The sequence below is a fragment of the Natator depressus genome, chromosome 2 (genome assembly GCF_965152275.1).
Source record: "Natator depressus isolate rNatDep1 chromosome 2, rNatDep2.hap1, whole genome shotgun sequence".
Lineage (NCBI taxonomy): Eukaryota > Metazoa > Chordata > Testudines > Cheloniidae > Natator > Natator depressus.
In genome coordinates, this window is record NC_134235.1 from 64710865 (window position 1) to 64771773 (window position 60909).

Sequence of the window (60909 nt, forward strand, 5' to 3'; positions counted from 1 at the left end):
AAGCTGACTCCAGCCCAAGTTTACTGCACACAACAGATTCTCTGCTACCTGCCAAGAAAGACGGGAGCCTAAATTCCAACCCCAACCAGCCATGAGAAAGGAGAATTGCTGAACAGAACTGCAGGGGCTGCAAAAATGAGTGAGACTGCGAAGGTCAGCGAGTGGGAAAACAACAGTCTCGCGTCCCTGAAGGTGTATATTGGGAAAGCTGAGGAAGCCGCAGAAAGCCAGTGTGGATCGGTACAAAGAGCACGGGGGACAGAGGTCCCTGAACGAAACACCCCAGGGCTTAAAAATCCTCTCAAAAGCCAAAGCAGGTCGGAGATCAACAGCAGACCCTGGACGGCCTGTGCACAGGACTGAACTCTTGTCCACCCTTCCCCCTCTTCTTCTTACGTTACACCCAGGCTTGGCCAGCCTTGGGTTGTGCGTGTGAGTATGAAAGCGGATGAGGGCTCGGGCACTAATGCTTTCTTCCTTCCTTTGAGTGATGTGGGGAAAACCCAGCACTCACTGCTGTTATTTTATTAATAAAGCTTCAAACTAAGTCACTTGGTGTGCTCCTTCATCTCCTCCCCTAAAGATCCTGTGGCCTCAGCCCGATCACCTGACGCCCCAGACAGATCGGTAACCTAAATCTGTCAGGTTTCAGAGTAGCAGCCCTGTTAGTCTGTATCCGCGACAAGAAAAGGAGGACTTGTGGCACTTTAGAGACGCACAAATTCAAATCTGACATACAGTCAGGTCCTCGGCCCCTGCCCGGCTGGGTGGCCCTGGGCGAATCCCGGCCCGGCTCTGCGGCTGGGTTATGGGGAGGAGGGCTAGTGACGATGCCCGGCTTTGGCTCCGGCTCTGCATGACTGACAAGGGCTGCGAGTCCCGCTCGGGCCCGCCCACTGGGTAGCCACTGCCGGGCCTCCTTAATAACCAATAACAGCAGCGGCCGCGGCTTGGTGGGAGTGTCCCCGCCCGGGGCCGGCAGCAGCACGGCTCTGGCACATCCCCTGCAGCCGCCACCGCCGAGCGCCGTGTGGAGCGAGCCCGGCCCGGGCCTGGCCAGCGGGGTCCGCAGCCGCCCGCTGCCCGCCGCGGGATAGAGGCGGCGCGGGCGCCCCGGGCAGTGAGCGGGAGGGAGGCCGGCCGGCCCGCCCGCCCGCCCGCCTGCCCCGCGCTCTCCGTGCCCCGGCGGGGCCTGCAGGCGGCCCCATGGCTTTCACCCGGAAGAGGCGGCAGGAGCAGCAGCTCTACTCCAAGGAGAGGTGGGGACTCCGCCGCGGGCTCGGCTGGGCCGGGCAGCCTGGCAGGGGCGGCCCCTCCCGGGCCGGGCAGCCTGGGGGCAGGCTTCGGCTTGGCCTCTTGCGGCAGGGGCGCCGACAGACACCGCTCCCGCCAGCAGAGAGGAAGGGCCGATTTGGGCAGCGCTGCCCCTGCCCCCCCAAGGAGAGGGGGTCAGATTTGGGCAGCACTGACAGTTCCCATTTCCTTTCACAATGGGGGTGTGGGGGTGTCTCGTACAGGGCTGTGCATAGTGCAAACTCTGTCTCACACACACACACTTATACCCACGGAGCAAGTGTTCTGGACATATGGAAGCATAGGATAAAGATCTGTTTCAGAGTAGCAGCCGTGTTAGTCTGTATTGGCAAAAATAACAGGAGTACTTGTGGCACCTTGGAGACTAACAAATTTATTTGAGCATAAGTTTTTGTGAGCAGCTCACGAAAGCTTATGCTCAAATAAATTTGTTAGTCTCCAAGGTGCCACAAGTACTCCTTTTCTTTTTGAGGATAAAGATCTGTTTCTTGTTACATTTGGGGCATGGGGTTGGGAAGATGACATGAACACTACTCTGAGCACTTCTGGTTAATGGGGAAGACTAGAATCACACACAGTGGGTCAGGCCTAACTCTAATTACTATTAACTGATCAGGAAAATAATCCCCTAACATAGTGTTAGCTAAAATTGGAAAAGTCTCTTAAAGAGAGATAAATATATGATCTACTGTAAGATACACATTAAAACAGTAGCTGTGTCAGTTGTGTACTCAGTAGCTTAAAACATTGCAAGCATCATTTTTGGCACACATTGCAGTGTTATGTGTTTGAGTTTTTATCTTAAAGTAGGGTCAACTTCAATTTACAAACCCTTTGGCAGTTTAATATTAAAGAAGTGTCATGTACAATTCGCCTATGATTTTTATTTTTGCTGTCCCTGAGTTCTCTCTTGGTTTGTGTTCTTGGGGCTCCTTTAAACCTGGAAAAAATACTCTGAACACACACTTAATTCAGGAAAACGATAAATCTCTTCTGCTTCAGTTGTATAGGACCTGTTTTATTTGTCTTGTCTTCATCTAGATTGACAGAGCTTTTTGGAACCAAAATGTTTTGTAATTTTAATAAGTGTGATAACTAATTAAGGTCTAATCATCTTACAACAATTCAATTGTTATCTTCCTTTCAAAGCGCATCCCTGTCTGTATTTCTATTTGGAGGGCTGCTAAGAAACAGTACTACAGTGTAATTGCCTTCCATTTGAGTAACCACAGTGCCATTAGCAATGGGGATAGAGTAGTAAACTAATCACATGTGCCCATTTTACAAATGCTATTCTTGTGAGTGCATCTTTGCAGTTGTTGGATGCATTGCACTCTTCATCCTTGGCAAGGAAACTACAGAACGATGAGACAAACTGAATGGCTAATTGACCAATGGCTAATAGAAAAGGAGAGCCGGGGTGAAATTAGTAAAGCATTCTACATATGCATTAAATACAAATGTCCATTGGATTACTTTTATATTATTGAATATTCTGTTTGCTTATAATAAAAAATACCACTTTTATGCTACTCTGATGCTTTTGGGGTAGTGTTGGGCACTGCCATAGGAGAAGGATGTGATTCTTAAGAATATACAGCCTGGAGGGTGAAATGTATAAAGTAGAGGGGGAAAAAATCTTGTTTGAGGAGGAGGAAAAGAACAATCCTTAAAGCTCTGATGGGGCAAAGAAGTTCTTAGAGGGAAAGAGGATAGGAAAGAAACACTAAATCTGTTCCACCAAATTTCTTATTTTGTGGAAGAATGGTTTTCTTTTGTTTGAATGGAGAACTTTTAAAATGTAAAAAGCATGATGAGATCGGGGTTGGAAAATGTAGTAGTGGCTGATAGAAAAGGTGAAGGACCCATCATCACCTGGGTCTATGGGCAAACTCATGTCTAATTCATTGTTCATTATTTGTGGATTGTCATCACTGCTTCTGAGACATTTACTCAGCCACTGAAATCTGATTATTTTTCTCCCAAATTTAATCTCTCAATGTTATTGCCTATTGTTTCTAATTTCAGCAATTCAAGAAATACTGATTTCCATCTTTAATAGTATTTATAACCCCTTCCAGTTTAATATCTGTGAATTTCATTTCAAGTGCTTGCTCCTTCCCAATCATTAGTCAAAATCAAAGTTCCCTTGAGCCAGTGGCTCATGGGGTTGACCTGGTTAAGTGACGTCAATTTCATAGCCAACAGTACACAAGGTAATGATGTGGCCAGTGTGTCCTGGTGCCTTTGAGTGCCCTAACCTGCTGGACCAGCTACACATTTTGCAGCTGGGTGAACTGTAGCTGGCCTTTCAGTGTGAAATCGAGTGAGACTTGAACCCACAACCTTCAGAATTGTGATCATGTGATTGTACCTGTAGATTCCTTTGTTTTGATACCCAAATAGATGCTCCCCCTTTAGTATATTGGTTTGTACCCTTTTTATGACAAAGAAGACATGAAAACATTTAAAGCAGGGGTAGTCAGTAGGCAGACCCCAGGCCAAATCCAGACTGCCAGATGCTTTTGAATGAACCCTGAAATATTTTTATTTACGTATTATCATTATTGTTGTTTTTTAAATTATTTTTCTCTGGAGTCTGGACCTTGCCTATACATTGACCAAGAAATTTGGACCTTGACAAAAAATAATTGACTACCCCTGCTTTAAAGTGTTTTTCTGCTCCACATGTTTTTTTTTTTTTTCCAGTAATATAAAGTCTTGACACTCCTGTTTTTCTTAGATGCTTTTTCATCCCTTAATTGAAGGGCTAAGCTGTTGAATCTCTAACAGAGAGATTTTCTTCTATTTGCTTGCTGGGTATTTGTTAAAGGGACACAACTTTTGTCCAAATGCCTTTATCTACTAATGTGATCTTGGGTGTTGTAACTATATAACTGAAAGAGATTTGATTTTTTCTCATTTTATTTACTTTGTGCATTTGACAGTTTGTGTATAGTCAGTTTTGTTGGCTTTTTGCAAAGCAACATAGAGAAATGTTTAAGATATAAGATGGTAAAAGTAGAAAATTTGACTGAGAGGCGGGCATAGTACCTCAAACAACATTTAACTCTCTTCATGAAACTGACTAGATTAATTAGTTAGTTGTATCCTTTTAAATGACCCACAGAAAGTTTTAAATCTCAATAAAAATAATTCCCTTCTCACTTAGTATCTGATTTCATAAGCCTCCTACTTCTCCAGTTATCTACAGTTTTCCAGAAAAACAGGACAAGACCAGAATTTCTTGTGGTATGAACTGAGCAAATAAAAAAGCAAGACTTCTTCGTATTTCATAAAAAATGTCAAACACCAAAAAAGGGCACAAAACCCAGTCTCTCTTTTTTTCCTTTGCAGACCATCTTTAATAGGTTTAGAACAGAAATATCCCTTTCAGATGGGTAGACATCAGTTCTTATTTCTGACACTTTTTTTTTCTCCCATTTGCTTTGTAAGAAACTACTTGAGGGGCATGTATTGTGTCCCTTTTAATTGACTTGAATGAAAATCTTCTGTTTTGTAGCTGCTATTTTTGCTGTATGTTTGTTATTTGAAGGAAATAAAAATAGGTTTCTAAAAAGTACACTAATTTTAGATACAAAATTTACAAGTAAAATGATATGGCTTTATTTCCTGTAAGATCATTGTAGTGTTTATGGATTGAGTTCTCTATGCTGTTGGCTGTTAACGTGAACAGATGGGGGTGGGATTAACTCATTGTTCTGACACCTGGTACAGAGGAACTTATAAACAGATATCTAATGATCTATATCTTGCATGCTACACTGTTTCCTGTTTAGGAAGCTTATCTGTTTCTGCATTAGTGTGTTTGTGTGTAAAATATGGCAGCATACAGGTTCTGCAGGTGGATCCTGAGCAAAACAATTGTTCGGCTCTTTTTCCCCCCTAAGCTAATAACCTTGTCATCCTCTTGGAGCAAAATATCCAAAAACTTACTGAGGGCTGTCATGCTCAAACATCTGTAAATGAGTGCCACTTCTTATTTATGGATACTTTGTTCGGTTAATAGTGTCTAAAATTTTATTATGAGTTTTAGTTTATGAATAACCTGGTGATTCCAGCCATTGCAGATGTTACTCACGTTCTGATGCTGCAAGCTGTTCTATACAGATAACTTCAGTAGGGCTCTGTGCAGGCACAGAGGTCCAACTATGTGGGGCACGTTGCAGAACTGAGGCTTAAAGCTGCACAAGTTGGAAATCCTACTTAAGGTTGCCTCCTCTCAAATAAGTATATCTTTGAAAGTCTGAGAATGAGCTAAAGGTGGAAATGGAACTTCTGTTTATTTTTGTCTTACTGAAGGCTTTAAAACTCTGTAGTTTATCTAAAATCTTCTCTCAGTGAATATAATTGGGCTGATTTGGTAAGCAGACAGCTTAGAGATCCAGTGGGAAGGGAGCGTGGTGAAACTTCAAATTTTCAGGCATCTACTAATCAGATTGATATGAGATGAATTTCTCAGCAGGATCCAGGGACTACCCTCTCTGCCTAGGCGCTGAGGATGGTAATGATAGAAATGGGCTTCTCACAAGAGATTGACCTTGGTATCCTCGCTTTCATATCTACCTCTTGTTAGTAGGTTTGACCAAGGGGTTCCTGAGGTACAGACTCTTAGGGGAAAAAATAGCTTTTCTTAATGACGACACACTCTAGTAACATTTTTTTGTGCACAGATAGAGATGAAACCAGAGTGCCGATCATCTCACCAGGGTCTCAATTGCTTGAGGGTGCCTAGCACCCATCAGCCTTTTGCAGGAGCTGAAATGAAAGCATTATTTCAAAAAGAGTTTGGTTCTCCATGTTTGTGCATGTGAAACAGTTCTTAGGCTCATGTGCCTATTTATGTAGCTAATGGATTTCACATGTGCAGAGAGAGAGGCTAGCTATCTGGAAAACTATCTCCGCATCACAAGACCTGAGGGTGTGTTAATGGTTAAGGTTGCGAATCTGTCATGGAGGTCACGGATTCCATGACTTTCTGCGATATCCATGAAGTTCTGCTGCTGCAGCGGATAGTGTGGCTGACCCCCAGGGCCGTCCGCTCAGGTGGCCATGGGGCCGTCCGCTCAGGTGGCCATGGGGCCGTCCGCTCAGGTGGCCATGGGGCCGTCCGCTCAGGTGGCCATGGGGCCGTCCGCTCAGGTGGCCATGGGGCCGTCCGCTCAGGTGGCCATGGGGCCGGCCGCTCAGGTGGCCATGGGGCCGGCCGCTCAGGTGGCCATGGGGCCGGCCACACCGGCCGCTGCTGGAGCGGCCGCATCAGCTGCTGCTCGGTGGCCCCGGCTAGCTGGCCCTAGGGACTGCCCAAGCAGTGGCTGGTGTCGTTGGTCCTGGGTGCTCCCCAGAGTAGCAGGCCCCATGATAGCTAAGATTTAGTCACGTGTTTATAGTAAAAGTCATGGACAGGTTCGGCTGTGAATTTTTGTTTGTTGCCCATGACCTGTCAATGATTTTTCCTAAAAATACCCATGACTAAATCTTAGCCTTAGTTACGGTCACTGGATCTGAGCACCACCTCAGTCATTGTAGGTTTGAACCCAAACCAGGGCAGAATCTGAAGTGAAAAAAGCAGACACAATGCTCCAATCCGCCTCTGTCAAAAGGTGGTTCTTATTTTGGGGAAAAGTAATTTGAATACAGCAGAATATTCAAAAGGTGCTGAAACCATTTTTTGAAAAGAAAACAAACTACATAAGCAAATGCTTGCTGGTAGAGGAGATGATTGGGGTGGAAGAGCAGGTGGGACTAGGGGAGAGGAGTGGGGGATGGGAGGGGACAGATGGGGGAGTGGGAAGGAGGACATAGAGATGAGTGACGGGGGGATTGGGGAAGAATAGAGGCAAGTGCCTGCCAGCCCCACATTCCCCTCCCCTGGGTGTGCCATGATCAGGAGGCCCCCAGCCCATCTACAGTGCTGTGACCCCCCCCCCCCACTGTGCCTCCCTCCCATTTGAACCAGGTTTTAGAGGGAGCTTGCCTATCTGAATGAGGAGGTCTGAGTCCCTCTCGCTGTGCTTTCATGTGAACTGCAGTCTGGGGGTTCCTGTCCTTTGGGAGTGTCTGAGCCCTGAGCCATGCCCTCGTGGTGTGCCAGGATCTGGGGGGACTCTGCCCATATATGGTGATGTGACGTCCCTTGGGATGTCCCACTCACTGCCCCACTCTGTGTTCCAGAATCTGGATGCTCCTGCCCATCTGTAGGGGTCTGATCCCACCGTGTGAGCTAGATTTGAGGGAGGGGACTTGCCTCTCTAGGAGTGTCTGGGACCTTCTCCTTACCCCCTCATGTGAACTGGGATCTGGGTTTTCTTGTGTCTCTAAGGGGGCCTGAACCCATCTCCCTACCACCTCCTTCCATGTAAATTAGGATCTGGGGAAGCCCTGCCAGTGGGTGGGGAATTTAGGACAGGTGTGCTCAGAGTGTTCATGGACAACACACTGGGGTGAGGAGCTGAGGATGGGTATGTTTGATCCACCCCAGGACTGGAGAGTTTCTGAGATGTGGCAAGGGAATGCTCTCCGACATGAATGGATCAGTTTGTGCATCACAGTACTATTGTTTCAGGCTGTGTTAATCTCCATTGGGTGTTCTGTTTCAGCTGAGAACAAGGCCATGTCTTTACTACCACTTACGTCAGCAAAACGTATGTCACTCAAGGGTGTGGAAAAAAAAACACCCTCCCGAGCGACTTAAGTTTCACCGGCATAAGTGGTAGTGTGGACAGCGCTGTGTCAGCAGGAGAGCTTCTCCTGCCAAGATAGCGACAGTCGCTCGTGGTGGTGGTTTTATTATGTCGATGGGAGAGCTTTCTCCTGTCGGCATAGAGTGGCTACACAAGCAATCTTACAGCAGCACCGGTACATTGGTATTGCGGTGCCACTGTAAGCTCTCTAGGGTAGACATTGCCAACTCATCGAGATGAATGGGCACTGAACACCTCTCCGAGCCCGCTATGCTTGTTTAATTTCATAAGATATTATAATGAAGCATCAGCTCAGCTCTAGCTGTGGTTGGGATTCTTGCTTAAAGGCTGACTCTTTTGAGGGGGTAGCTACACTTAAAATACTGTAGCCGCACAGATGTGCCACTGCAGCTGTGCCACTGTAGTGCTTCAGGGTAAACACGACCTACACCGATGGGAGGGGTTCTTCTGTTGGTGTAGGTAATCCACCTCCCCAAGAGGCAGTAGCTATGTTGGCAAGAGATGGAAGAATTCTTGGGGAATAGTCTGCAATCCTCTGCCCAAGGCTTCTTGGAAGGCTGCCTTGTTTCTTCCCCCATGGTCGGACACCTTGCCATGCCACTGGGCAATGACTTCTGGAGGCACCATTGCGGCACACAGGCTGGCAGCAGACGGATCTGGTCTGCAGCCAGATGCATGCAGGAGCTGTTACCTTGTAACTTCAGTTACTGTCAGGAGTGAGATATCAGGTACAATCACCACCAGCTGTGGAAGACTGAGCTAGTTTTCAGTGCAGTAGCCCTATCCATTTGTACTGATGCCACAGTGCTATCCCCTCCTATTGTTCCAACTCACCCGCTTCTTTCCCGGGCCATACTCAGCATGGCTAGGGCTGCCACCATGCTCTGAGTCCCAAGGGGAAGTGAGAATGTTGTGCTTGTAACTTGTGTGGATCAAGAGGAGTAAATGCACTGACAGTAGTACCTCTGCCTATTGTTTCATTAGCAGCTGCAAATGTAGCATCACAGCAACCCCCACGGTTGACTGACTCCAAACTGATTCCTGACTGACTGATAGCAACCTGGCATTGCCAGCTTCCTCATAGTGATCACCACTGGCTTCTCCACTATGAATGCAGCTCTCATTTTGGTGTTGCTGCGCCGGAGGGCTGGGGCGAGCTCCATCCATGGTTCCAGGAAAGTGTCCTTGCCCATCCGAAAGTTCTGCAGTCACTGCTCATCATCCCGTACCTGTATAATGATGCGAGCCCACCACTCAGTGCTTGTTTCTTGGGCCCAGAACTGACGGTCCCCCGTGTGCAGCTGCTCTGTGAATCCCAGCAGCAATTTGAATTGTTTCTTTCCATGGCACACAGCAAGGCAAACACCAAGGCATCTTCATCAGATTCGCAGCTCAGGAAATGCTGCAGGGTCAGATGTGTTCATAATGCTCAGCACAATACTGAAAAGCAGTGCAGGATCCATGCTTTCTGACAGAGATGGTGGGCATGCAGGTTACTGGGCCTGTTGAAAAATGTGGCGAAACCTACATGGAATGATGGGGTGGAGAAAACTGCATCATGGGATTCTGAACCTGCCCCCATGAGGTATTGCACACCTTTTCTAAAACACCCTGCAGTATATGGTGGCGAGTTGCAGAGTGGGATAGCTACCCATGGTGCACTGCTCTCTTTGTCGATGCAAGAGTTGTTACTGTGGATGCGCTCTGCTGATACAAGGAGTGTAGTGTGGACATGCAATAGGGTTGCCAATTTTGGTTGGATGTATTCCTGGGGAGTTTATCACATGACATCTTTAATTAAAGAGTAATCTTTAATTCCTGGAGACTCCAGGAGAATCCTGGAGGGTTGGCAACCTTACGGTGGTTTAATTACAGCGGCAGCTGTATGTTGCCATAATTTAAGTCAATTTAACTTTGTAGTGTAAAAAAGCTCTTAGTGTTAGGATGTTTGGCTGTTTTCCTCCATAGGTACAGTGGCTTGTGCCAACACTCTTTTCCCCCGCCCTCCCACAATGTTCAATCAATAGCTCAGTGGTTTGAGCATTGGCCTCCTAAACCCAGGGTTGTGAGTTCAATCCTTGAGGGGGCCATTCAGGGATTTGGGGCAAAAATTGGGGATTGGTCCTGTTTTGAGCAGGCGGTTGGACTAGATGATCTCCTGAGCTCCCTTCCAACCCTGATAGTCTATGAAAATGTAGATGATCTGTTGCCCAGGGTCAAGTACTCAAGCAGTTTTCTATACATGTGTCTTAGCATCTCCGCAGGCAAGATTTTTTTTTAAAAATTTCTTCTTCAGAAATTATATTCCACTTAATCTCCACATTGATTTTTCTTGTATCTTAGTAAATTAATCCATTAATTTAATTGGCACAGTGTAGAAAACAGCTATGAAATGAAAGCTGTTCAAGCAAAACTATATAGGTTGTTCTTGGTTACTACAGAAAGTGCCCTTATGTAGGCATTTTAAATTCAACTGGTACTGTGATATGTACAGTATTAAAAAAGTGCTAAACACTTTCAACACCCACTGACATCAATGGGAGTTGAAATCACTCAGTACCTTGCAGGTTCTGGTCCCTAAATACAGATTCTTTTATGAATATGTAATCTCTTATACAATAGCAAATGCTTTTCAAGCCTCCAGTTACTAGGTTCATACCCCTCCATTTCCAAGCTGTATTTCAGGTTTCAGCACATCTCATGAAAGTAACTAATAGGCAGTCCCCCATCTCCGGTATGTTTTTTTTAAAAAACTAAAACAAACATGTATAAATAGCCGTGTGTGTGTGTGTGTGTGTGGAGATAGACTTTAACAATCTCATTACACCATTTCAGAGAGAGATCCATGTGAGCCAATACACAATATTACAACGCTTCCTGTTTCACAATCAGTCTGACTAGGTTAATTTAATATCAGCTGAATTCGTTTTCATAAACTCACATCATCTCCTCTTTTAATGTACACATCGGTACTGATGTGCATCCTAAAGGTTTTCCCCCCACTCTCAACAAATATTTTTACCTGAAGACGTGAGACCAGCTTGTGATCTTAGGTAGTCTCCAGAGTTTCATTGATGCCTTCTGATTGCCACGAACACTTTCTGGAGACTATTTCTGTGGATGTAGCCCCTTTGCAGACAGTCTGCTTGCAGACACGGTGTATATTCAATTGAGTTCCCTTACACTGGCTGCTTGCTGGTATCGTTATGTTGGAACTGGTAGGATAGTTGAGCCACAGCCAGAAAAAAATTATATTGAACAGCAGAGTTCCTGGAACCCCGACCAGGGGTATTCTATCTGCTACCCAAGATCCATAAACCTGGAAATCCTGGACGCCCCATCATCTCAGGCATTGGCACCTTGACAGCAGGATTATCTGGCTATGTAGACTCCCTTCTCAGGCCCCATGCTACCAGCACTCCCAGCTACCTTCGAGACACCACTGACTTCCTGAGGAAACTACAATCCATTGGTGATCTTCCAGAAAACACCATCCTAGCCACTATGGATGTAGAAGCCCTCTACACCAACATTCCACACAAAGATGGACTACAAGCCACCAAGAACACTATCCCCGATAATGTCACGGCTAACCTGGTGGCTGAACTTTGTGACTTTGTCCTTACCCATAACTATTTTACATTTGGGGACAATGTATACCTTCAAATCAGCGGCACTGCTATGGGTACCCGCATGGCCCCACAGTATGCCAACATTTTTATGGCTGACTTAGAACAACGCTTTCTCAGCTCTCATCCCCTAATGCCCCTACTCTACTTGTGCTACACTGATGACATCTTCATCATCTGGACCCCATGGAAAAGAAGCCCTTGAGGAATTCCACCATGATTTCAACAATTTCCATCCCACCATCAACCTCAGCCTGGACCAGTCCACACAAGAGATCCGCTTCCTGGACACTACAGTGCTAATAAGCGATGGTCACATAAACACCACTCTATACCGGAAACCTACTGACCGCTATGCCTACCTACATGCCTCCAGCTTTCACCCAGACCACAGCACACGATCCATTGTCTACAGCCAAGCTCTACAATACAACCGCATTTGCTCCAGCCCCTCAGACAGAGACGAACACCTACAAGATCTCTATCAAGCATTCTTACAACTACAATACCCACCTGCTGAAGTGAAGAAACAGATTGACAGAGCCAGAAGAGTACCCAGAAGTTACCTACTACAGGACAGGCCCAACAAAGAAAATAACAGAATGCCACTAGCCATCACCTTCAGCCCCCAACTAAAACCTCTCCAGCGCATCATCAGGATCTACAACCTATCCTGAAGGACGACCCATCACTCTCACAGATCTTGGGAGTCAGGCCAGTCCTTGCTTATAGACAGCCCCCCAACCTGAAGCAAATACTCTCTAGCAACCACACAACAGAACCGCTAACCCAGGAACCTATCCTTGCAACAAAGCCCGTTGCCAACTGTGTCCACATATCTATTCAGGGGACACCATCGTAGGGCCTAATCACATCAGCCACACTATCAGAGGCTCGTTCACCTGCGCATTTACCAATGTGATATATGCCATCATATGCCAGCAATGCTCCTCTGCCATGTACATTGGCCAAACTGGACAGTCTCTACATAAAAGAATCAATGGACACAAATCAGACGTCAAGAATTACAATGTTCAGAAACCAGTCGGAGAACACTTCAGTCTCTTTGGTCACTCGATTACAGACCTAAAAGTGGCAATTCTTCAAAAACAGACTCCAACGAGAGACTGCTGAATTGGAATTAATTTGCAAACTGGATCCGATTAACTTAGGCTTGAATAAAGACTGGGAGTGGATGTGTCATTACACAAAGTAAAACTATTTCCCCATGTTTATCTCCCCCACTCCCCCCCCCCCCCCCCACGAACTGTTCCTCAGAGGTTCTTGTCAACTGCTGGAAATGGCCCACCTTGATTATCACTACAAAAGGTTTCCCCTCCCCCCCACTCTCCTGCTGGTAATAGCTCACCTTACCTGATCACTGTCGTTACTGTGTGTATGGTAACCCCCATTGTTTCATGTTCTCTGTGTATAGAAATCTCCCTACTGTATTTTCCACTGAATACATCCGACGAAGTGAGCTGTAGCTCACGAAAGCTTATGCTCAAATAAATTTGTTCGTCTCTAAGGTGCCACAAGTCCTCCTTTTCTTTTAGCAGAGTTTGAGTTGGCACACTGTGTGATAATGTCAAAAAGGGGAAACTGTACTTCTGTGGTATTCTCTTGTGGTTTCCATATTAAAATGAATTTCTCTTTGCTCTGGCCTTCTACTGCTATAATACAAATAATAAATAATTATCTTAATAATTTTCACATTGGTCTCAGAAACAGTAGATGGTAATCCTATGTATCCTAGGTGTCCTGCTCTCTCTTAAAATACATCCCCAAGGCCCCAAAAGTTGGCAGGGTGGCTCAGACAGATATAGTACCAGAAGTTTCTTTTAGCTGACTTGATTTTAAATGCTCCAGTCCAATATATGAAGCCCTTCCCCCTTCCTAGGCTTCATAGCCTGAGCTCCAGCTTGAGCCACAACTTCAAAGCAATGTCTCTACAGCTATGTTTAGAGTGCTAGTGCGAGCCGTGCTAACCCGAGTCTCTTGACCTGCTTTAGGAGGCTCACTCCTACTAGTAGCTCCAAAACATTGTGTAGAGATACTCTTTGAGCTCTTTTGAAAGCTGCCCCCTTTTTGTTTAACTCATTTAAGATGTCCTTTTCCTTTGTCTTCTGTTTTAAGGGTATTGTTGCCTTTAAAAGCAGTCTACTATTTTTCATTCCAATCCCACACTTAAGATAAAATATTTAATGATCCTCAAAGAAGTAATAATTTATCAGATACTCATTGTATGATGTGTTCCTATCAATGTATTTCTGAGCAATTAAACTGCATAGTGGTCCTACAACTTGTAGCCATATCGATGAAAAGTGTGTTCTCTTGACTTGCAGAGAGGCAACATAATTTGATTATATTACATACCCCTGAGGGAATTTTGCACCACTGCGCAATGCAGAATTTTGCAGAAATTAACGTGCATGCAGAATTTCCTTTTTCCCTCCACAGAAATGTGATGCAGAGATGTTGGCCGCCACTAGGGGCCGCTGGACCCAGCAGAGCCCAGCTCACATATAGTTAAGGCCAAGGGGAGGAGAAAGGGGAGGGAACTTCAGGGTTCCCAGCAGTTGCAGTTCCCAGCATGTTCTCAAGGAAGGAGAGGGCAGTGCCATGCAGGAAACTCTCTGCAAGCATGGGACCCTGCATCAGCTGTTTCTCCCTCTGGATCCCTGGGCTCTGGGGTAGTACAGGGTTTGAGCATCTGGGCTGGGGTGGCCTGCAGCTGGGCTCTTGCGGGGAGGAAGCGTGAGTGTCTAGGCTGGGGGGGGGGCAGCTGGCCTCTGGGGAGTAGGGGATGTGAGTGTCTGGGCTGGGAGGGGGGCCTCTGGTGGAGATGGGCTGAGAGTGTCTGGCCCTCCGGACACTCTCAGAGAAACAGGAACTTGGCTGTCATAGGGGTTTCTTTAAATCTCTACTCCTGGAAGAATTTTTGTCTGTCTGTATTATTACAGATCTATTTGCTGACAGGTATTTTGGAATAAATTACCAAAATAATTGAAACTGGCATGATTATATAGTTTTATTTTGACAAATACAATTTGCAGAATTTTAAAGTATTGTGTGCAGAATTTTTAATTTTTTGGTGCAGAATTCCCTAAGGAGTATATTACACAAGTGCTTCCTATGATAAACTTAAAGTGACGTTTTAGTATGGGTCGCTTGAGGTTTGAACCCAACAATGTTGAAGTCAAAGGTGGTATTTCCATTGGCTTTAATGCGCTTTGAATCACCTGGTTATGTGTATAGTGCTGAGTTATTTAATATAATTGTTAACAATTTAGTGTTAATTAGTTAAGTGTCTTCCACATGGCAAATTTCTGATAGCAATAGTCGATTTACACACTTCCAAAAAACTGACCACTTTTTGGTGTGAAGAGAAATCTTAGTCATCCACAGTTCTCTCTAATTTCACAAAGACCCTACAGGTTAGGGCCAGACACTAGTTTTCACTCATACCAAATAATGGAACTGAGAAGGGCTGAAACAAATTTTGCCTGAAAGTGTGTGTGGGGGGGAACATCGCCCTTTTATTTCTAATACAGAAAGCAAGGCCTTTCAGAAGGATTCATTGTTGTGGTTATTCACAGATTACCCAAACAATCTTGACAGTGCAGTTTTTAAAAATGTTTATTATTATAACTTAAAAGATTATGCATATACATAATGCTTTCCTTGTAATGCTTACAAGAACATGTAAATCTAAGTGATGGTGGCATAGATAATATCAAATGATTTAAGGCTATATCGTAGAGAGAAGCCTTACTTATTTTGAAATAATTGATTGCTTCCTGTTTCCTTTCAAACTGGTGTGAGGTCAGCTTCTGTGAACAGTGCTTGGTGATACTTGTTCCATGGTTTACCTTGATCAGGTTGAGCTATACTGGTCTTTGTGGTCCTGCTGGGTTCATCCAGGCAATCAGGATTGCTTTTTTGACCAGAATAGTAACAGAGCATAAAAGATTTCTTTTATGGAGTTTTAACACTTCAGAAATGCCTGAAACACAATTGTGGTTTTTTTTATGAAAACCAGTTTCCAACATGTCTTTAATTGTTACTCCTGCCCATTTGACAGTATATTTTAATAAGAACAATGCAGAGTCTGATCTCTGCATGAAGAACAAAGTTTCCTTTAAAAAAAAATAAATTCCTCTTGTTGTTTTTATTTGTAGGTTTTCGCTGCTCCTTCTTAATCTGGAGGAATATTACTTTGAACAGCATACAGCTAATCATATTATAAACAAAGACTGCAGAGATGAAAGGTAGAAAGCCATTTGTGTTTTGAAAATTATACTGGAGTCATTCAGCTATTGGATCTCAATTTAGTCATGCAAATCTTTTTTTTCTTTTTTCCTTTTTCTTTTTAGGAAAATCAGAGGTTCACTAAAAATCTGCTCAAAATCAATTATTTTTGAACCAGATGAGAAAATCCAGCCCATTATTAAGGTAAATTGTCCAGTCTGATCATTTGGTAGTAACTTAGTTTCTTTTTAAAACGTATGTTTAAAGAAATACGTATTTCTATAACTTCCTGCAGATCCCATTGCGAGACTGTATTAACATAGAAGCAGCAGAAGATAATGAAGAAAATAACCCTTTCACATGGTATGTGGATTTAAGATGTTTAGATACTTCTATTTTTGTTTTTAATAAGTTGAATACTTGTATTTCAAGTACCTTATCTGCATTATAGGTATAAACCTGGAGTGATTTCTGTTGTATCCAATCAGGTAAGAAATACATATAACAAATTTGTGGCTCATAAAGAAAAGTTTTTTTTTTCTAGGATTCCTTTAAGCATTTTCAAAAAACAATATTGGACACAGTGAACTAAAAAACAATACGCCACATTACCTTTCTTAACATCTTTCATAAATAAGTAAATACAGAAAAACACAAATGTTCAAATCAAACTGAGTTGAGGTTATCTCTTGAATAGATGGTAAGTCAGATACGATAAATTTAACTCCATGCTCAATTGCAAATTGCCTAATAAAGATAGTATTTTCAGAAATGAATGGATACAGGAGGATCACTTTTATCATTAAAAACCAAGGGAGGTGTATTCCAGCTTTGATAGTTCTTGTTTTGGTCTTTCTGCATGTCTTTCAGTTTTTCTGACTCTCCACTATCACCATGGCTTATATTTGTCTTTTGAAAGATTCAAGTGGAAAACTCTGTTCAAAGATTGGACACTGTACTGCGTGTGCATTAAATTTTTCGGTAACTGGTCATGAAGTATGGAAGTAATGTTAGAGCATGGAGTGTCTTGGGTGTGATTAATTCAGATTTGTAAATAATGTTCAACACTCTATGCTTCATTTTTAAAATGGAGCGGAGATAAAAATTTCAAAATTAGAAAGACTTCAACAAAAAATGGACATGCTTTTCATGAAATCTTTTAAGAAAAAATTCACCCCATTTTTCATGTTGGTCCACTGGTAGATTTCACACTTGTAATAATATTTTTGCCCTAATAAAGAACAAATTGCTGCAGTCCAAAATTAATTTGGGCAGGTTACTAGATTGTCTACATGGGAAAGTTTTACTAGTTATACTGATGTAGTTATACCCTTTTCAGTGTAGAGCTTCTGTAAAAATGACATTCTGGGGTTGTGGGTCCATAACAACAACTTCTATATAAAATGTCCTCTCTTTACAAATATAAAGATGCCTTTCTAACAACCAGTCCTGCAAACTCAGTCAGGTCCCTCAGAGTGGAGCTATGTTCTTTTCCTTTTCGTCCCCACGCTCCCCTGTTAAAGTTGTGAAGAACAAAACACGTTAGCCTAATCTGTGGTCCAAGGAGGATTCCTCTTACAGTATCTCAAAAACATTTTATAATGGAAAGTGTTTGGCAAACTAAATATGGGGTAGTTAGACGCTACCATCTCCTCCCTGTAATCAGGGTGCTGGAACAATTTTTGTGAGGGGGTGCTGATGATGGAAACCATGTCTTTGGTGTTTGTTATTACTACTTCAAGCCAAAGGATGCAGGAGCACTCTTAGTTCCAGAACCACTGCCTATAACACTGGTAACGTATTGAAATCCTTGGATGAAAGCTGTGATATAAAAGTATTTTATATAAAAGAGAGGGAATTTAAAGTGTATAAAATGTATATAATTGACATTTTCTGATTTCTGTCACTCTGTCCAGAGAAACCTTTATTAGTATATAAGAATTAGACATTATTATATCCATTTTGTAATAAGTTGTAGTTATAGTGAATTATAATGGAACATTTGTACAGTATAATTGCAGTCAGGATTACTTTCTCTGTAAACTCAAAATTCATTGCCAGTGCATGACTGAATAAAAAGCCTTTTGTTTTGACTGCGAATAATAGGCAACTGAAAAGCTATTTAATGCCATAGTAGCTGCGAAATAAAACCTGTAATGTGAAGGTCATTGGAGGTTATCAAAACAGTATTAAAAAACTGTAACTTCTGCTTTTGTTATCTCTGAGGAATAACAAGATGCATTAATAATATATGTTAAAACCTGAAAGAGCCTTTTCTGTTATGCTTGTTTGGTAATACAGATGCTTTCAACCTTCATGTTCTATTTGGTAATTTAAATTTGGGATACCTATTTGAGAGTTCTCCAAACTGTAAAATATTCATTTAACATGCAGTAATACAAGCTAACTGCAGTGTAAGCAAATTTTAGGATTAGGCCCCAATCCTGAAATGTGGGCAAACCTCTGTGCCTGCACAGAGCTTGTTGCTAGATCAGGGCTTTCATAGCCATAGTTTGATTATTACAGAGCACCTGGGAGCTCTAGTCATGGACCAGTACCCCATTGTGTTAGATGTTGTACAAAGACAGAACAAAAAGACACTCCCTGTCCCAAAGAGATGTCTACAGAGATAGATGGGGAAGTACAAGGAAACAGTGAATCAATATTGGTCAGCACAGTCGGCAGTGCTCTCAACACACCAGCACCCATTGTCAAGTTTTTTGTAGGCATTGCTGAAAAGGAGAGTTTTTAAGGAGGATAGTGAGGTAGCTTTCGGGATGTGTACAGGGAACTACTCCCAAGCATGAAGGGCAGCATGAGAGAAAGCATAAAGGTACTTTTTTTGAACATTTAACAGGTGGCCAGTTGGAGGTGACATCTTTTCAATGGACCGTTCTGGCCTTGGAATCTATGAATCTTGAGAGTGAATGAGAGAGAGGCCATGCAGGGCCTTGAAAGTGAAGACGGTTTGGAATAGTAGTTTGATTTAAACATTAAAACTAATTCAAAGAACAACATTAGAAATGTTAAATGCAAAAAAATTTCTAGGAAAGGTCTGTGTATCAAACAGCCTTCCAATAAATATAGTTAGACTTCAGTGCTCTTTCTGTACATTGCATTTAATCCTCTAAATGTTGTGGAGTCTTTTAGCGAATAGAATAAAAATGCACTAAATCAAAAAAGATGTTTAAGAAATTAAGCTTCTTGGCTGAATTGAACACTTGTGCCTTTTGTAGGTGGTGGTCATATTGCTGAAAAGCGATGGCTCTCGCTAGCAGAAGTCACTCAAAGCAAAACAGTGCAATCCTGCTTCTATCTTGCTTAATAGTAATTTACTGTCTTTAAAATCAGAAAGTGCTTACAACTTGTTCTTACATCAGTTTTTGTGTGTGTGTGTATACACACACACACGCATGCATGCATTATGAATGCCTTTGTTCAGCAGTATCACCAGTGAACCTGCCATGCTAATGGCAACGTAAATTCTGGATACAGCTAATTGAGTGAAAGGCGTCATAACATAATTTAGTTAAAAACATTTAATGTAACTGACCTTATTAATATTTGTTTCTATCTTTGGTCTTTTTACATAACTTAACAAAACAGTGATGTTGACAAGTTGTTTTAACAGTCATAAATCTTTAACTTTTTGAATCTCAACATCTACCGTCACTAAATAATTATTGTCTGATCCCTTCATACTTTCCTGCAACTGTGAAAATTTAAGCAATAAAAAGCTTAAAAATAAACATTGATATTATCCATCAAAATTATATAAAAAAAATTGAATTCTGCCAAGCCTAATTATATAGGATTAGAAAACAAAGCAAAAGCTGCGAAGTTTAAGAATGGATACAAGTCCTCATGCTTTAGGGCATAAGCCAACTTCTAAATGAAGAGTTTTATGAATGATGTTTTATGAATTTCTAAATGAAGAAATTTTCCTTACAAAAAGGTAGTTCCATAATTGCCCACGTCTTGGTTTCTTGCACCTTACTCTGAAGCATCTGGTACTGGCCACTTTTGGCAACAGGATACCAGATAGAAATTGCCAGGAATGGCCCATGTTCCGACCCCTTTGTCGCTGTCACTCTCACTCCCCTCTCGCTTCTACCCCAAGTTAATAGAAGATCTCTCCTCCCTGCACAGACCTCCACATACACATCATGAGCGCACACACTTTATCCACACATTATCACCAAACAGTGTAATTCATAGAGAATTTATTGTCCAAGCGTATTCTGGCTAAATGATCTTTTATCCTTTTTCAGGCCTTTCTCATTAAAGAACAAAACATTATTGCACCCTATAAAACTGAAAGAGTAAGTAGACATTTTTCATTATTTTTAACAATCTAAGGATTTTATATGAACTATGCTCTTGTTCCTGAAAGAGCAAGATTATTTATTTAATTGCCATCTGAGGTTTATGGGAACAAATGCAAAGTACTCATAATAAGTACTTCTGTGTACTGTATAATAAACGGTGTCTGGGTATTTGTCTTAATGTATGCATGATGTGTCTTCAAAGGTCTAAGGCTGCCATGACTTGGTATTGAAACAAACTTTGAATGCATATAAAAGCTTTTCAATTGCTAGGTTAAATTAGATCAAGGAAAGGCAAATGGAAGAAAATGCAGTGTAAAGAAACGAACTTTTATAAAGTTGCTGTGAAAGAACATAAGCGCTCAAATGCCAACAAACTTCATTCTTACCCAGAAGTTACTGGAAAAGAGTGAACAGGCACAAGAATTGTTTAAATTGCTCAAGATATTCTGTCTTCCTTAAATAAGGGCAAGATTTCAAGGATAACACAGCCCACAAATTCCTGTTTCTATAATGAACAGCAACATGTTTTGGAAATGCTCTCTTGCTCCCTTCACAACTTTTGTAGGTTTTCTATGTACTCTTTATTAACTAGATCTCTATTCATAAAACATAAGCACTCTTGAAAGTTAGGGGGAAACAGTGAAAACCTTGTTGCATTGCTTTTCCCCTGATTCACCAGCAGTATGTGGGTAAGTACAGAAAATAAAACCTTATTGACAGGAAAAGGTCCTTGTGACAGGATGCTGGGCTGGGACTGTTGAACCAGGCCTCTGTCATGCCAGCTCCAATTAAGGGAGGTAGATTGGAGCTGCCTAGAGAAACCTGTTCCTGATTGGCAAAGGGGAAACATCTGCCAGCCCAATTAGCCTGGGGCTGCATAAAAGCCTCAGAGGAAGGAAGCCAAAGTGGGGCAGACAGAAAGGGGGAAACCAGAGAGTGGAAGGAGAGGGGTAGCTCGCTCCCCCCAGTTGCAGAGATTGAGAAGCCCTTAAGGCTGAAACCTCCAAGCTTTAGATGGTGAGAAGGTGGTGGGATTACACACTGTAAATAAACTGCACCGATGATTGCTGAGCCAGAAGGTCTCTGGTTTTTGGAACAGAGCAGAGGCAGACGCAAAGCAGGCCCTGCTACACCCTGTTACAGTCCTGGACAACAACAAACCCAGCTGGATTGAGCTTGACGGGAAGAGATTGAGTCCTTGCCCCAGAGTTCAAATTTACTGGAGGCTGGCTAATTGAGAGGAACTTTTTCAGTCCAGTTCGTGGCCAGTTATTTTTAGGTACTGGAGATGATTTATTTATGTGAGTGGTAGGGAATCATAACTAACACCATAAAGGGATGAAGCTGTATTGCTGCATGTTAAAACAAGAAACCTAGTGTTTCTTCCATAGCTTCAAGGGCTCACTTGTTCTGCTGTTACCAAACCGATCTTCCCCCTGAATGATTACTAATTCCAGACACTGATATGACTACTTTGCTCTGGTACTAAGTTTAGGTGTATGTGTTTTGAAACTCCACTCGTCCTATCCTACATAGCACCTATGCAGTAACACTCTCCAACAGATCAGAATATCCTGAGTTGTTGTTTTTATCTTTCCATGTGAACGGGGAGATGAACTTTTTCTGAGATACCTTTTGCCTGTGATGGCTATAAATAACCCACGACACTATTCTCTAGCATTCGTGTTGGTCTGGCAACTTCCACCTTTTCATATTTTCTGTATATGTATATATATCCTCTTACTATATGTTCCATTCTATGCATCTGATGAAGTGGGCTGTAGCCCACAAAAGCTTATGCTCAGATAAATTAGTTAGTCTCTAAAGTGCCACAAGTACTCTTGATCTCCCAGAGTCACTCCTAGACATTGAAGGAAAGGTGCAATTCCCGAAATGTGCTATAAGGGTCGTCTTATCAGGCTAGCACCAGAAATACTTTGTTGTTCAACCCTCTTTCTCTTCACTCCAACCCCAAGTTCTTTGAGACTTCCTATTTTCTTCACTATCATATCAAACATTTTATTTTTATTTCCTTAGTTGGATTGCTCTCTACCTTCTGTGAACTGGGACTGTAAAACTGAGTTGAACATAATCCAGATCTCACTAGTTCTTTGAGCCTGAAAAGCAGCTCTTCTGCAAAATAAATCTTTCATTGCTTCTACCTGTATCCCAGTGTCACCAAATACCTCTTACTATTCATCTTGCCTCATTAGGTTGTATATTTAAAAAAATCACAGGAGTTTATTTGATATACTTTTATACCATATTTAAGGGTTGTCAGAAGATTCTGGGATCTCCTTGCTGTGATACAATAGAGTGCAGATGTAAAATAGAGATAGTTAAAATTGAACCTTGTTTTTAATGTTCAGTGTTTTTCCATTGTACATATTCTCCTTCCTCATTCAGAGACCTGTATTGCAATTAACTTGTATCGCCTAAAGAAAAGGAGTATTTGTGGCACCTTAGAGACTAACCAATTTCTCTAAGGTGCCACAAGTACTCCTTTTCTTTTTGCGAATACAGACTAACACGGCTGCTACTCTGAAACCTGTATAGCCTGATCTTCTAAGATGTTGTAGATTAGAAACTTTTGTCTAAAAGATATACAGTAGCACTAATTGTATTTTACAATAAAAAGTCAGTCGCTAGATAACCATGTACTGGTTCTAAAGTTACAAATAAATATGTTGACCCTCTGTTTTAGGTGTACAAGCATTTAAAAGCTTTTACTTCTAACTAGGGCTGTCTATTAATTGCAGTTAACTCACGCGATTAACTCAAAAAAATTAATCAGGATTAATTGCAGTTTTAATTGCACTGTTAAACAATAGAATACCAATTGAAATTTATTAAATATTATTGGATGTTTTTCTACATTCTCAAATATATTCAATTACAACACAGAATACAAAGTGTACAGTGCTTACTTTATATTTTTTATTACAAATATTTGCACTGCAAAAATGATAAAAGAATAGTATTTTTCAGTTCACCTTATACAAATACTGTAGTGCAATCTCTTTATCGTGAAAGTGCAACTTAAACAAATGTAGAATTTTTTTTGTTACATAACTGCACTCAAAAAGAAAACAATCTAAAACTTTAGAGCCTACAAGTCCACTCAGTCCTAATTCTTGTTCAACCAATCGCTCACACAAACAAGTTTGTTTACATTTATGGGAGATAATGCTGTCCAGTTCTTATTTACAATGGCACCTGAAAGTGAGAACAGGCGTTCGCATGACACTGTTGTAGCCAGCGTTGCACGGTATTGACGTGCCAGATGTGCTAAACATTCGTATACCCCTTCATGCTTTGGCCACCATTCCAGAGGACATGCCTCCATGCTGATGACACTCATTTAAAAAAAAAAAAAAGTGTTAATTAAATTTGTGACTGAACTCCTTGGGGGAGAACTGTATGTCTCCTGCTTTGTTTTAGCCGCTTTCTGCCATATATTTCATATTCTAGCAGTCTCGGATGATGACGCAGCTCATGTTGTTCATCTTAAGAGCACTTTCACTGCAGATTTGACAAAACACAAAGAAAGTACCAATGTGAGATTTCTAACGATAGCTACAGCACTCGACCCAAGGTTTAAGAATCTGAAGTGCCTTCCAAAATCTGAGAGGGACGAGATGTAGAGCATGCATTCAGAAGTCTTAAAAGAGCAACAGTCTGATGTGGAAACTACAGAACCCAAACCACCAAAAAAGAAAATCGGCCTTCTTCTGGTGGCATCTGTGTCAGATGATGAAAATGAACATGTGTAGGTCTGCACTGCTTTGGATCATTATCGAGCAGAACCCACATCAGCTTGGATGCATGTCCTCTGGAATGGTGGTTGAAGTATGAAGGGACATATAAATCTTTGGCACATCTACCACGTAAATATCTTGAGACACCAGCTACAACGGTGCCATGCAAACGCCTGTTCTCACTTTCAGGTGACATTGTAAACAAGAAGTGGGCAGCATTGTCTCCTGCTGTAAACAAACTTGATTGTCTGAGCTGTTAGCTGCACAAGAATTAGGACTGAGTGAACTTGTAGGCTCTAAAGTTTTACATTTTATTTTTGAATGCAGGGTTTTTTGTACGTAATTCTACATTTGTAAGTTCAACTTTCATGATAAAGAGATTGCACTACAGTGCTTGTATGAGGTGAATTGATTTTTTTTTGTTTTTTTTTACAATGCAAATATTTGTAATCAAAATTATAAAGTGACCATTCTACATTTTGTATTCTGTGTTGTAATTGAAATCAATATATTTGAAAATGCAGAAAACCTAAATATTTAAATGGTATTCTGTTATTGTTTAACAGTGCAATTAATTGTGTGATTAATCACGATTAATTTTTTAATCGCTTGACAGCCCTACTTCTAACAGTATAATAATCTGAAAACTTGTCTCAAAATGTTTATTAAATACTGACTAGCTTGCCAAATACCACTTAAAAAACAAATTTACTCCAACAAAGCTGCATTTTGTAATTTATTGTATATTTGTCATGGCTATGAAATCCAAAATAGTTCAAGAATGCCACCTTCTTTTAAAATACATTTTGGCTAGACAGTGTGTGGTCTTCTGGTACTGTGCTTAATTATAGTCTCTCATCCAGTACTAAACATACTTTGTCTTTGTTAGGGTAAAACTGAATACCTCTTTCAGTTGGATGTTGCTGGGAAGACGGATGATGTTATACAAACTCTACTTCAGGTACAAGTGTTTGACAGCTTTGCAAACTTCACCACCACATCATCTAATTTTGGAATATGTGATACAGGTAGAATCTCTCTAAGCAAATAGTTTGAATAGCTTCACATTCTGAAGGCAAATGAAAGGATTTTAGGACACTTGCCTCAGAGTACTACTGATTTGCTTGGAGAACCTGTGGTAAAGTACACTAATCAAACATAGTGCTCATTTTGAAATCTGCCTTATACGTCTCTCTTAGAAAACTTTTATTTCTTGATGGTGCTTGTCTGCATAGACCACTTATTAAAATGACTTCAAATTTGAACAGTAGATCTGAGTAAAAATTTCTTTTAAAATTAATGCACGTCATTTCTCAGTTAAGTCAGTGTGCAAGTCTGCTGAGTGCCCTCAACTTCTATTGACTGTAGTATGAATCTATATGGTATTTAATTGTAACTCCTTTTTTTAATAGCTCAACCGGGCCTCTCACCTGGACAAGCTGGGAGATCAAGCTGCCATGGTAAATCCCTGACATATTTTAAGGGCATGTTGTTGATGATGGTGATCCAACTGCAATTAGGAACATAAAACATTTTAACCTTTTTTCATTAGATAACTGCTATATTGCAGTCACGTTTGGCTAGAACATCATTTGATAAAAACAGGTATGTTTCTAATTATTTTTTACTACAAAGTTCAAGTGTGTTTAGAGATTAACAAAAGCTAATTAGCTTGTTTAAAGTGTTTAGGAAAACCATGTTTACCACAGCATGTGCATTTTAATTTAGAGGATCTTACTTCTCTTTGCATTATGACTCAGTATTGTAGCACCTTACCTTTAGCAGAGGATGGAAAATTCTCCGCTATAAAGTTAAATTTGTTACCATTTTATACATCTTCAGACTGTTCTGAGTCCTTCTTATCCATGAGTTTCTGGTAGAAATATGGCATTTCTGAACGGACTGTGGAAAATGCAGCAGTGCATGTGAAGCTGCCAATGCTTTAAAATGATGGCTGCTGCAGAATGTGATGGAGACTGTGTAACAACTTCTACTTCAAAGTAGCAGGGAAGATGGGGAGAAGACTCTGGTACATTTTTCAGAGAACCTGTTTTAGGCATGCAATAAGGTGCATGTAAAAACATTTCTAGAGCAGTGTGTGACCATTTCAGTTAAGCAGGAACTAGTGAGAGATAAATTGACTTCTGTGGTGTTTTGTTTTGTTTTGTTTTTTAACTTTTTTCAGATTTCAAAATGTTTCTGAAACCTTGCATATGGAATGTGAAGCAGAAATGGTGACACCACTGGTGACTAATCCGGGGCATGTATGCATCACTGATGCAAACCTGTATTTCCAGCCTCTTAATGGGTATCCTGTAAGTAAATAAAATTTTGTGTGTATTTTTTTTCTCCCCACCCTGCTCTTCTGTGTACCATATATAACTTTTTTTTTCTAGATTACTCCTCGTAAGAAAATGCCTCCTCTTGGAACACATGCAATAAGCACCTACGTAAATGTAATTTGTTGTGTTGATTAAAGTAATAACCATTTAATTTTCCACAGTCTTCCTACGTTGACTGTTCATATGTAATATTATACATATCACTTAAATTACTGGGACTGTTTCTTGGTCTTGACTATTTCATTGAAATGAAAACATAGTTCTTATTTTTTGATTTGTCAGAGAGAGATTATTTTCATTGGATACTGGCCTAATAGCAATTATTAAATTGCTTGGCAGACTTTCCTTGTCTGACTATTCCATGTAATTTACAATTTATAGGACCTTATTCTAAAGTACTGTCCCTGCATAGTGGAGATTTGAGTACATTCTGTGTCTGGTTAAAACTGAACAAGGTTAACTACATGTAGGGGGCTCTCCAGTTCCTGGCCTACTGAACTTTTTTTTTTTTGATGGGAGTAAAAGGAAATGTGTTGTAGATTAAACTGATCATTGCTGCTTCATTCATGGGACTGTTTTTTGTTTGTGCTGTCAAATGGTTAAAATGATTCTAAAACAATTGTTTAAAAAACTGTTCCAGAACCTACAATAGATTACCACTATGTCCTAAAGTCAGATCCACTACCACCTTGTGCTGTGTTAGGTGAAAGAAATGCTATTTTATCTTTGTCCATAAGGTGGTATCCATAGCTAGCAAATATTTTTCCCAGCATGCTTACTCTTCAAGGACCTTTTCCATATTCTGACAACTTCCTCGTTTTGCCTTCTACTGTTGTGTGACTACTGTTTTGAGAAAAATTTCTGAATGACTTATAAACAGTGGAGTTGTCACTAAAGTTGGCTCTCAATCTGGGAAGCAGCTAATAGCAAAATAATTATTTCTCCTACAAAATAACTATTTCTTAGGAGAACAGGGGTAGTTTCTTCTCGAATGTGGAGAATAAATCTTGCCTCCAGGTCATTACATGCCTACAAACAAACAAACAAAAAAACCCCTTGTTTAATTTCCTTGCATGTTACTGATCTCATATATAAGAACCTGTGGAGTATTAATGCTTTTGGGCTATGTCTTGATTTTTATTTTACAGAAACCTGTGGTTCACATAATGATGCACAATGTCCGTCGCATCTACAAAAGAAGACATGGTCTAATGCCATTGGTGAGCTGGGGTTGTTTGCTTTTAGCTACATATATTGCTAATACCTTTCACACTTTTTTTCTCCTGTTGGTAGATTCAGAGAAAGTAACTCCTCTTGCTTTCTGAGAAGTATGAATTAAGAATAGGACTGCAGTTTTCATCCACCATTTGTTTTGTTAGCAAGTTAGAAGTTGTGAACTGTCTGTATGAGGGGTGAGAAGCCTCTTCCATAGTTACTTTTAAAAAATTAATATTTCAGTTTGATGTTAGTGGGGACTAGTCCAGATCTTATGCTAAAAAGCTCTTTAAAGGATTTTACTTAATTTGCTGATTATTCCGATGTGTGAATGAGATGGAAACTTAAGTAAACTCTCAGGTTCCACTGACCTATATTACAGTTATTTCACTGTGAAGTAACCGACCTACTTTCTTTTGTTTTCCATAAAATAATTTGGTTTATACATTAACTTCTGTGACTTTACAGTGTCCAGATTTGGGGTATATTGACATCCCTAATGATTTTTTAAACTACATATTCTTCTGCAAAATGGCCCGCTTGGTAAATGTGCGTTCTAAAGATTATATATAATCTTGAAGTACAAGAAGGAAATTGTGTTAGCTTACATGACTTATGTGAGAGAGTGGCAGAGGGGCAGCACAACAATTCTGCAGTGAGATCTTGGTTGTACACTTTCAGTGTTTTTGTTTGTTTTAACATAATGTAAATGTAAACTCTAGGCATAACAAAATTTGAGGGGAGGGACCCAAACTTTTGCATTGTTTCAGTCAATTAGTATATATTTTATAAAATTAAAATGTGTACTGGTGTATTGTATATGAAATTGTTTGTTAGATTGTCTCATGTGGATCAAATGTGTACAGCTATAAATTTCCTTTCTCTGATTACAAGAAAGTGCATGTGTATGTGGTTGAGAAGGGGAGGAATCTTTACAACAGGCAGCGTATTAGCCAATAGTTAGGCAAAACTGCTGGCAAACTTCTAATATGGGAACAGTCTTAAGTTTTGGATATCACTAACTGGAATGGGCTGTTAGTAACATGGGCAGTAGGGCTTGTCGCTGAATTTCTACATTGTTTTTCTCCTTTAATTTTGAAGGGCCTAGAAGTATTTTGCACGGAAAATGATCTGTGTTCTGACATCTACTTAAAATTCTACAACTCTCAAGATCGAGATGAGCTCTATTTCTATATTGCAACATATCTAGGTTTGAAACCATTTATTTATTAAATGTCCTCCTTCTCCCCCTTGTGGGGAATATGCTGAGTTCTGTTGTCTTGATGTGTGGGAAGAGGTAGGTCACAGTTATGCATCTTTTTAATAGGTGGAAAGTGCCATTCCTCTGTGGACTTTTGGGCATATAGCAGTCCATTTAGAGGCCAGCTGTACCCCCTGTTCATAGGGGTCAGCAGCCTTCGGCACGCGGCCCATCAGGGTAATCTGCTGGCGGGCCGCAAGACATTTTGTTTACGTTGACCATCCGCAGGCATGGCACCCTGCAGCTCCCAGTGGCCGCAGTTCACCATTCCCAGCCAATTACCCCGAGGATCACCTGTTCTATAAAGGTTACTGGGTAGCTGCAGGGGAAGTAGAATGAGAGGGTATGAAGAATAACCGGTTTCTATATATCCGTGCTGTAGGAGCATATATAGGCTGCCCTCTTCCCCTCACTACAGGTTATCATGCTTGCACTGTAACTAGCTAAAGATGTTTTTATTTTTGGTGGAGGTTGGCAGGGGGGTTGGTTTCTAGGAGCCACCCACAGACTTGCATCTAATCTTTGATAGTGTTAAGGGACCTGTCGTCCGCTACGCCACCACCCCCAGGTTGCCTGTATCAACCTTTGTAACGGTGTCTTCTAGTTGCAGAAGGTTGTATCTTCCACCTTGATTGTTGCCTTCTTTGTTTTTTTAAAAGAGATGAATGCCAGCCATTCATCAGTAGGATTAAAACTATATAATGTATTTGTTACCAGACTTGGCCAATATTGTTAGGGCTAGTTCACTTTGTGACGACATGTATTTGTGAAATATTAGGATGCACTGTTGATAGCTCTCTCTTCATCTTACAGACTCAGTGAAGGTGTTAACAGGATTGTCTTAATGAATAACATAATTAATGTTCTGTGAATAATTTAATAAGAGGCTGTCATACAAATCCAAACCCCCTTAGTCTGTGATTAACCCAGTGTGTGTCACAGGGGTGACATAGCAGAATCTACTTAGATATGCTCAAATATAATCAAAGAAGCAGCCAACGTGACAACAGTACCATATTCTGGAAATGGCCTTTCAGGGTTCCTTCCCCACTCTGGGATACAGAAGTGGGGACCCGGTTGTAAGACCCCCTAAGCTTATTTTTACCAGCTTAGCTTAAAAACTTTCCCAAGGCACAAATTCCACCTGAACAGTGAACAGTATGCTGCCACCACCAAGTGATTTAGACAAAGAATCAGGGAAAGGACCACTTGGAGTTCCTGTTCCCCAAAATATCCCCCCAAGCCTTTACACCCCCTTTCCTGGGGAGTCTTGAGAATAATATCTGAACCAGTTGGTTACAAAGTGAACACAGACCCAAATCCCTGGATCTTTGGACACTGAAAAAAAATCAATCAGTTCTTAAAAAAAGAATTTTATTTAAAAAAAAAAGGGGGGGGGGTAAAAATCCCCTCTGTAAAATCAGGTTGGAAGATAACTTTACAGGGTAACAAAAGATGCACAGAACACAGGGGGAACCCCCGCTAGCCTTAGTTTCAAAGTTGCAACAAAATAGGGAGAAACCTCCCTCCAGCAAAGGGAAAAGTCACAAGTTGAGAAAACAAAGATAAACTAATACGTCTTGCCTGGCTGAACTTACAATTTCTGTAATATGAAGGACTGGTTCAGAATGGTTTGGAGGAAATGGTTTGATGTCCGGTCCCTCTTAGTCCCAGGAGCGAAAGAACACAGAAACAAAGAACCCAAAACAAAGCCTCTTCCCACCCCACCTCACCCCCCGATTTGAAAGTATCTTTTGTCCCCATTGGTTCCTTTGGTCAGGTGCCAACCGGGTTATTTGAGCTTCTTAACCCCTTACAGGTAAGGAGGAAGGCTAGGCTACCCTTATGGTTATGACATGGCCTGTCAGCTCAGGCCATCTTTTCCTTTAAGAGTATGGCTTGCATATCCATGCTTCCATTAGAACTGTATTATTTGGTTTTGGAGCTAATGGAGGGGTGGATCTCTGACGGACGCTCCACTCGGTATTCCACAGACAGAGATTGTCCTGTAATAATTTCCTTTTTTCTGTGTGGTGTTGGTATTGCACCTTCATCAAATCTGTTAAACAGGACCTCATTCACAGAAAGGTGAGACCACATTTCACTAATAGATGTTAAGCAGGCACCATTAGTTACTCCATAGCAAAACAAATTCCTTTCATGTAGTCTCATCCCTTAGTAAGCCATGGTCCAGAGTCTTAAGTGTCTTCTCACTGCTAAGAAGAAAATTCTTCAAATACTATAGATGTCATGTTTCTCTTTATTTTCACAAATGTTTAGTCTTTTTCCCCTGTCCATTCAATTGGACTCCTTAATGATTTTTATGCATTTTAAAGCCATAGATAGGTATGTTTTAATTAGATTGTTTAAACTACTACACATTTGGAGTATATAATGTAGTGAAATAATTCAAAGTGCTGTAGAATAGAGAAAAGCTAATTTTATTTATTTATTTATTTATTTTATTAAAGAAAATCATATTACAGAGCAGACGGCTGAGAGTTACATGTTGCAATGGCAGCGAGGTCATATTTCAAACTACCAGTACCTTCTTCATCTCAACAATCTGGCTGATCGGAGCTGCAATGATCTCTCCCAGTATCCTGTATTTCCTTGGATCATAGCAGATTATTCTAGTTCAGAATTAGGTAAACAACATATATAGGAGGAAAAAACATAGTCTGCACATGATGTACAAATCTGAAACTGCTGCTTTTACACTGCATAAATATCATGCCACATCAACCTGAGGTTGGAGGGTGAGGAACAGGATGTTAATCAATGTGCTAATCCCAGCTCTATTATGTCAAACAAGTGACCGTGTCTGATTTCCCCATCTGTAAAATGGGGATAATACTTGATGATGAGGTGTGAAGCTTAACTAATGTTTGTAAAACCTTTTGAGATGCTTGCTGAAAGAGCCACATTGTCCTCTTCCACAAGATTTTTTTTTAAGAACGAGCCAACAATATCTGGTGGTCAATAATCTCAACAGCTTTCTGCATTTTTTTTATAAGTCTACATGGACCAACCATATGATAGTCTGGCATGGAACAGACTGATAAAGTACAGAAGAAATGTATGCACCAGGTGTTGCTAGACTGGGCCATCACCGCTTTCTGAGAAACACTTCCTAAAAAAGGAAAGTTCAAGGCAGGGTACTAACTGTCAAGGTTAGTGCCTAAACTGGCTTCCTGAGCAAGGTTCTAATTGTAACCTGTTTGTGTTGCTGGTAGCTTGCCCTCCTCAGAGTTGTGAATGCCTTTGCCATTAATTGGCCCAGCGTGTCTTCGCTTATGCCTCTCAGCTTCCACTCAGACACCTCCTATTCAAACAATGTTGTCATGACACAATGTAGGTGTCAAGTTATTTAAGGGATGATAGGGGGGAGATACGCCATTTATCTGTGCCTCAAGGCCACTGGGGACAATATTAACAGATGGGAGATGTTTGCCCAATCGTAGTGCTGTGGAACATATAATGTTAGCAAAATCCTACTCCAGAGCTAGCTGTTATGTGCAACTTTTAGATAAGTAGCTGAAAAACTAATGTTGGGAACAGGGTATACAGTCACTTAGGGCAAGTCTACACTACAAAATTAAGTCAACCTAAGTTATGTCTGCATGTAGCCACCACAGTAATTTAATAGCTTTTGCATGTCCACACTACACACCTTGTGTTGGTGGTGCATGTCCTCATCAGGAGCACTTGCACCAATTTAACTGTGAGTGTAGGAAATTGTGGGACTGCTTCTGAAAGGCAGCAACAATTGATGTAAGCAACACACTGACACTGTGTCGCCCTAACTACATTGAACTAAGCGCTACGCCTCTCATGGAGGTGGAGTTAAGTCAGTGTGATGGGTGAGTTACATCAGTGGGAGCTGCTTTTTAGTGTAAGCTGCCTTACGTTGACCTAGCTCTGTAGTTTCAGAGTAGCAACCGCGTTAGTCTGTATCTGCAAAAAGAAAAGGAGTACTTGTGGCACTTTAGAGACTAATACATTTGTTAGTCTCTCAGGTGCCACAAGTACTCCTTTTCTTTTAACTCTGTAGCGTAGGCCATGCCTTAGTGTGAGAGCTTCTTGTGCCTGTAGGAAGAGGAGGAAAATGTTTTAAAATATTGGTTTACAAGTGATTCCTATCTGTGGGAGCAATCCATACAGATTAATTTCTTTTCTCTTTTAGATTTGACAAAGCCTGAAACATTCCGGGACCTTAGTAAACCAGTTGGTGCCCTGAATAGGGAAAGGCTGGAAAGACTACTGGTATGTGGAGTTCAGTTTTTTTTGTTCTATAATTTGTGACCTACAAATCTTATTACTAAGAGGACTCAGTTTTCCATCTAGCATCTCTTGTGAGGATGAAATTTGCACAATACAAAAATAAAATAAACATGCTTGTATGACTTGTATTCAGATATTTCTAGGATTATTCACTGTATTTCCTATGTTCTGCAATTCTTAAAGCTGTTGTTGAAACGTAGACTACAAACATTATCGGAAGCAAACTCTACCTGTATTAAGTTAGTGTGGTGTGGCATTCGATATATACATAATAGTGCAAACTTAAATATCTAAAAAAGAAAAGGAGTACTTGTGGCACCTTAGAGACTAACAAATTTATTTAAGCATAAGCTTTCGTGAGCTACAGCTCACTTCATCGGATGCATTCAGTGGAAAATACGGTGGGGAGATGAACACATCCGATGAAGTGAGCTGTAGATCATGAAAACTTTTGCTCAAATAAATTTGTTAGTCTCTAAGGTGCCACAAGTACTCCTTTTCTTTTTGCGAATACAGACTAACACGGCTGCTACTCTGAAACCTGTCATTAAATATCTAAGAAGCACTGCAAGTAAAATATGGAACACAAACTCTTTAAATCTCATTACAAATATGAGGCTTTATGCCTCTTTAAAATGAAGTCCAGTAGGTAGTTAACTGTTGTGATTGCTTTTCCATGGATGCTACAACGATTAGCTATATAAAACCCTATGATAGATGGATAGATTACAATGCATAATGTAAAATAAGTGTGTGTGGATCAGTCAAATTATTTTTTAAAAACAGAAGAATCTGTTTTAACAAACACTATAGTTACAAATTAAGGTAGAACATAGGCACATGCTTCTAAAGCCATGTCTATATTTAGGTCGGAAAAACTTGTGTCGCCAGACGGGGTGATTTTTCACCCCTCTGAATGCCATAAGTTTTGCTGGCATAAGTGCTTGGTGCACAGCGCTATGTCTCCCACTGACATAGCTACTGCTGCTTGTTTAGGTAGTTTTATTATGTCAACAGGAGAACTGTCTCCTGTCAGCATAGAGTGGCTACATGAGCTATCTTACAGCGGCACAGCTGTATTGATACAGCTGTGCCACCATAAGCTTGCTAGTGTAGACATGGCCTAAGTCTCTAAGAAAAAGGGTTTAATGGGGAGAGGAAAGGGGGGGAATATTTTAAAAAAAAAAAAAATTGCGCACACATGGCAAAAGACCAGGGTAAAAAGTGATTACAGTTATAGACAATGCCACATTAGAAATTCTTTCCCATTCCACATCAGGAAGGAATTTTTTTCATGAGCAATCTAACATATAAATGAAGTGTTTGAAAGATCCCCGTCTCTTCACTAGCGTTAGGCTTCATGATTGTAAGACTTAGACATAAAGCTGCAAAAACACTTTAGAGAATCCTAGTATATTCTTTATAGAACCTGTCTTATTGGCAAATTGGCAGCATTAAGTTATCATAAAGGAACAATCATATGAAGAATATAAATATTCTTCAATAATTATCCCCATGCTGCTGAGCTACCTTAAGAACACTGGGACAGGAAATTCTTGCCAAATCAGTAGCATCTTTACTGGTGAAAAAGAGAAAAGGGTTTTAAAGAAATAAAGATTCTTAATGCAAATTCTGACTTCCACCCCTAAATTTCTTTGATTGTATGCTGTGAATCAGTTGATTGCTTTATTTGTATTGGAATACATTCTAATTTCAAAAGGTATCTTGAAAATATTAGTTTCTGCTAATAGATACCATTGAGTTAGAGTTGCATATGGAGAGGCAGCATGTCCAAATAAAACACTTAAAAATCACTGTAGTTATACATGTTTGGAAACTTACGTAGATTCTTAGTCTATGATTGTTATGGATGATTTAAAAAAGTATAACCTTTAACTTGTCCTAAGATGTGAAGAAGAGCTACAACACTGAATTTACAGAAATGCTTTAAACTTACAAAAATGCAAACTGCCAATGTACCTTGGTGTTTTTCCACTTTTAGCCTGCTCTGCTCTTTTCAGCTTAATAGGAATGTATTTCAGATCTTGTGTATAGAAAGACACACACACACACACACACACACACACACACACACACACACACACATATTCTTTCCTGAGATTAAGTATCTGCAATGACACAATTTAAAAGCTTTGTATTGTGTTTTTATCTGAATAATAAGAAGTGTTTAATCCTATCTTAAGTTTTCTGATAAACGTGTGTGTTTGTTTAATACAGAAAAAAATACTATAATTTTTAACAGTTTGTCTTGTTTTCAATATGTTGCAGACACGTTATCGGGAAATGCCAGAGCCTAAGTTTATGTATGGCAGCCACTACTCATCTCCAGGTTATGTTCTGTTCTATCTTGTTAGAGTTGGTAAGATTGCTTTCATTGCAAGTCTTTTGAATACCTGGTGGGTTTGAAAATAGCAGCATTTGGACAGATATGACTTCCATTCTTATCTCCCCAGCACCAGAGTACATGCTTTGTTTACAAAATGGAAAGTTTGATCATGCTGACAGAACGTTCAATAGGTTTGTTTAAATTGAATTTAACAGATTTATTTTTCACTATATAATGGTTTCCTTTAAATTGCATACTTATATGGGGCGTAAAGTCCTTTCCTGACTGATATACCATTGACTTTATTATGTCTAGTATTGCAGAAACCTGGAAAAACTGTCTGGATGGTGCAACAGACTTCAAAGAGGTAAGTAGCCAGAAGCTACTTGAGGTCACATTACCTGAGTGCTCTGTCCTCCTTTTTTCCAGTTCAAAATTTTTAAATTTTCTGTTGTTTGCTTCCTTATGGAGGTGAAGACTGCCTTGCTATGCCTAGTTTGAGCCTGGCACTGAAGATAGGTTTAAATTCCTTCTCTTAATGTTCACATGGCTTCTGGTGGGCTGCTTTCCTTTTTTTTCCCCCCTATTTTGATCGGATCATTGGTTGAAGATCATGAGATTATTCTACCAAGTTCTTTTCCTCACTAAATGTAATTGGGACTTGACTTTTATAGGGCAGCCCATTTTGAGGGTTTAGAATTATAGTGCATCTTTTTTTGGTATCTTCTGTTTTTAAGCATCATAGAAATATTGCATTTGAGGAGTCTTAAAAGCCTTCTCATTGTTCTTAATGTCTTTTAAAAAACTAAAGGAAATCTGTCAGGTAGATGTTTGGAGCTGGTAAATTATGCTTCACTGACATCAGAGAAGCTTGAATTGAGAAAGGAGGCTTTTCTTAACATTGCAGTCCAGTTTTCCACTACAGAATTAGGAGTGGTTAATTATATCTGATCTGAAACTGCTGGCTTACCTGAAATGCTTTAGAACCTTGGCCTGATATGTTTGAGTCAGAGTTCTATTTGCTATTTTCAGAACTTTAAAATTGAATCTATACAAGACTTAGCTTTTTATCTACCTTTAAGATGCTTTGGGGGCTTTCCAAAATGTTGACAAGTTTGTAATACTGTAATGTTACAATACTCCATGTGTGTTTAGCAGTGTTGTTTCTGTATATGTATTGATTTATTTAATTTAAAATTATAAAAAATAAAGGAAATCCTGAAATGTTTTTCTTCCCTCCCTCTTCCATCCTCGCACTAGCTGATTCCAGAATTCTATGAAAACGATTCCAGTTTTCTAGTAAATAGTCTGAAGCTGGACCTAGGGAAAAGACAGGGTGGAAAGATGGTTGAACATGTAGAACTTCCTCCTTGGGCATTAGGTAATGGCACTCTGAATGCTTTTACTAAACTCAGTACTGCATACAGTTTACCTTCATTGTTTTCAGACTCTTGGAATCCTTTGTCTTCCCCTTCCCCCCCCCCTCAATTTTATTTTTATCTTCTGTTCTATTTGCTGTTACAAAAACTTAAATAACAATAAGTGCAGCTATTGGAGAGGAATAGTCTAAAGTGGCTATTAATAAATGAAGATCATATTCTTATATGAATGTATAAATCAAATACTTTTTTCAAAATGTTACTAAATAGCTGAAGTAGTGTTATTTTAATAAATCTAGAAGGTTTCTCCTTGGAATGTCTGTGGGGGTGAGAGAGAGGAGAGTTCAGCCACATTTAACAGTGGTAGATTTCTGCACTGATTAAACTTTCTCTTGTTAGATCCTGATGACTTTCTTCAGAAATGCCAAAATGCCTTAGAAAGCCAGTATGTGTCAGAACATCTCCATGAATGGATTGACTTAGTATTTGGCTACAAGCAGAAGGGAAGTGAAGCCATTGCAGCCCACAATGGTAAATTGTAAAATTCTCTAAAGAATCACTTTTTTGACATTCTAGCTAAACTCGGATGGAAAACGTAACTAGCAAGGTTTCCATGCTGCCCTGCGTTCTTTTGAACCTGCATCATGCCTGTGCTTGATCCTTCAGTAATTGAGAAAATTGCCAATCCTTTTCCACTGAAAATAGTGACTCCTCTTCTAAAACTTATTCCCTTTCTTGTAATGTCTGTCTTCCCGGAATACAGTATATAAATGAGAAATGTTTGATTATGTATTGTGTGTAGCTGTTGCACTTAAAATGACAGTCAAGGGAGACCGACAATATTTTTGTCATTTACTCAAGTCAATGATAATAGTCTCTTGTGTAGTTTAAAATGGGGCTGGCACACAAACCATTTGTGTATTTCACATTTCTGCCCAAAAGTTGCAGCATGAAACTTCAGGTTCATATGGGTAACATTGGTTTCCAAGAAGAAAGTGAGAGGGAAGGGAAAGGATAAATAGGTCGCTGGGCTTCTCTCTGTGTGCCACTCTAGCGACAATAAGTCTTTGACTCACTTATGATGTTTCCTCTTTTTTTAAAAATTTTTTTGTGATCTTTATTTTGAGTCTTATTGCTCTGTCTTTGCTGTAATTAGCCCAGAATATTAAGACATTGTAAATACTGAAAGAAAAGTAATACATTCTTTTTTGAGTGACTGAAAACTGTTTTGCAGCATCAAAAGCAGTTCTTTCATGATGAAGTTCTCTGAATTAAACTATTGAAAGTCTGCTACATCAGAAATCTGGTGTCTCGTTTAGTTGGGTTTTTAATACATTAACTGACTTCTCAATGAGGAAACACATAACATTTTGCCAAACCAAGTGGATTTCAGAAAGAGAGGGGGAGTGGATAAAACACCTTTATCTGTTCTAAGCATCTTCCCCACCACACACATTCTTGAGTTTCCTTTATAACCACCTCTAAGCCAAACAGCCATGTAGTCAGTTCTCTCCGGTCTTGTTACATAGCTTCAATTTAGATGTAGCTGAATGTGAGGCACATGTAGCTTAGTTGTACTAAGCTAAGTTTTATGTCTCTGAATTACATTCAATGTTTATCTTCCTGGGGAGCAAGAGATTGAGATCTGAAATCTATTCTAGACCTATTAGCAATTGAGTCCTTCAGAGATCTAATGAGGAAGCAATAATTGGGGGGGGGGGGTGTTAATACTGAACTAACCCTAAATCACCAAGCCTCTCAGTTTATCACTTAATCACAGTTTACAAAATTCTCACTTTCTTACAGATATGGGATTAGTCCACTGTGATGATGGGCTCTTATAATGATGTAATAAGATCACTGTTGTGTATCCAGTTACTGAGAGTCTTTGAAATCACAGAAAACATGCTAGTGAAATGCACAGTCAGGAAAAGTTGTGTCTGAAACTGTTTTTTCCTCTTTGGCCTAGCTCATGCTTTTTCTGTTTGGCTTGAAACAAACTATAACTTGCAGTAGGTGTGAGGTGGGTGGAATTGCCTAGATGTGTAGCACAGTTAAATATTTATGTGGTTTACAGTTCATGTGTGAGTTGAAAAAAATAAGGCATGTTTATCTACGTTGTGCAAATGGCTCTCTTTCCCGCTTCTTTCAGTGTTTCATCCATTAACTTATGAAGGTGGAGTGGATTTGAACAGGTAATTAATGCTTATAAGCAATGTTTGGTAGAGGCACATATTAAATATCTCTTTATCCCATAGAGTTCCCTGTTAACTATCTAAGTGCTCCCAACAATTGAGGTAGCCATTCTGTTTTGGACTCCAGAAGACACTGACCACCAATCTTACCATTGTAACAAAGGTTGTATTGAAGGACTAAGTTCTCAAATGTCTGTGCAGTCTGAGATTTCAGTTACACTGATACAAATTGCTATATTTGCAGAGTAGCATGCATGCAATTATTGCTTTTGTACACACAATCATGGTTATGTGCTTGCATTGCAATTCTCCGGTCAACTGTGTAACAGGTCAGTTGTGTATGCCTTTACTGTGACTGTATTTTACAGCAATAACTGCACACATGTGCCTACATTTTCAGAAACAATCTTTCTGTCTTAAAATATTTCACTGAACACTTTGCTTTTCTTAAGTATTATGGACCCCAATGAGAAAGTAGCTCTGTTGACGCAAATCTTGGAGTTTGGACAGACACCGAAACAGTTGTTTACAACTCCTCATCCCCGGAGGATAATACCGAAGTTCAAAAGTTTGTCTAGAACATCGAATCACAATGTTTCCATAGCTGAATCTCCAGGTAAACGTGTAAAAGAATGGTAGTTATTTTTTGTGGTGTTATCTGAAAACATAACTGACTTGACCTTATTTCTGGGAGGGTTGTCTTTTTTGTTTCAGAGGTTCATATGTTATATAACTTGCTTGGCTGCTTTCCCTGTAAGTCATGGAGAAATAACTACCCGAACCAAAGGCTCTGACAGAAAACAGACTTTTGCCTGGCAACTCTTTTTATTTTGTTTTTAAACAATCAGAAACGGAAGCATTGTCTTGTTGAGCTCTGATTATTCAGTTTGCCTCTTAAAATTGTTTCAAGGGTTTAAATGAACATCAGACTTTACTTCTGTCATCGATATACAGGCCTATAAATATACAAGTCAATAACTCCTGCAGTTAATATGCAAATTACAGCACTCAGTTTTTCTATTCTATGTGGTGGTGACTTTACCAAAAAAAAAAGTGAATTCTGTGACCTGTGAAGTACCAGATTGACAACAGTGGCAATCAAATTAGTATGTCCGCAGCATAGGTATGGGATGCCCACTGGCAGTGCAAGCTCCACACAGTGTCCCACTAATGTACTTTTAATCCTGTCCTGGAAGGATCACCTCTAGGGTGAGAGGGTAATTCAGTTCCTATGTCCACTCAATCATTTAGCCACCACTGAAATGGCCAACAAGGGTGCCAGTCAAGATGGTGGCTCTTGTGATGTGAACAGGGGGCCACTTAGAATTGGATTAAAATGTGAGACCACGTATATGCTTAAATCGGTCTCTGTACCAGATGACTGTAGGGTAGCTAATGTAGTGCTGATTTTTTAAAAAGGCTCCAAAGGGGATCCTGGCAATTACAGGCTGCAAGCCTAACTTCAGTACCAGGCCAGCTGGCTGAAACTCTGATAATTCTGCTTGTTACTAGACATTTAGATAAACGCGATATGTTGGGAAAGAGTCAACGTAGCTTTTGTAAAGGGAAATAGCGCCTCCGCAATCTACTGGAATTCTTTGAGGGGGATCAACAAGCATGTGGGCAAGTCATTACAGTGTACTTGAACTTTCAGAAAGTCTTTGACAAGGTCCCACTCCAAAGGCTCTTAAAGTAAACACTCCTGGGATAAGAGAAAAGATCCTCTCATGAATGACTAACTGCTTAAAAGATAAGAAACAAAGGGTAGGAATTAATTATCAGTTTTAACAATGGAGAGATGTAAATAGTGGGGTCCTCCAAGAATCTGTACCAGGACCAGTGCTGCTCAACGTATTCATAAATAGAGGGGTGAACAGTGAGGTGGCAAAATTTGCTGATGATAAAAAATTAATCACAATAGTTAAGTGATTGCAAAGAGTTTCATGGGGATCTCACAAAACTGGGTGACTGGGCAACAAAATGACTGGCAAAATACATTGTAATGCACATGGGAAAAAATATTCCCAACTGTACATACAAATGATGAAGTCTAAATTATGAAGTCCAAGAGATCTTGAAGTCATTATGGATAGTTTTCTGAAAACATCCATTCAATATGCAGCAACAGTCAAAAAAGCTAACAATGCTAAGAACCATTAGGAAAGGGTGGGTTAGATAATAAAACAAAAGATATGATAATGATGCCACTATATAAACGTATGGTATGCCGGTTTCCTGGGGTTATCTGAACCCAAAAAAATGGTAACTAGTGTTTTCTAGGCAGTTTCAGGACATAAATCACTAGGGACATAGCTCGTCTGTCTGATAAATGATTGGTGTACACACAAGTGCTTTCAACCAAAAATCCTTGTTTTTATTGAGTCCAAAGCATACATCTAAGATAACAATAGTCTTGAGCACCCCCAATATAGTTACCCAAATAGATGGAGATTGTGTCAAGTGGTCAGCAGTACATTTCCAGTGGCCAGCTTTTCTCCTAGCTGCGGGGGAGTTGTATGTCAGTCTCTTAGCTCATCAAAATCCTCTCCAAAACTTCTCCAAATTGCACACCCTAACTAATTTCTTTTATAGGTTGCTCAAAACAAAGCACATAACTCATAGTAACCCCTAATGGGCAAATAATTTCCATAGCAACAGCCAGAAAAAAAAAATCTTATTAGCAAAGCAACTCCCACACCCAGATCCAAGGTCAGCTATCCACACTCCCTCCCCATCTCATGAGTCTGTCATTTTGTCTCCTTGTCAGCAACAATGAAGCTGTACAGCTGTTTTGTCTGCTCCGGCAAAGGCCAAATTATTCCTGACTATGTGGTGGTCTCACTTCCAAATAATGATGGCTGAATACACAAAATGGCTGCGGTTATGTTAATTACAGTTTGTCATAACATGCCCACACCTTGAATACCATATGCAGTTCTGGTCATCCCATCTCAGAAAGGCTGTATTAGAATTGGAATGCAAGGTGCAATTCCAAGATGCAGAGAAGGTGTTGGAATTATTAATGTTTATGAAGGGTATTAGCATGACACTAATTTAACCATAAATTCCTTTATTAAATTCAAAGGTCACATGGTATTTATACAATTGCTCTGAACATGCCTATAAAGTCTGTCTAATAAGCAATTTGCTACACCTACAGTAACAAAACATTTATAGGCATTTGCTCCAGATACTTACAAACTGGCTAAATGCATCCATATTGGTTGGTTCCAAAGTGGTCAGGCAGGTATTAGCAATGAAGCTTTTAAGAGTTTCCTTTCTATACCTCTTAACAAACAAATGATGATGTCCTTTCCAATTACTGACTTCAGCTAAAGACCAATTTGGGACAAATCCCCCTTATTTGCAGTCTTAGGAGATGGTAAATTTTATCTGGATTTTCTCCCCAAGGTCTTTCCTCCCTATCTCTTCCCCTCCTTGCTGATCAACATTTTTTCTTTTGCATCTGGTTCACATCGGCCCTCATTTTTTAAATAAGACTGGTGCGTGGGTCGTATTGGCTCATCTAAAACTGATTCTGCTTCCCGCAGTTCCCATTGGCCGGGAACGGTGAACCGCGGCCACTGGAAGTTGTGAGTGGCTGTACCTGCGGACGCTCAGGTAAACAAAGCGTCTCACGGCCCGCCAGGGGCTTACCCTGAACAAGCTGCGAACCAAGTTTGGGAACCCCTGAGTCTGAAGCAACTGGCATTGACTGCTATCAGAAGAAAGGATACTGGGGCTATATGTACCATTGGTCTGGCCCAGTATGGCCATTACGTTCTTATACTCTGTCAGCCAATAACTATGCTTTTGACCACCATCTTAGATTTATACCATTTTCCTCATTCCCCTATTGGGTGATCTTTAACTTTGAAGTAAAGGAGTGACAATACAGGTTGCTATTTTAAGTAGAATCTCTCTTCCAAATGACTCTCCTAGAATTAATTCTAAAATTATGTTGGGTGGTTTGTCAAAATAAGATTCTATTAAAAAAAATTCTAGAAATTTAAACATTTCTAAATCGTGCTATGTATTCTCACGGCTTGGCAATTCTTATTGACTTGGTGGTATTCTTGGTAGCAGTTGCCACATAGTTAGCTCATTTAATTTCTTTAAACCCCCATAACCTTTGAAAAACATAAGCCATAATTTTAAACCTACAACTTTACAGAATTTGACTCTTAAATACATGAACATAAAAGTGGCAGCCAGTCATAACAGAAGAACATACTGTCTAAAAACTTCTGATCCATTTAGGAATTAACCAGAAGATTTCTGGCTATTTATGTTCTTGAACTTCTGTCAGTAAATATTGTGGGACAGTTAAACAATCTGTCATAAATTCTCTCCTCTCTATAATAGAACTGAAATGATAGAGATGCCTTTTTGTATCATTTAATGTATTCATATTTGGTATAACTTCAACTCATTTATTATCTGAAGTCTTATTTTTTTTTAATTTTCAATTTATGACTTCTCATTTTATGGTGGTATTTTATTTTAGTTTCTCCAAGTGAAGAATCTTTTGAAGATTTGACAGAAGAAAGTATAATGCTTGCATGGAACAACATTGCCAAACTAAAGTTAGATGAGCAACATAAAATTCATAAAGAGTAAGTCTTTGTAGTGTCCTTGTCTGTGGTATAATTATTTCAAAATCTATTAATCTCCTGTAGTCATCCTGATAGTTATTGGATCACATGTTTATCTGGATGCATTGTGTGAAGGAAAGCTTCAAGAAGGTGCATTCCTTCATGAGATTATCTGGTTGTTTGGCAGTGAAAAATGAGTTGTATACTAGGAATGGGCCTGATATCTTAACAGTCATCTTATTATTGGCTGACCCAGTAGAGGCTAAATGATTTAAGTGGGCGTGAGCCAATTTAGGCTTTCACCAACTTAGGCAGGTCCTTTTTGGTTAGGTTTGAAGCATGCTGGCAGAACAATGTGGGGGGCACTTGCACTGCTCCTTCTAGTTCTTTGGCAAGGTCTATTTTGTCTGTAGAATTGTGATGCGCTCTACAACAATCATCTTAATTTGTTTGTGTCTAAATTAACCCTTGTGAAGATCAAATACTGAATTGCAGCTGTAAAAAAGTCACTGTATAGTATGATTGTTGAATGAAATACCCTTTGAATTCACTTCCAAATTTATTTGCCTTGAATAGGGAAATTACTGGAATAGCAGTCTCTTGCAATGGGTCTTCAGTTTTCACTACATCTCAAGGTGGGTATTCTCGTACAAGTGTCTCCTTGTAAGACACTGTGATGCAAACATTGCATCACTGTGTTATAATGTCTTGGCTTAATGAAGTTTCATGAACCATCAAAAATTCATACCACTCAAAGTATACTTTCTGCTTTTTGGATGGGATTTTCAAAAGTGCTTAGCATTGGCCTAGCTCTGCTGTTCTTGAATTCATGCGAGTAACTTCACTGAAAACAGAGTTAGGCCAATGCAGTGATTTTGAAAATCCCATCCTTAGTTTGTTTTTTTGACTTTTTCAATAAAGTAATCCACTTTTTGACCTCTAGACAGGCTTTAATGACCTGTCGAATGCAAAAATCTGTTTCAGCCTGTACTCTGGAGCCACCATCAGCGTTTCCATTATGTGTCTGTTTCTCTCAAAAAACATGTGAATAGATACAGGATTAAAAATCTTCAACAATGGGCTAATGTGGTGTGAAGGCTTCTTATCTGAATGAGTTTGGGATAGTCAGGTTATCCAGCTCATGCCAAATAAATGTTAATAAAACTGTGTGCCACATTACAATGTGTATTCTGCCATATATTTAACACACTTAAAACCGCTATAAAACCAATTTTAGGTCACTTTTTATATACATAGTTGTCATGCTGTTGAAGTTGCATCTTGAAAATTTGCAGGTGCCAAGTAACTGAGAAACTGATGATGCTGGTAACTTCTCTTTTCTAATGTTACAAAGTTCTTTGAGTGATTGCTCATGTGTATTCCACAGTAGGTGTGCATGCTCGCCACGTGCACCAGTGCTGGAAGTTTTTCCCCTAGCAGTACCCACAGGGGGGAGTGCCCCCTGCCTGGTGCGGTATAAGGGGAGCTGCATGCTCCTCCAAACCTCAGTTCCTTCTTGCCGCCAGTGAAGGTTTCCTCGGAACTGCTCTGCACCAGCTTTGCTGTAGCTCGTCCCCAGAACTGTTCGTTCGTTCAGCGTTGGTACCTGTAGTTAATTAGCTGTTTAGTTAGTTTAATTAGTCAGTGAGCCCGGGCCGCGGCATGTCCAGGGGTTTAAGTCTTGTGGCTCTTGTAGGTGTTCTATGCCAAGTAGTGACCCGCACACAGACTGTTTGCGCTGCTTGGGAGAAACCCATATCAGCGAAAGGTGCAAGATTTGCAAGTGATTTAAGCTTTGGACCAAAAGAGAAAGGGACATTAGGCTCCGGGCCATCCTGATGGAGTTGGCGCTGACCCTGACCCCAGCACGCCGCTCTGAACCGGTACCTGGCACCGCAGCGTCGGTACACGGTGACCCTCTGGTGCCATCGACCAATCGGCACCATTCCCTGTTCACGAGGCACGCCAAGAGGGCCAGGAAGACTTCCTCTTCGCAGCGGCACCGAGGGAAGTCTGAGACAGAGGCTAGGCCCACGTCAGGCTGTCCTTGATCCCCACTGGGCCCCAGGCCTCTGACTCACGTTGAGCGGAGTAGCCCGGCCCCTTCAGAACAGGCCTCTCTGGATGTCAGGATGCTGTCCACGCCTGAAGCCCTCCAGGTGGCCCGGGACGTTATGTCGATGCTGGTGCCTGGAGTGCCACCAATGTCGGCTCTGTGCTTCAGAGGCAAGCCGCCGCTGGGATCTTTGCAGTCGCCTCCAGCCCGGTACCAGTCTTGGTTGAGGGAACGTTCCCAACGCCGATCACCGCCCACCAATCGCTCGGGGCAGAGTCCAGGTGGATCATCCTCGACGTAGACCAAACTGTCTGGCTGGGTTCCGTCCAGATGGGACTCACGGCACCGCTCGTCCTCAAGGAGCGAATGTCGGCGGGACCGCGGCAGGCGTCGCCATCAGTCCTTGTCTTGGAGAGGGTACCGCAGTCAATCGCAGCATGGTCATTGACACTGTACTTGCTCGGACTCCCGCTCCAAGTCTCCGCCAAGACATCACAGCCCCAGGCATTGATAGCCGGCGTTTCGCTATCGCAGGTCCGCCCGTCAAGGCCGTTTGTGAAGCAGCTGTTACTGCCGGTACCGGTCCTCCATGTTGAGATCACGGTCTCGTAGCCATCATAGATCCCGACACCGCTGCTCCTCCCAGTCTAGAGACAGCAGCAGATCTTATGCCAGCCTGGTCTCCATTCATAGCCGTCCTTCGATGGGCCAGGCCAGCCAACCTGAACAGCCGGCCCCGCCAGTGCCACAGCAGGTGCAGTGGCACCGAGCATCGTGGCCAGCCCAATGGTAGCAGTGAGCATCGTGGCTTCCGGCGCAGCCCCCGGTGGGAGCTTGCTCGGTGGCCGGAGTTTCGGAGGCACCGTTGGCCTCCTTCTCCAGACCCCCGAGAAAGGAGGCGGTGGGACGCGTGTCCTCGGCACCATGCCTGGAGTCCGACCAGGTGGTGGACCCTCCGGTGCCGGCCAACACCCAAAGCACTGCACCGGCCTCTTCACCCTGCCCAGAGGAGGCGATTGCGGCCCCACCCCTCTCCATCCTGCAGGAGGACTTCAGGGCCCACCAAGAGCTCTTAAAGAGGGTGGCCGCAAGCCTCCACTTCCAGGCAGAGGAGATGGAGGAGCCCTCAGACTCCCTGTTTAACGTGTTTTCCCCATCAGCACCGGGTATGGTGGCCTTGCCTCTCCATGAAGGGGTGGCTAAGATTTCAAATGCCCTGTGGCAAACACCGGCCTCATTGGCCCTCATCTCTAAAAAGGTGGAACGCAAGTACTTCGTACCTGCTATGGGGCATGAATACTTGTATACCCACCTGGCGCCCAACTCCCTGGTGGTCGAGTCGGTCAACCGCAGGGAACAGCAGGGTCAGTCAGCCCCGACCGCAAACAACAAAGACTCTTGGAGACTGGACTCTTTCGGAAGGAAAGTTTATTTAATCTTCGAGCTTTCAGTTACGAGTGGCAAACCATCAGGCTCTCCTGGGCCAGTACGAATTCAATCTGTGGGGCTCCCTGCCCAAGTTTGAGGACTCCCTCCAGGAGCTTGATAGGAAGGAGTTCAAGGCGCTAGTGGAAGAAGGGGCAGCGGCCGCTAAGGCATCCCTGCAGGCAGCATCGGATGCTGCGGACATGGCCGCATGATCAGTGGCCTCCACGGTGTCCATGAGACAGGCTCCTGCTCTCTGGGCTGTCCAGCAAGGCACAGTCTTCCAGGCAGGATCTCTCATTTGACGGGAAAGCTCTGTTTGCGGAGGAAACGGATACAAGGCTGCATGGCATGAAAGACTCCCGCACAACCCTCCACACTCTGGGCCTCTATGTCCCGGCTCCAGTAAAACCTAAGTTCAAGCTGCAGCAGACTCCCGCCCAGGCCGCCCTCCCGAAGTACGAGGCCGCCCATTAAAAGGAGCGGGACTATAAGAGACGCCCTCAGAGGCAGTCTTGGCCCCTGGGTCTTCAAGGGCAAGCAGGCGGGGAAAAGGCGTTTTTGACGGGACACTCGGGGCACTCCACCAGCCCTCATCAGGGATCCACCCCCAATAAAGCTCCCCTTCTCCAACTGGTTGGGTGCTTTCCTCCCAGAATGGTTGCAGCTAACTTTGAACCAATGGGTCCTCAATACCATCTCCCGGAGTTACACCCTCCAGTTTACTTCCTCCCTGCCCAACCACCCCCCGCCTCCGCCCCCTTTGGGGGACCCCTCGCACGAAGCTCTAGCAGGAGGTGGGGTGGCTCCTAGGTCTAGGAGCGATAGGGGCGGTGCCCGAGGAGTTCGTGGGCAAGGGGTATTACTCCCATTATTTCCTTATCCCGAAGGCCAAAGGGCGGCTCAGGCCCATCCTGGGCCTCCAAGATCTGAACCAGTACATGGTGAAGCTCAAGTTCTGCATGGTCTCCCTGGCCTCCATTATCCCTTCCTGGATCCCAGGGATTGGTATGCTTCCCTCGATCTACAGGATACGTATTTCCACATCTACATATTCCAGGGGCACAGGTGCTTCCTCTGTTTCGTGGTGGGACAGAACCGTTACCAATTCACGGTCCTCCTGTTTCGTCTGTTCACTGCCCCCAGGGTGTTTTACAAAATGCATGTAGATGGTAGTAGCCTACCTCAGACGGCGGGGGGGGGTGGTCCAGATATTTCCCTCTCTGGATGATATCAGTGATGAACAACAAATCAGAATGTTTAAAGATTACACCTTCAGCATACCTCCGTTATCTTGGGTTACCTTTGAATATAAAACACTAGGACTGCCTTTCCCTTCAACTCCCTGTTCTCCTTCCTCATTCACTTCTTCAGAGTTAAGAAAGAAAAATGCTCAGTAGTTTCTGTATTTAACAGTAGCCTACAATGTGCCTCTTATAGTGACTTTTTAGAAGTGATGTATGCATCCCTTACTTGCTGTTAGAACTAAATATTTCAATATTCACACAGGAGCAAAAATTATTAGTTTAGGTTAGAGTATTGCAGTACAGTCCTGTTCTGTCTTCATAATTACCTTCCTAATGTTTGCATTAGATTCAACCTTGAAGATGTTTTCTAAAGAATCAAAAACACTCCAAAGAAGTATATCCTTTTCAAACATGGTGAGTAGTTGTCATCATTAAGGGAAGTCTTCCTGAAAGCTACCCACAGAAAGATGTCCCTTGTCAGCAGTATGTCAATGAAATGCCAGATTTGCCTTTGTTTCCTTCTCTCTCCAGCCTTCTGCATTTTCTCTTGCATGAGTAATTTACCGATGTGGGGTGAGGTTCAGTACTGTGCCTCCAAAGAAGCATAGCACAGCTCGCACCCTCCTAGGTTTGGGCTGCTCTGAGGCCCAGAGTAAACCTGGTGATGTAATTGAGACCGTCCAGGGGTCTGCCTATATTACATAAATTCATCACTGGTTGTCTAAGGCCAGCTATGCTGCCCCGAATCTCTGCAGCACTACATGCTCTCTCATGCCCCTGACATGTCCCCTGGACCAGGGCTTGGAAGGGGATCCTTGGAAGAACATCTTTTGTCTATCTTCCTCAGTTCTGTGCCAGGGGAGTTATCCTCCAGAGGGAGCTGAGTCTTTTAGAGCCTCTTTACACAGCTCCTGTCATTTTAGTTAACATAAAGGGTCTGGAGCAAGGGTGAGAATCTCACCTGTGGCATTGACTAGGCTGCTGCTACTTCTGGCTGTGACTGCTGTTTTCTTTTCTTTAGTACTTTTTTCCTAATCCTTGGCCAAGGAGCCAGTTTCTCTCATTAATGGGCCTTGTCTACACTGACATTTCTCTTAGTCTCCTACATTGCAGAAATGGTGAAACACCTAGCAGAGACTTGTAGCTGCCTTTCTGCCACTGTTACACCTAACCCTGCTTTGGGCAGGTGTAGCACGCAAGGCAATAAAAACACCAGCAACAGAACTACACAAATTCTCCCGCTGTTGCTGGTAGTGCTGCTGGTTCTATAACTGCAGCAGATTTCAGTAGACAAGCTAGTGTAGACAAAGGCCTTAGCACTAACAGCGCTGTCCTTCCTTAAATTGATAGATATTCTTCGCTTGTTCAGAGCTAACAGGGCTGCTTTTTTACTTATGCACTGCAGAGAGAATACCCTTTCACAATCAGAAAAATATAATCTTCCGTGCACCCCTTTTCATGAAAATACCGTTCTCTGGCTAGTAGTTATCATGAGATGGTTCTTTGGCAGTGTAAATATAGAACAAAAGCTTCCTTTTACTTCGGTGGTTTTAGGTGTGTTCAGTATTTGCTATGTCTCAAGTGGATAGGGAGCTGCAAAATTGAAAAGCTTGCTCATGCAAATAGGATGAAGCAACGCACTGTATTCTTGAAGCATGAACTAAGATTTACTGTATCCTCTATAACATACTGGAGGGAGTTGGAACTCTTAGGCAAAGCTGGTAACTCTTTTATGTTGACCATAGTGAATCCACCATCCTTTAGGGCAGTAAGAGTTCATCTCGGTCACCATCTTTTTTTTTTTTTTTTTTTTTTTTTTTTGAGAACATGAAATGCATAGGATGTAGATACTGTTTGGTTTTTTTCCAAATACGTGCTAATGCACTTTAATTGACTTCTATGCTATCTGGCACTAAATTGAACACTGCTCTGTTTTCCTTATAGGCCTTGTCATCTTGTTTAATCTTACCGGGAGATACCACTGTCATAAGTTCTTCGTGGGACAATCATATGTGTGTATTTATTTTGTGGATTATATTTAATCATACCGTTTTTGGGTAACTGTGCTTTATGAAACTTCTTTTGAGAACATGGAAGTAAGTCGCTGTCGGGAAACATTTACTCTTTTTCTATATTTTTTTTTTTTTTTTTTTTTTTGGCCAATTTCTATCTGTTATTTAGAAATTGTAGAAGCTAAATTATTTTAACTTATTTAAAACCTATAAAAGTTTGCTCTCTAAAGCTGTACTTTCAGAACTAATACTTTTTTCCTGATAGCTATTTTTATTCAGTCGCATTTGGAAGACGGCAAGACACCCTAATGGGACATGATGATGCCGTCAGCAAGATCTGCTGGCATGATAATCGCTTGTATTCTGCATCTTGGGACTCCACTGTAAAGGTTTGTATGTCAGCCACTTTACTATTTATACTCATGGTTTTCATTAAGGTGATCGTGGAATACTCCAGAGTTCGTGATAGTAGCTTTCCTGTTTCTAACAAAGATTGCTGTAATTGTGTCTTTATGTCCTTTATAATTAAGGCTGCAAGTTTGTCACGGAAATCATGGATTCTGTGACTTTCCGTGACTTCTGCAGCGGCTGGCCCTGGGGCTGCCCAAGCTGCTCAGGTGGCCCCTGGGCCAGCTGCACCGGCCGCTGCTAGGCAAGTCTTGGGTCACTGTCTCCTCCCCCCAGCAGCAGCAGGAGTTTGGGAGGGGTGCTGGGGGTTGGGGTACAGGAGGGGGTGAGGGCTCTGGGAAGTGCTTACCTCGGGGGGGCTCCCCGGAAGTGGCAACATCCCTCTGCTCCTAGAGGGTGGCACAGCCAGGGGGCTCTGTGTGCTGCCTCCACCTGCAGGCACCACCTCCTCAGCTCCCATTGGCCATGGTTCCCGGCCAAAGGGAGCGGAGGAGGCAGCGTGCAGAGCTGCATGGCCGCACCTCTGCCTAGGAGCTGAGGGATGTCGCCGCTTCCAGAAAGGCATGAAGCCAGGAGGGAGCCTGTCAGCCCCACCAACCCTCTCCCCTCTTTCCCCCCCCCCCCCCCCCGCACCAACCGGGATCCCAGGCCGCCCTCCCTCCCACGAGCACCCATGGCACCTCTGGGCCGCCCCTTTCCCCAAGAGTTAGTTAGGGGTCTATAGTACAAGTCACGGAGAGGTCACGGGCCGTGAATTTTTGTTTACTGCCCGTGACTTTTATTAAAAATACCCGTGATTAAAACGTAGCCTTATTTGTAATAGCCCAGTGGTTTTCAACCTTTTTTCATTTGTGGACCCCTAAAAAATTTCAAATGGAGGTGTCTTTGGAAATCTTAGACATATTCCACAGGTTGAAAATCACTATTCTATGGTAATGACAACTTTTGCGGACCCCTTAGACATAGTCTACAAACCCCCAGGGTCCCACAGGTTGAAAACCACTGTAAAAACCACTGTACCTTAAATCCACTCAAAAGTTAAAGGTAATGCAGTACTTAAGTGGAATATCTTGCAATGATGCCAGTGCTCTATGATCTGCATTGACTATCTATTGGGCTTTGAGTAGAAATTAAGGTGTTGGCTTTGCCTTATGACCATTAAATGGGATAAGATCTGCCTAATTAAAATATCACCTTCCCCTGTCTAATACTGTCATAGTTAGAATCGGAGACCTCCCCCCAAACATTTGTTTTAAGAGGGGGAGCATTTGGAATTTTGAAATTTGTCACTGCCCTTAAGGGCATTCTGCAAAGTCTGTCTGTTTGGTGGATTGTTTTATCATGTTTTCTTGCTCAGTGGGTAGAGGATGCTTCTGTTTGGTTCAGTGGAATCTGCTGCTGCTGCTACTGACTGTTTTTAATTGTTATAGACTAAGTTCTTTGTGATTTGTCAAGAGAGCTTAGAACAGGCAGATTTAATGTTTAAACCAAAACAAGTAAAAGGAAGAATAATTCTGAACTTAGAAACAAGGAGGAAGTTTCTTGAACTGACCTTTGTACAGTTGAACTGAGCTTTGTACAGCTTTTAGTTAGCATAAACAACTTACCTTGCGGTGACAGAGCTAGGTAATTAAAAGAAAAGTTAACATGACTAGTTGTCCTAATGCTTGTTTAAACAAACTGCAATGTTGGTATTCTAGGTGTGGCACTGCGTTCCTGCAGAGGTTCTGGGCACCAAAAGACATCAATTTGAATTGCTTGCTGAGTTAGAACATGATGTTAGTGTGAGTATGGAAATGTACGCATATATAACTTCTAATCAATCAAAGACTATAGTCTGGAGTTACTTGACAACATCTCAATTAAGCTTTTAAAAGATCTGGCATAAACCAACAAAAGTGAAAATTCTGAATTAAGACTACCATTCATCAAAGGCTGCCAGTTGCTAGATATTGCAAGAATGCCAAGACTAGAATGGACTAGAATAGTCAAAGGGGAAAGTGAAAGCTAACTCCAAATATTTTTCTCTTTTCTTAAAAGAACTGGTTCAAGCGTCCACTTCTGGAGAGTGGAAAGGTTGTATAAACAAATGGGTTTTCTTATTATTGGTCTGGCACTACTTGTGGTGTGTGCAAAGGGTTCATGGGCTCTTTCAATAAATCAGAATAAATTTGTCTGAAGTATTTGCATCCTCATGCCTTCTGCACAAATACCAAATTTGCCTGTTTAGCGTTTTTAGGTAAAAGTCTGACTTGTTTTCCATGTTTTGTACTTTGCTATGATCTATGTTATCATAAACACCACTGTGAATATCTAAATACGTTGTATGTGTTTGGCTCAAACATACAATTAAAAATAAATATGGGCAGATACTGGAATATAAACGTACACAAATCCGTTAACTTGTAACATCATTCCTGCAGAGTATTTAGAACACTTGTATTGAAATTTCTTAAACCTCTCAGTGGATTTATTTATAGATCACAAGGAGGCAACAATGCCTGGTAAAATTTACCAACAGCATCCAAGGATATCAAAAACAGATGGGTTGGGCAAAGCGCAGGCTAGTGGTTTTTTAGACCTGCTTGCTATGGTTAAACATTTCTTTGACTGATTACAGCCTACATTTCTAATTAGTTATCTTCTCTTGGATAAGATCTTAAATCTCAATTCAAATGTCTGATTCTGCAAGGAAAAAGAACGCTTATAAATCTGCTTAAGACTCCATTTCCTGCTCGCATATAGTTGGCAAGGATTTTACATTTTAAAAAAAAGTCGGGATTTTATATAAAAATATGTAATCAACTGATGTCATAATTGGATACTTATGGAAGACAGGCTTGCTTTATGAACATTTAAAGGTCTATCAAGAATGCCCATGTGAGAGCCGAGTAAAGGAATAATGTGGTACTTAATTGTCTAGGTAAATACTATCAACCTAAATGCTGCAAATGCAATGCTGGTGTCCGGAACCAAAGAAGGCACTATTAGTATTTGGGATGTTACTACTGCCACTATGTTGCACCAACTTTCATGTCATTCAGGGACCGTGTATGATGCTGCTTTTAGTCCTGGTATGTTGTGTTTAAGTCTCTTCTAATATGCAGGTGTTGAGAGAGATGAGAATTGCTAGAGGAATCTCTGTCTTTGTATAGCTCTACTGTATATTGATACCTAGATTTTTAACGTAATTGTAGAGTTTTAGATCTTCAGTTATAGTCAGACACAAATCTCCAGTCTCCAGGTTTTCAGTGCTTTACCATACTTGATGATAGAATACTTTTCTGGGCTAGTTATAAATTGCTTCAGTTTTTTTGCTTGAAGATTTACTTACTCCTCATTATCTGAGATGTGACTGAAATAACTGCTTTTAATTAAAGCATGTTTTCTGACCTACCTAACTGATGTGCAATATTAGTCATCATTCCTTCCTTTGACCACTGGAAATATTAGATATGCAGTACTGTACATGTTTAATACATTTAATTTTTGTATAGACAGCAGACATCTGCTCAGCACAGGAGAAGATGGCTGTTTTAAAGTAATAGATGTGCAAACTGGAATGCTCATCTCTTCTATGGCCTCAGAGCAGCCTCAAAGGTAATGCTGAGAAAAAGCTCTGTGTGAAGCGCAACCCCTTCTAGCTACAGTGGCTGTATGGATAATTGATAGTTATGTCTCTGAATTATAGTGGGGGCAGGAAGTGGACATCTGTGTTTGCATCAAATGCCCAAAGGGAATGTGGAAATGACACACATATGAAACACTTCTAAGGTATATGTCATCTAGGAGAAACGGGGTCATCTTAACAAGAGATGCATGTATCAACAGATGGAAGTGCAAAGGTTGGGATTCTGTGTGCAGTGTCTGCTGCCGCCACAGTTTCTCAACTTGGATGCTACAGCTAGGCACTTCTATAAATGACCAGCCTGTCAGATGTGCTAAGCAGCTGCAGTTTTCACTGAAATTAGTGAGAGCTGACACTGAAAATTGCTACGATTAATAGATGCAAGTTTGTGTGTAGTTCAGCAGCTGTAAAGCATCTTGGATTCAAAACTTGTTAGTTTTGTAGTACACCAAAAACTATAGAAGTGTCAGCCTTGTTATCTTACACTGAAGAAAGTATCAGTTTTAACTTGAGGGGCTCTCTCTCACCTCTCTCTACTCAGACTGATCTAGTGTTTCAGAGTATAGAGCAATACGATTTGTGCTCTAAACTATCGACAGCCAGTTTTCTTCATTTTTAAAACTTTCCCTTTACCCTTGCACCTAACTCACATTGCTTAATTCATAGTGCAGCATTGGCCTCAGTGCTAAGTAGAACAGTTTCTTTTATGCATAGGTGATGGACTAAACTAACAGGTAGAAGAGTCTTAAATAATGCTGCCACTTAATGCAAGTGGGATAAAAGATTACCGAATTATTTTGCAGATGTTTCAAATGGGATGGACATACTGTTTTATCAGGAAGCCAGTCTGGAGAATTATTGGTTTGGGACCTTCTTGCAGGAAAAGTTATTGAAAGAATCAAAGGACATACAGGTGTGTGTGCAGTACTGTGTAATCTCCTCGGGCCAGATCTACAAAGGAACTTAGGTGCCTAAACCCCAGTTTCAGGGGCCTACGTCCCAGATTTAGGCTCCCCTGTGATCCCTGTGGTGCCACCTACTCCTGTGGCGTCTAAACTCACTCAACCCCTAAATTTTTGCTGTAAATGTTCCCGCAGCACCTATGTTTCTGCCTCTGCACGTGCAGACTGCTGCCTCCCTCTAGGTGTCTGGACACCTATCTCCTGTCTAGGCCCCAGCACCATCCACAAATGGGGGGAAGATAGGTGCTACTCTGCCTATCTTGTCTGCAGAGCCTGATCTGGTAGACATGCTCAGAGCAGCCTGACTACACACACAGCAACCAGAGTGTGGCGGGGAGGAGGACTCTCTCTTTTAACCTTCAGCACAATGGCTAGGGTACTCCCCAAGACGGTGGGAGACCCAGGCGAGTCTCTCCTATTGAATCTGTTCCACTTTAATTCAATGTTTGAATAATTAAATATGAATTGGGCCAGAGGAAGTGAGGTCATGTCTACAGTATGGGCGCTACAGTGACACTGTTACAGTGTTGTAGCTCTGTAGTGTAGATACTTCCTACCGCAGCAGAAGGGGTTTTTCCTTCATTATTGATGATCCACTTCTCCGAGCAGCAGAATGCTACGCCGGGGGTTCGGTTGGCTTAACTATAGTGCTAAGGGGGTGTGAAAAATTCACACCCTTGAGTGATGTAACTAGGTGAATCTAAATTTTAAGTGTAGACCAGGTCTCAGGGTGACTATATAGTCCACTGGCTTCAGCGCTCAACTGAGTGGGGGGAGCCCCCTCTTCGAATCCCTTCCCTCATCAGGCAGAGGGGGAATTGGTCTGTGATCTTCTGCATCTGAGGTGAGTGCTCTAACCATTGAGCTAGTGGTTATAAGGGAGGTCCTCCTCCTTCTCTTGTTTTGTGTGGAATGAGACAGGCACCTAACTTATTGCTGCAAAAAGGGGCTTAGGCACCTAAGCTGCCTGACTTCAGGAGAGGGGTTTCTGGCTGTGGGTCATAGGCAGAGAAGGGCACCTTGCTCCATGAGAAGGGGGGGACTGAGGATACACCCCTCTTATTGGCATCTCCCCTTGGCTGGCTTGCACAGCTCCTCACCTAGCGTGCTGGCTTTTGTGGAACCCCTTCTCTCTCTCTCTCTCCCCATGTTGTGTACTGTGAGCCCAGGCACCTAATTCAGGCTTTGTGGACCCCATTGTTCCAGTGATTTTCTAGGCACCTAAAAGTTAAGCATTGCAACACCCTACATACCTTTGTGAATCTGAGTCCCAGTTCTGTGCAAGGTTCCTTTTTCCAGAGGAGCACTGTACTCTGACATGGGTCACAGAACAGTTACAATTTCTGACACCGTCGCCAGTTTAGGTGAACTGGAATTTCGAATCAAATGACAGTTGGATCAGATGCTAAATTTAAGACCATAGAAAGTCTCCCATTGGCTTTAGTGGAAGATGAAGAGGACCCTTCATCTCCCTTTATAATGCTGCTGGCCCACGAATAATGGATGATCTGCCCCTTGGTGACCTGATGGGAAGAAGAAAGAAAAGATTAACAGGAGAAATGTTGATTTCTACTGATTTGGATGTTGCAGTGGTACTGATGAAAACAGGATGCTCTAATAGCATGCAAGGTCTAGTATACTCCAGCTATGGCAAAATACCCAGGTTTCGGCCGCAGATGTGAAATTTTGGGAAAGTCAGAGTTTGTATTTTCCACATTTAATAAAACCTTATTTTGAAAAAATCTGTCCAAAGTCCATATATTTATTTTGATGTCAAATTCAATTTTACAGTCAGCACACTTTAAGGTTTTGGTGTGTTAGTCTGACTCAAACCTGTTTCAGGGCATCTAAAGGCTTGAAGATAATACTATCTAGCATCAGTTTGCTTGTAAGGTTTCCCTTGCTCTTATGAGGGCTGGAAACAGCAGTGTAATAAAAGCTTACTTGTGGAATTCAGCTCTGCATGGAGGGGTGGAATCTCAGCAAACACACGGTTTCTGGCCATATGCTCCCACTGAAGTGTATTGTAGGATTGTGTAGGATGCCAACTCTGATTTTAACATGTGAGAAATGGGTCAAGTGGCAGGGGCTAAGAATGCTGTGAAGGGTCCTCTGAAAGTTGGGCTAAAGGAAAACTCTTGTAGCCTTCGGCCAGTTGACTAGAGTGGAAATGGCTGTGGCTAAATTGACTCATCCAGTTCAAAAGACTGCTAAGGATATGCAGTGTGCTAGAGTTAAGTATACGTACTGTAAATGAGATCACTGGTCCTCACTGAGCATGCTCAAGCAAGAGAAATTTTAAGGCTGTGCTGTTAAATGCTATTAATTTGATCAAAACTATCCATCGAATACCTCCTGCAAACTTGTTTTTACAATAGTACTCTTCTGATTTGTTCACACTTCTCAGATATTCCCACTGTATTTGTATCTAACACAAAATTCAATTATCTGTTTTTCTCAGGTGCTGTAACATGTATGTGGATGAATGAGCAATGCAGCAGTATTATCACAGGAGGGGAAGATAAACAAATCATGTTCTGGAAACTGCAATATTAAGTGCCTTTTCCCTACAGATACTTAAATGAACTCAACATATTTTAAACCAAACTTCGTAAAGGAACTTACCCATGTGCAATGATGGCTGCTGAAGGTCAACCAAAATAGAAAGCTTGGTTTATCTAAAACTTTCTAGCTTATGGTGACTTCATTTAAAGCTCTTGTACTGTAATTTCCATACTGTAATATTTTTGTTTGTATTTCATTAAGGCTGTCATATTGTCTCAACTTGAAAATGCTTGTCTTCATTTGAGATGAGACTTATTTTTCTGTAATTAGAGATTTTAACTTGCAATCACTGTGTGATCTACTTGAACTGCATCAAATAGGGTAGTGTATGTTTAAATCAATAAAGCAAGCCTCTCTTATTTCTGCAAGGACCACGTTCATATCACTTTTTTTTAATTGGAAGCTTCTAAGCAAAAGCCCTTTCATAAACCTCTGTGCTCTCTACAAATTTATTAGAAGGAAACATAATCTTCCCTTAGCCCTACCACTCTGAAGAGTCTTTCTCATCTATCACACCTACCTGCTTCCTAGTATAGTAGAACCTCCAATTTCTTGTGTTGAACAGGGGCTAAAGGAGGAATCTTTACTCATGAACAAAGTGTTTCTATACCTGAGGCAGCTGTCATACTTTAATCACCTACAGGACAGCTGCAGTAGCTCCCACTTTGTGCAGGAGAAACATTTGTTCTGCTCCAAGGGAGCAGAATTGGGGGTTGTGAGAAAGAGGTTACTTACCAATAACTTGTTCTTCCAGTTGCCTTTGTATATTCACACTGGTGCCTCTTGGTGTTGAGCTGCAGAGTCACCATAGGGGTGGACATGTGCATTCAAATGCAATGGTGATTTCAGCACCTTACTCCTCCATGTGTCCTCCCAAACTCGAGTTCTGGGTTTTTTTTGTACAATGCAGAGGGGAAGATGCAAGTAGTGTGATGGCAGAAGGGACCTGTGTACCCTCAGCAGGGGGAGATTAGTGCCCCATGATGGACAGTGAATGAGGAGTTCTGTAGATGAATGTGGACTAGCACTGCTCTCCCAACTGGGCATGAATGTGAAGTCTGATTAATAGTGCTTGCTGATTGTATGGCTGGTGCTGCTCTGTGAATAGGAATGTGCCTGAAAAAAGCCCCAGATGCTGCAGCAGCTCAGGCAGGAGTGCATTTTAATCCCAGGAGCATTGTGGTTCTAGCTAAACTGTCACCTCACTGTATACATCTTTGTATCCTTCCAAGGAGTGTCAAGTTAGAGCTGAACCCTAGGTTACCAATTGATTCCCTTTGTTCCACTGGCAGAATCTAGTAAGGGGCACCATGATTAAAACTTGGAAAAATATTTTGCCCAAAACTTTCCCAGTAAAAAAATAGATTGTTAAATTGAAAATTTTGCCAAATTGTTGTGGGTGTTTTTTTTTTGTGAGGGACCTTTTTTAAAAAAAGAAATTGAAGGGTTTTGACACTTTGGAAATACTTCCATTTTTGAATGTTAAATGCTCAAAGTTTAAACATTTTATTTTTTAATTCAGTTTTGGTTTGACCCAAAATTAATTTTATAATTGCCAGAAAACTGAAAAGTTGGTTATTCACTTAGCTGTCCTTGTGGTGTCCCACAAGCTGGTAAGAAAGAGCCAGGCAAACTTGATGATTGGCCATTCAGAATCTACTGAGCCAGAAGCAAAGGCATTCTGCCTGAAGATCCATTTCCTGCTACTCTAGTCAATGGTCATTGTGATGGGTTTGGTCACAAACCCCCTTGGGACTGTCTATGCTGGGGCAGATGTAATGTCCTGGTGAAGGAGCTGGTCTCTTAGCTTCAGTAAGAGCCTTCATGGAATACTGCATGTAAGGACACAGGAGAAGCTAGAGTGGATGCTGCATTATGGTGTTTCCATGATGCCTGATCTGAGGATAGAAACAGTATTCTGAGATCAAGTCCTGGGATCCTCCAAACTGATGATGTGGAAGGGGCTCAGGATACCAGATTAGCACTGAAGAGCTAGGTGTGGGACAGCATCAAAATGCAGCTGGCAAAATGGCCATTAGGCACTGTACTCAGATGGTGTCCTTGGGATTTGTAATGGTGAAGTGTTCAGGTTCATCAGTGCTGAGAGGTCCAGTGGATGAGATGTGTGGAAAAGAGGTGACAACTGCCATTTGAGAGGCCCCATACCAATCCTATATTGATGGGAGAGTGTGCTTCCTCTTATTTACATCTCCCACCCTTGTGGGGAGCTGTCCTTCCTTTTTCTCCTTCCCAGAGGGTACTCTGATGGGTCCTGTGGAGCAGTTATCAGTGCTGGAGGACAGGCCCAGTACAGGACTCAGAGCTGGTGCAGACAGCAGTGGTGCTGGTTTAAGAGGTAAGACCTGAGTCTACACAAGAGCTTTTGTAGCCTTGTGAAACAGGATGCCTTCATCTCAGTGCTGTACTATGAATCAACATTGGGATAAAGCAGTGTTGGCTGATTCACCCCATGAGTGGTACTGATGAACTCCCACCTCTTTGGTGGAAGGGTGTGCTGAAGCCAAAGTAGGGGGGGGTTGTATCTTCCACCCCACCAGGGAAGTACTCAGCCCTGAGGCTGCACTTGGGCTATGTACATTCTAAGGCCTGGGACCTCAAGTCTCAATCCCTGTTCATCTGAAGAGTAAGGGTACAGCAGACTGGGTGAAGCCTACTCACCTCCATGATGTACAAAGAGCATCAGCTATGGGTGTCAGATACCAGCATAGTCTATACTGCAGCTGGGAGCAAGCTTCCCACCTCAGCTAGATAGATTTGTACCAACAGGCTTGAGCTAGCAGTATGGACATTGCATGAGAATGCTTGAGAGCCCATGCTGCAATGACATCACTGCTATTTTTAGCATACTAGCTCAAGCCCCACACCCATGAGTCTGGTCTAGGTGATTTACCTCCAGCTACAGGACAGCCTGATGGGAAGTGGCTCAGGCCTCAACACAGTCCCAGTAGAAGACTGAGTGCTT

General features: G+C 41.6%; 1 protein-coding gene across 5 annotated transcripts; it reads left to right on the forward strand.

The window, feature by feature from the left end:
* The first annotated feature begins 1171 nt into the window (after positions 1–1171).
* On the forward strand, positions 1172–58278 carry NSMAF (neutral sphingomyelinase activation associated factor). Of its 5 annotated transcripts, XM_074944339.1 has the most exons (31): positions 1172–1259; positions 15850–15939; positions 16045–16123; positions 16215–16282; positions 16371–16407; positions 20191–20241; positions 24895–24966; positions 25418–25465; positions 25558–25610; positions 26191–26320; positions 27496–27567; positions 28664–28772; positions 31295–31471; positions 33010–33089; positions 35397–35487; positions 35582–35645; positions 35770–35821; positions 36715–36835; positions 37233–37364; positions 38986–39028; positions 39481–39644; positions 43536–43644; positions 44200–44258; positions 48698–48765; positions 50296–50363; positions 50629–50752; positions 52472–52555; positions 53695–53845; positions 54269–54371; positions 55203–55312; positions 57823–58278. In XM_074944339.1, the coding sequence occupies exons 1-31, from the start codon at positions 1207–1209 to the stop codon at positions 57915–57917; spliced, it is 2757 nt and encodes a 918-aa protein (XP_074800440.1). In that variant the 5' UTR covers positions 1172–1206; the 3' UTR covers positions 57918–58278. The 5 variants fall into 5 exon arrangements, 4 of the variants coding, with proteins under 4 accessions (XP_074800440.1, XP_074800443.1, XP_074800442.1 ...); XM_074944340.1 differs by lacking the exons at positions 1172–1259; positions 15850–15939; positions 16045–16123 and adding an exon at positions 18777–18885 and having other exon boundaries at positions 16223–16282; positions 57823–58277; XM_074944341.1 differs by lacking the exons at positions 1172–1259; positions 15850–15939; positions 16371–16407 and having other exon boundaries at positions 16072–16123; positions 57823–58276.
* Positions 58279–60909: the final 2631 nt, after the last annotated feature.

Bases quoted from the DNA above. Each gene is read 5' to 3' on its own strand.
- NSMAF (XM_074944339.1), top strand. From the start codon at position 1,207: ATGGCTTTCACCCGGAAGAGGCGGCAGGAGCAGCAGCTCTACTCCAAG. The intron at 25,611-26,190 runs GTATGTTTCTAA...AACTTTTTTCAG, and splicing joins ACATCATTTGATAAAAACAG to ATTTCAAAATGTTTCTGAAA. The intron at 44,259-48,697 runs GTGGGTATTCTC...TGTTTGCATTAG, and splicing joins AGTTTTCACTACATCTCAAG to ATTCAACCTTGAAGATGTTT.